The following is a 72,089-nucleotide window of genomic DNA, read 5'->3' as shown; positions in this document are numbered from 1 at the left end:
GCACTGTATCTACTTATCGTGCTACTGGTCACTATTACTCTTGTTAACCTTGGCGTGATCCTGGACAACACCCTGTTGTTCTCAACTAACATCAAGACGGTGGCCCGTTCCTGTAGGTTCATGCTCTACAACATCCGCAGAGTACGACCCTGCCTCACACAGGAAGCGGCGCAGGTCCTAATCCAGGCACTTGTCATCTCCCGTCTGGATTACTGCAACTCGCTGTTGGCTGGGCTCCCTGCCTGTGCCATTAAACCCCTACAACTCATCCAGAACGCCGCAGCCCGTCTGGTGTTCAACCTTCCCAAGTTCTCTCACGTCACCCCGCTCCTCCGCTCTCTCCACTGGCTTCCAGTTGAAGCTCGCATCCGCTACAAGACCATGGTGCTTGCCTACGGAGCTGAGGGGAACGGCACCTCAGTACCTCCAGGCTCTGATCAGGCCCTACACCCAAACAAGGGCACTGCGTTCATCCACCTCTGGCCTGCTCGCCTCCCTACCACTGAGGAAGTACAGTTCCCGCTCAGCCCAGTCAAAACTGTTCGCTGCTCTGGCCCCCCAATGGTGGAACAAACTCCCTCACGACGCCAGGACAGCGGAGTCAATCACCACCTTCCGGAGACACCTGAAACCCCACCTCTTTAAGGAATACCTAGGATAGGGTAAGTAATCCTTCTCACCCCCCCCCCCCTTTAAGATTTAGATGCACTATTGTAAAGTGACTGTTCTACTGGATGTCATAAGGTGAATGCACCAATTTGTAAGTCGCTCTGGATAAGAGCGTCTGCTAAATGACTTAAATGTAAATGTAAATGGTAACATGTATATATTACTATTAGCAGTGGAGGTTCTAGCTTGTATGGCTCCCTGAGGTCAACCTACCCCCGCCCCCCTCCCCATCTCGTACTTCTGAGTGGGAGACCTTCCCAGGCAGTAGCCTGCCTAGCCCACAAATTAGATTCAGGGCGCTCACTCCGACAAGGTTAATTGACCCGCAGTTCCACACGGTGACATGATATCATTGACGTGATGTGCAAATGAGAGAGAGAAAACCGAACGAATTAGCAAAACGATACTCAAGGCGTCATTTTGCTTATTCATGATCAAATCTGAAGCTGGTTTTGTTTATGTTACAGCTCACTCAGGTGTCAACCTGAGTACATAACATAGTAATTGAACATCTGGGACAGTCAAATGAGTATGATATGTTGGTTTTGGTATGGTATGTATTCATTTGGAGATGTCCATCATACATTTCGTATATAGTGTGTTACAAATTGCAATTCATATGGTATGTTCTTTATCACAATTTGTATGATATGTTATGAATTGCAATTGTTGTGGCTAACGTTAGCTAGGTGGCTAATGCTAATGTTAGCTGGGTGGCTTATGTAAGCTAGGCTTGGGGTTAGGAGTTGAGGTTAGGGTTAAGGTTAGGAGTTAGGTTAAAGGATTAAGGTTAGGGTAAGGGTTAAATTACATGCTAAGTAGTTGCAAAGTAGGTCCATGATGAGATGTGAACACGCAACCCTGACCAATCACCCTCCCTTCTGTCTCATGTAACCATACCAAAAGTAACATATCATACTAATTTGAGTGTTCCTGATTGTCATTTACTATGTTTTGTCTAGTCTATGAGACCAGGCTGCAGCTGTAGGGCGAACCGGTGAAGTTTCCGCAGGACACTGATTTGGGGTCAGTTTTGTATATTCCAAAGTGATGGTTAAGGGTAGGGGAAGCTGATCCTAGATTTGTATCTATGGGAAATCTCATCCCGGAGTGTGTCCCTCAGAGGTTGGTTCATTGCTATAGGCTTACCTGCTATGCAGCTGTGGACCAGCTCCCTGTCCACTCTCACTGCCCTGGCTAAGGAATCGAACCTGGCCAGCCTGTAGCCCAGGTCAGTGCTCACCATCTGATGCGAAAGGTCGAAGGTCATTGGAAGACAATCCTCATACATCCTCATGATGTATCAAGTAGGCCTATTAAAAGCATATTAGTCATGTTTGAGTTCACCTACATTGCAGTCGGCTACTGCAGACTGACTGATCTCCAAATCACCTTGCAAGATAAGTAGTTTCTCATTACTATTTTTACAAGTCAGTCTGTTCAGTTGGTGATCTGCGATTAATGAAGATGTATGTAGGCTCTCAGAATAGGGCCATGGTCTTCCATTACGCAAACAGAGACAAGCCTGCATTCAAACCTAGTGAAATTCCCACCTTCTTAATTTGGCCCCAATCGTCTGTAGTAGAAGCACCACCTTCACACCTTGACTGACAGAGAGGTGGTGAGGTGTATCCTGGGAGCTATGGAGCTCCGCTACAATTGGTTGGTCCAGTCAGGACAGACAGAGACGGCGCAGGTGCTCCAGCGTGAAACATAGGAACAAGATGGACACCCGCCGCTCTCCTCCCAGGGCCTCCGCCTCTGTAGAAGTTAAATATTGTCTTAGATGAGCAATTCATTCATTAGCCAATTTTTTGGCAAGTCTTGGTAATTAAACTTTTGTGTACGGCTACTAGTTCCATAAAAAACTGCAGGAGTGTATGTAATATGTACTGTATGTATGTTGTATGACCAATAATAATCAGTATGGTTCTACTGTTTTCTAGTTTGGCCTCTTACCTTTCCCCTACCTCCATGCCTGGTCCTGTTCACCAGACGTGCTACCTGTCCCAGAACTCTCTAGAGACAGCAGGAGTGGTAGAGATACTCCTAATGATCGGCTATGAAAAGCCAACTGACATTTACTCCCGAGGTGCTGACCTGTTGCCCCCTCGACAACCACTGTGATTATTATTATCTGACCCCGCTGGTCATTTATGAACATTTTAACATCTTGGCCATGTTCTGTTATAATCTCCACCCGGCACAGCCAGAAGAGGACTGGCCACCCCTCATAGCCTGATTCCTCTCTAGGTTTCTTCCTAGGTTTTGGCCACCATGCTTCTACACCTGCATTGCTTGCTGTTTGGGGTTTTAGGCTGGGTTTCTGTACAGCACTTTGAGATATCAGCTGATGTAAGAAGGGCTATAATAATACATTTGATTTGATTTGATGCCTCTCACCCAGCAGTGTGTGTTGCCTGCTCCACTCAGTGCTCGCTCTGTGCAGCTGAACACAGGCAGCCCCCAGCAGCAGACAGGTCCATGCGCTCGTGAGGCTGCAGCCCCCCCTGGTGGCCCGGTGAGAGGGTTTCTAACTCCATGCCCAGCACTCCCAGGGCCCATCCAGCTGTGTTCCTCACAGGGAGCACCAGTCTGTACGCCCCAAACAACACATAGTGCCCAATGTTACAGCACAGGAACAGGTAGATCTACATTAGCCTGGTCCCAGATCTGTTTGTGCTGTTTTGCCAACTCCTATGATCATTGCCATGTTTTGTATACGCAGCAGAAACATATCTAGTATCAGGCTAGAACTTCATGTGGACACTGGATGAGGACAATCACAGTAGTTCCATAGACTGTCATAGGCTGGTAGATCAATGTGTCATGACAGTGGTTTGACATTGCATTGCAGTACTAGCAAAGACATCCATTACAGACCAAAACAGTGATTTACCTGGAGAAGTGATCTGAGCGGCATAAGGAAGGAGGAGGGGAGAGCCAATGGGAGCGACTAGAACCACCCTCCATCACCATCATCTTCCTCAGAGAGTAGTCACTGACCTGTAAATGGAGCTCATTAGCCTACTTAAAGTTGGTTTGATATCCTATTTGGTAACTTCTGTGTACCTGAACTTGTGGTTAAGCTAATGTTGGGGTGATATGTCTGTTTAAATGGTTCATTTAGTGTATGAATGCTGTGTATACAAAGTAGCCTGTGTTGGATTGATGTCACCGTATTCTGTCCATCTGAAGGCTCCATCAGATAGGTGGTGAATGACAGAGACTCTGCTGTGTAGCCAGAGTGAGGCGCTCTCCACAACGTGCAGTATGCTGCAGCTAATCCCTACATACTGGAGAGCTCTGCTGAATTCACTGCTCACCCCCTGGGCAAAAATAAGATATTGTTACGGATTCAAAGCCAATGAGCTATTGAATGGTATTTTTAGGATATTTTCTTCCTCATTGAATACTCCTTGAGCTTTATGGAAATATTGACCTGAATTTTATACTGCATAATCCCAGATCTCTTTGTGCTGTCTTGCTAACTCCTGCGGTCATTGTCAGCCAAATGTTGGTAAGTTGGTAAGACAGCACAAACAGATCTGGGAGCAGCCATTCCTCTCGCCTGGTTGAAGTCTATCTCATGGCGTGAGAACAGGTGAGTGTCGTTTGAATCTCAGAGTGTGTCGAGACCCAGCGCTCCAATAGCTCGTCCCTGCTCTCGGGGGTCCAATATGGGAATGGCGATAAACGAGTCATAACACTGTGAAGAGGTTTGAGACTTGTTGAAAATGTAGACCCCTCTGTGAGCGCCCACTCTGGGCACGTGTACTGGACTACAGCGCTCTATGGCTGAGAAACTACAGCAGGGAGCAACAGTAAAAGAGATAGTCAGAGATCCTATAATGAGAGAGAGAGAGAGAGAGATGATAGCTAAAATAACGGGTATCGGGGTTCTGAAAGAATTTCCTGTGCTCCCAAAAACCATAGGAAACTGTAATATTTCAGGTCCGTATATGGTTGAAACTGAAATGCCATTAGTGAGTGAGGGCATAGAGGGGCTACAGGTGTGATTGATTGATTGGTTGATGTGTCGTTGACAAGGGCAGCACTATCTCCAGACACTGACCTGACAGGGGCCTGGGGTGGCTGGGGCATCTTGTTGAGAACCAGCCAGGCATCCTCACGCTGCCTTAGAGCTCTCTTCCTCTTCCTCCAGCAGGGCTACAGAGACACTCAGCAGCTTCCCCTCCACATTCACCTCTGCATCCTGCCACACACAGACAAGCGCGGCTTCAAATCACATTTCTTTTATGAAGCCATTTTTATATCAGCAGTTGTCACAAAATGCTTTACAGTAACAAAGGGATTTACTGTGATCAGCTGGACAAACTACACACACTGTCTTCAACAAATCCACACTCACCATAAGAGTCTAAGAAGAATTTATGCAATGTAGAACCAAAACGAGTTCAGAGGCATGCTTATGACCAAGAGGATAAACGAGACTCTATATAGAACCACAACTTATTTTAAAGAAGTATACACATTATACAATATCATGCTATAGTATCTATCACAGACTGTTGACTATTGTTTTACGCATCTGTATGCTACAGACCAGCCATTAGGTTGAAGTGAATCTACAGTCATGTTGAATACGTCTGAAATGTAAGGTGTTGTTCCACTATTCTACACGTGTCAGACTCACTCTGAGCACGGCGCTAAACACGTCCCCATAAACAGGCTCCATCTGGGCTGAACCTCTTTGGGCTGCTCTCCCAATCCCCTGCAGCCAGGCCTGCCTGGTAGCCCCTCTACCCCGTCCTTGCCCCCTCGCAGCTCCACCAGGAAAGCCCTCAGTAAAGGCCTGGAATTGTCCCAGAGAGGGACAGAGCAGCTGGAGAGAGGTGGCTCACCATGCTGCCAGGTATGAACAGAGCAGGTGGGGCATAAGAGAGAGTGTGTGGTTAAGGTTGTATGAAATGGACATATCGATTATTCACAGCGCTCACAGGTGGCGGACTTCATCATCACCCATAGCACAGCAGCTACTTCAAGAGAGACTAGGTTTGGGGAAAGCTGGGTGAAATTACATCATTACAACTAGATCACTGGTAGTTCTCCTTGTAATGTGCTTGTAATTATGTCATTTCAGGCAGTTTTGCTTGCTGGGGTCTACTACGTTGGTTAACCTCCAACGCCAAGTCCCCGTGACCTCTGACCTCTCTGCGAGGCCCCTTCCTCTGCTCCATCCTTGTACAGACTTAGCTCTCTCTCCATCTTCTCTTTGTCCACAGCTCCTTTAAACTAGCTGTCCCAAGAGAAGAAAAGAGACAACATCTCCTTTGTCCTCCTGTCCTCTTTCTGCTGGTTACACTAAAGACAACAAAGTAGACTCCATTATTTTAATTCTACACAGCCCATAAGGCCTACAGTTTGGCACAGTTTGTGTATTTCACCACTGCTTGCTAAGTTGGAGTCCACAGGATAGAAATAGAAGGCCGGTAAAAGCCCCTCAGACCACGGCTATTGTACATTATAGCAGGGGCGGCAGGGTAGCCTGGTTAGAGTGTTGGACTAGTAACCAGAAGGTTGCGAGTTCAAACCCCCGAGCTGACAAGGTACAAATCTGTCGTTCTGCCCCTGAACAGGCAGTTAACCCACTGTTCCTAGGCCGTCATTGAAAATAAGAATTTGTTCTTAACTCACTTGCGTAAGGTAAAATAAATAGCACAGTACACTAGTCATTATATTTCTATGTGCCACAGACAGCTCCTTCACCGTTTCTCTTATCACCTGCTGCAGCCGGCACAGTGTCTCACTCTCTTTGTCTCTGTAGCCAGCTTCAATGTGTCCAGCCAGGCTGTCCACCATAGCGCCACTGCCCAGGAAACTGAGCACAAGCTGCAGGAACTGCCCTACGCTCACCGCTTCACTTTCCTAGGCACACATTGTCCAGCATGACCCAGGATCCTCTGCTTCTCTGGGGACTAGATGGTGAACAAACAAACGACGGCGAGGATCATGATTTCAGAGATTTTTGCTCCTCGAACTGAATCAAAAGTCTCCATTGTACTCTTATGCTCTGTGTCTTGCCAAGCGTTCATCTCAAAGAGAAGAGAAGCCCCCACAGTGGTCTCGTATCACTTTTTTTATTCAAGCTCACGTGTCAGCCTCTTGCTCTGACTAAAGTGATACGAGCAAGAGCAGTGGCAGGGTTTCTCTTTCCTCAAAGTTATCACATTATGTGCTAGTTCCTTTTAAAATGTCTATTTATGAACCTCAACCAAAGAATTGAACACAATCACCTTTGGGTAGGGGACCAGACTCCATGACAAAACATAGCCCCTCTATGTCCAGCGCTGGGGTGTCCGACCCTGACCCCTTCATGACCTCTTCCATGTTCCCTCGTTCCTCTGGAGGTTCTGGGCTGTGTACGGCAATTTGGTGCCCCACACAAGGCTCTCTGTGTGGGGTAATCCTGTTCCCCTCTCCCCTCCTTTCTTCTCCACCCTTTATCTTAAGGCATGGAGGCTGCATGTCCCCCTGTCCAGCTACACATGGCATACAGGCCTTCTCTGTCTCCATGACTACAGGGCTTCAAAGGAGACCAAAGGTAATATGGCCATCTTCTTGTAATGGCCCTTGTTGTTGTTGTTGACTACTGATTCGCCAATGAGTCCTGGCTTGTTTTAATTTAATAATTCAAGCTGAATAATGGTAACAATGACATGTCTGTGTTCTCTCTGTCAGTTAACATACGTCTTTACATTTGAAGGCAGTAAGTCAGTAATACTACAACTTGTCCACTAGATGGACTAGAGATACACGGACATATTGGGATGATGTCATTCCGTTGTGGTATATCATGTGAGTTTTGTAGACATTCAGAACCATTAACTCGTGATTGTTATTCTTCAGGCCTTATGTGAACATAATGGTGTGTGTGTGTGTGTGTGTGTGTGTGTGTGTGCGTTTACTCACAGTGGTTAGGATCATGATGGACTCCTGTGTGCTCTCATTCTGATCATGATAGAAACTCAGCAGAATGACTAATACTTTCAACAGATCTCAAAGCACTTGGATTTTACTATGTTAAATGACATCCTCCGTCAATCCTGATGTGATTCTCTGCAATCATTTCCCCATAAGCTACAATCCGTTATGCAGTAGAAAGATATGACGAGCTAATGGGAAATTCTGTTCTATAAACAAAGTGAATCAATGGTATTTACTGCAGTGTGTTAATGGAGGTGGTTAGGCATGGTTCAGTTAGTCACCAAAGCACAGTCACAGTGGGAAGAGGCCTGAGAGAGTGTCTCTGTCCAGTGCCTCAAATTCTCAGCACAGCCGTGTTCCCGGCTACGCAGGGAGAGATGTTCCAGAAACAGCTGGAGCTGGTCCTCAGAGAGCCCCGAGACATATTGACACACATACTGGGACACAGACAGACATACTGACAAACAGACAGACAGACAGACAGACAGATTAAAATAACAGAAGAGAAATACTGAGCACTGATCACCTATACAAATCACGAAATAGGGGGAAGATTTCAAAAAACAAAAATTTTCACATGGACAAATTGGTTTTGCTGTAGTGAGTCAGGTGTGAAAACCTTCACTAACTCAGTTATATTAACAGTATTGCACTTTTCATGTACACCTGTAGTTTATTTTAGCCAGCTAATGGCCTAACCACCCCTCAAACAACATTATGGACTAAATGTTCAAATCCTGTTGCTGCAGGATTATTTTGCAGCGACAGTAGTTTTCCTGCAGTCGATGACTAAAAGCGCCTTCTTTGGCCTCATGGGTGGAACGTTATTCATATCTTTCACAATTTCATCATAAATAAAGATTACGATGAAAATCCAGTGTTTCTATGTAAAAACTATTTTGTTATATTTCAGTCTTCTGTGATGCATATAAAGTGTAATTTTGGGATGCAAATTCAAAACTGAATAAATATCAACTCTATATCTGACATGGTACAGGTGTCTTCTTTTTTTAAAGCCCATAACCATGTGTTAGTGGGCTCAGAGACGTCAAGTACACTCTTTCCACGGTGGGTTCTACAAGGAACCCAAAATGGTTCTACCTGGAACCAAAAAGGGTTTTTACCTGGAACCAAAAAGGGTTATCCTATGGGGACAGCCGAAGAACCCTTTTCTCTAAGAGTGTATATGGATAGCGAAGAGTTTTCATTTTGAAAATGCTTAGAGGAGTGGTCTCTGAGAGATTTACCTGAGGCTGGCTAGTGCTCAGTATTGAGGATGAAAAGTACTGAATGTCCCCCCAAATATAAATTACACGGATTTACTACTATTTTTCGTATCTGTCTAATGTTCGTCGAGCGAATTGGATTAAAACACAGGACAAGATTGCTTGTCTCCTCTGTTCCATTCTGTACAGTACATCTCTGAGTTCCGCTCTGCTCCCAGTCCCTGTCACTGATCCAAACACAGAGCAGCTTTAATTAAAAGCTGGGTTCTCTGTAGTCTTATTGTCTGTCTTGACGTTAAACCCCCAAAGCTTTTATCCCCAGCATTAATCCTAATCCTTACTCTCTCCAATCCACTAATCCACACGGAGGTAGATAGACACTAGCTCAGATCAACACTGAGGCGCATTGTACAAATCTGTACTGTAATGGTCTGATATACACAATGAATAGGGCCAGGAAGTTCTCCTGACTACTCTGGACCCGAAATGGTCAGGGAAAACTTGTGGACCTCATCATACAACGCCCTACCTTGTATTCCTCATATGTCAACCCCTCCTCCCTTTATAAGTGTGGTCTGTTCCTACCAGGCGCAGAGAGAGGGTGTGGTCGGCTTGGAGCCTCCAGTCATTGAAGTGTAGTGCCAGACACTCCCTCCGTCTCTCCACGGTACGCCTCTGGATCTCCTATCCCCTCTGCAGCTCCACCCTGCACTGCCTCATCTGCCTCTTCAGCTCAGACAAGCTGAGACAACAGAACAAATGGGAATGGTTAACAAGGGTTAAATAAGGACGTTTGTAGGGGCTCTCCAAAATGGTATGTTTTTCCCAGGACATTGAACAGGTATCCATTAAATTCCCACAATACTGCTTTGATAGCAATTTATTTGGATGGTCCATCTGTAGATGCTCTACAGACTATCAGTAACATTTCAGCTAACTCTCTACTAACCCTAACCCCAACCTTAACCCTTATCCTAACCCTAAACCTAACCTTAACCCTTATCCTAACCCTAACCCTAAACCTAACCTTAACCCTTATCCTAACCCTAAACCTAACCTTAACCCTTATCCTAACCCTAAACCTAACCCCAACCTATACCCTTATCCTAACCCTAAACCTAACCTTAAACCCTTACCCTTATTTTAAACCTAACCCTAACCCCAACCTTAACCCTTATCCTAACCCTAAAACCTAACCTTAACCCTTACCTTTAACCTAACCCTAACCCCAACCTTAACTGTTATCCTAACCCTAAACCTAACCTTAACCCTTATTTTAACCCAAAACCTAACTGTAACCTTAGCAAGCAGTTGCTCATCAACAGATAGTTTGTTGATAGTGTGACTATCTGGACTATCCAAATGAAGTGTGACCTATTGCTCTGCTGCAAGGTGATATGACTCTAGTCGAACACGGTGGAAGAACCAGTCACTTTACATCACAATGTTGTCTTTAAAAGTACTCAGCACTGGTGGGTTACACAGCAATTGCATATACATGCTGTATTTGGGGTGGGGGGTTCTTGTTGATATAATACAGTAGATTACAGCCTCCATCATGGTCTTTAGAGTGCTTCCTGATGAAAATGCTGTACAACCGTCAGTCTTCAATTCTCGATTCCACCTGTTTCTGTGTGTGAGAGAGAGCGTAGCCTAATGAGGGGCACCGTGTATGTTGATCAGTTGAATAACAGTGGGCCAGATTATTTGAGACATGAGATAAATAAGGTACTACAGTACTTCTGGTGAGGTGAGAGCAGCCTTATGGGCTGTGACAATCAATGAGCCAAGGAATGAGCATAGAGGCACATGGAGGCCAAGATACACAATATCTCCACCAGGATATTGCTATTCTATTCTATTGAATACAAATACCAATTTAAAGAAACAACCACGGGTATGAGAATTAGGCGCATGAGTAGATTGTCACCTTCGGTTCTTATTATGATAGAGTAGCATCCTAACCAAGCCTGCACTGACGGAAGAGGAGCAATAAGTTTGGGGGGGGGTGCCATCAATCATTCTGTCTCTACTCCATATGCAATCATCTCTCCCTCCCCCTCCTCTCTCTTCCTCAGCTTCACTTTGGTATTGCACCCCGCCTGTGATTTCCTCTCTATCACCCTCTCTATCTCGCTCCCTCTCTCCCTCAGAGGTGATGAATATATCTCACTGGCTGCCTGGTACCTGTAGCAGTTGCAGGCTGAGCTCCAGCCCCCAGGCGGTACTGGCTGCCTGGTACCTGTAGCAGTTGCAGGCTGAGCTCCAGCCCCAGGCGGTACTGGCTGCCTGGTACCTATAGCAGTTGCAGGCTGAGCTCCAGCCCCAGGCGGTACTGGCTGCCTGGTACCTGTAGCAGTTGCAGGCTGAGCTCCAGCCCCCAGGCGGTACTGGCTGCCTGGTACCTGTAGCAGTTGCAGGCTGAGCTCCAGCCCCAGGCGGTACTGGGCTGCCTCTGCCTCTTCTCGGTCAGAAAGGATGGGGATGGAATTGAGAGGTGGATGATGAGAGGGGGAGGATGACCTTATCAAGCATGGCCCTAAAAAAAGCAGGGGAATGAATGGAGATGAACCCTCTTCAACCTCACCCCTCCTCCTTTCCCCTTCTTTTCCCTCAGTCTCTCCCATCCGCTCTGCCTCTCTAAGGAACTGCACCACACATAAGACCTTCTCCAGCAGGTAAATCCTGCAAAGACAGCACACGTTCATGAATAATACATGGTGGCGCAAATGTTCTTGCTAAATGAGCTACATCAGATTGGGGAATGGGGAGAGGAATGCTCTAACCTAGACTCCATGGATGCCTAGGTTAGAGGCTTCTAAACAGCTTCTACCCCCAAGTCATAAGACCCCTGAACACCGAATCAAATGGCTACCCCCCCCACACACCACCCCCCACCCTCTCTCTTTTACACCGCTGCTACTCTCGACGCCCCTTGGGTCAGCTGAGCTTTGCCGACACACTCCAGTCTGCGCCCCAGCTCTGACCCTCGGATGGTGATCTGTCTCTCCAGAGTGCTCTCCCACCCCTCTCTGTCCTCCGGAGTCCCTTCCATTTTCATCCCCCATTTCCCTGCTCAGATGGAGAGAGGATAGAGGGTCTGCTGTAAAATATAAAAAATTAGGAGAAAACTGGGGCAACGGATCTGATTGGTGGGTATCTTTGGCAGAAAGGGGAGTGGAGCTTGTAGGCTATTTTGCACTCAAATTCATTTTATTTCAAAAATAAGGTATTTAAGATAGGTATTTATGTTTTAGAGGTTGTTGCTGATATGTATGTGCAATACAATATTTATATTAAAAAATTAAAAAAAATATGCCAAAATTGTGCAGAAAATGCTTGAATAACCAAGAGTAATTGATGCATAATAAACTACCCTAAGAAATAGGATTAATTTATGGAAAATACACAAATAACCCCCTAACCACCTGATATTGTTTACCTTTTCCCGTTCTCCTTGTGTGTGAAATGGATTGACAACATTCCAATCCTCCCCTTTCTCTCCCCTTGAGTAGGATGGTGGCAATGCAAGCAGTCAATAAACAACCCTATGGAAATGAATCTCTTCACTTCAAATCTCGATCTACCCCTGTAGCCAACTGCACCCTCCCCAGTGTGTGTAGGGGTGGCGTCTGCTTGTTGCTAGGCACAGGTCTCTATTTGATGGTCACTAAGGGAAGGAAAAAGATCACTTGTTGTAAATGAGAAGAGGCAAAGGGAGGGAGGGGTCACAGCCACTGAAACATGACCTCATCGCTCAGCTCAGCTGCACTGCAGAGCAGTGTGTGGTTCATATGATAGATTGCCTCCCTTTAATTTTGACACTTAATTGGGAGGCCTTTTCACAATAGGGGAGAGAGGGGTAAGTTAAGCCCTTTTTTTACATTCAGCATCCCTTTGTCAAGGGAAATATAGTATTTTTTCTGATTAATAAATCTACATATATTTCAGGATGTTGTGTATCCCTGGAAATAATCCGAATTCATGTAAGAAATAACAGTTTTGACGACATAGCTTGTCCAAAAAAAGTGGTCTCTTGGCACAATTTACGGAGTAAGTTGAGCATAGGGACAGGGTAAGTTGAGCTGCCTTGGGGTAAGTGATAGATGGTGTCCTGTGACAGTGGGTGATGGTGCTGGTAGGTCAAAGTTGAATTCATGGAATGGGGATGTGGTATATTGCATATCTTAAATGTACGCCTACATTCAGATATAGATCTCTGTGTTCAATATCACGTACCCTTCCATTTCTTGACCAGTTGTCTGGGACAGGGATGTTGTTTTGATATGCCAATTCATAGGCATAGGTTCTTTGCATTTGAGTCTACTAAGCCCATGAAACTGTTCTGCGAGATTCTTAATACGTTTAGCAGTCTCAGACTCCATGTCATCAGATAAGACCTTGTGTGCCTCTGCTGCTCTATCGTAGCCTTTATTTCACACAGGTACGTTTGTTTTCTTTCGTGTCATTCAGTCATTTTTTCATCCCTTGCTGTTGCTTGAATGGACTTCTTTCCTTCTCTCACTTCCTTGGCTGCTCTTTCAAGAACATCAAGAGGGGCTAAACCCATCCAACTGGGCCCATCCCACTGTTTCAACATAATCTGTCAACGCACTGTGACGTGGAGTCGACTTGGAAAATACATTGGCGCCTGTATTTTTGCACAAAATGTTCTTGTGTTTTCTCCCCCCTCTGTTGCATTCAAGAGGAAATGCAGGCTAGGTCATGGTATTTGGGAAGTGACAGAAGTCACATTTCCTTTTCAAATCAACCTTCTGTACAATGACCTGATACTCTCTCTGCATCATACAACGGAAATGGAAACTCACTGAAAAGCTATCTTTAAAAATCCTTCTGAAAGCACTACGGTGCCTTCTGAAAGTATTCATACCCCTTGATTATTCCACATTTTCTGGTGCTACAGCCTGAATTCAATGGATTGATTCCTTTTCTCACCCCATGTGTACACAATACCCCATAATGACAAAGTGAAAACAAGTATTCACACCCCTTTGCTATGACACTCCAAATTGAGCTCAGGTGCATCCAATTTCCTTTGATCATACTTGAGCCGTCTCAACTTGATTGGAGTCCACCTGTGGCCAATTCAATTGTTTGGACATGATTTACATCGAAGCACACCTGTCTATATAAGGTCTCACAATGCATGTCAGAGGGCAGAGTTTTGGAGGAAAAGATGGTTGAGGCTGACGTGAAGCTAAAACCTAATGGCGGTGGAATCAAGGAGAATTGGACTATTGTCCAAAAGGATGGAAAACGCGTACAGGGCTGAGAATGTCCCTTCTTATCTTGTCAGACTGCAGTTCATTCATGAGGAGCAGTTGATTGGATTGCCAATCTTGAAGAATCCATTTGAGATATCCAAACTGGTGGAGAGAGTGCTGGGTAAAGTGAAGGCTATGAGGATTAGATTTGAGGATCAGACGGAAAGTGTGTTGCGTCTCAACCGATTTGAGAAGTTTGATGTGTCGTGTCTCTTCAAGGGTGTAATATCTAGCGTCTTGTCTTGGGAAGTCGATGTTATAGAGATTAAAAATATTCCTGGAGTGATTGATGCACGTTGGATGAATCGTGTGGTGAATGAAGAATGACGCTGGAGACGAAAAGCAAGATGGGGAGGGAACATTTTTTTAATATACAGTATATTTTTTTTATTTTACCCCCAGTTCCCCCTGTCCAGACACTGTCCTTCCTCTATTTGATGTCCATTTTTCCATTAAATGTTCACTCCCTGTACTTGCTTCTCATCTCTGGCGTTGGTCCTTACAAGAAGAAGTGAAGAGTTTATCTGTCCAGCATGACCCATATATTTTAAAAGTTAAGTAGGTGGACTTTGTGGCCTTTATAGCTATGGTGATTAATGGCACTGCCAACTTGGATAGGAAGTACAGGAATATAGATATCGTTGTGGATGCGGTGGAGTGGTTCCTGGGACTGAAAAACTTCTTGGCAGAGGAGTTGCATGGAGTATTGTCACAAGCCGTACCACCCTCTCAGGCCCAAGAGCCTGAGAAGGGAAATATTGAGATTTGAAGGAAAGAATTGGGAGTTTTGTTTTTGTCAATGTACAATTGTTTTGGGGGGGTGGACTAAGTTAGTTTTCTGTATGAATGTTATTTTTACCTTGTTTTTTCAACCCCGTACAGTTGGTAGCGGCAATACACCTTTTGGGGTTGTAGTCTGCCATAAAACCCACAGAAGAAGAGCAGGTCAGTTTTTTTTGTTTAGTGTGCTGCTTTGAGGAGAGACATGTATGCGGAGGCATAGAACATGAACAGGAATATTGGGACAGGGACACAGAAACATGGTTTTCTGAGGAATTATGGTGGCAAAAAAATGAGGAAGAGGAGGTCGAATAGAATGAGGAAAGCAGAGGTTGGATTTGAATCTGAGGAAGATGGCGATAAATTGAGATAGGGTGTCAAGTGCAAACAGATTGAGACTTGCGCCAGACTGAGTTCTGGAGGGGAAATGAGAGTGAATGAGGGAGTGTTAAGTGAAGTGAAGAGCTTGGAATCCGAGTTTGTCCAGTAGGAGTAAAATCTATGGAGAAATTGGACCCTTACCTTTTGGCAAATCCATCTGTGGTTTCAGGGTAGGTGAAAAATGAGTTGGGTGCAGTTGAATCAGTGAAGGTAACCTGTAGTGGGAATTCAACATCTGTTTCTTGCTTTTCTCATAGGAACAGGGCACCATTGAAAGGAGTGATTTCTGTGGTAGCGTTAAGTGTGGAGGTGGAGCAATTGATGTTGACAATTCCTGGTGTTTGTGACACCTGCTGTTTGGTGTGACGCAGACCAGGTGGGGAGCCTGGTAAAACAGGCCTTTTGAGTTTTGAGTCAGTCTCTGCCAGACAAAGTCATGTTAGCATATCTCAGTTATCCACTGCGTAGTTTCAGGTGCAACGTTTATGGTCATGTCGTAGCAGTGTGTAGGAGGGAGATTCCAAGATGTGGGAAGTGTGAAGGAGGACATGGGACAGAGGATTGTGTCATTTTGGTGGATAAAGTTGTGTGTGTCAACTGTAGGGGTGCCCATGTTGCTGGGGATCGGAAGTGTCCAGGCAAGAGAGGCAGGTTGAAGTGGCCAGAGTCCGATTTGTGCAGAAGGTGTTGTATGCTGAGGCAGTGAATAAAGTAGAGGAGGATGGGTCAAGGGTGAGGGATCCTAAGATGATCCCAGTGAGTAATAGATTTTCGCCAGCACAGAGGGATAGGCCAATGAGTGATTTATGCTTCAGTGAGATTGCCTTCTTAGCGTTCATAGCAATGGTTGTCAACTGTACCGCAGAAATGGAACGTAAATCACAGAAAATGGTGGCAGCTGCAGAAAAGTATTTGGGTATATGAGATTTGACTTCAGAAGAGTTACAGGATGTGTTGAGGGGTGGTAGCTAGTCCTCCCAGGCCGTTGGCATGGTGCAGGAGCAGATTGGGTCAAAGTAGTGGAATGGGGAAGTGGGTTTTTATTAATGTAGTTGGCAGCTACAGAAAAGTACCTGGTTGTGAGGATTTTATTACAGAAGAGTTGTAAGATGTTTTGAGACTTCTATTTTTTTAATAGTGATATATAGGGTATGTAGGGTTGGTTGGTGGTGCAATTGTGTTATTTTCCCCCCTTTCTATATTTATTGTATCACAAATGTAACATGATTGAACACAGTACCATACAAACAAAATGTGTGAATGCCATGATAACAAAAAAAACAAGTGCATGTCAGAGCAGAAACTATACCATGAAGTCCAAGTGATGAGGCGTATATCTGGGGAAGGGTATAAAACAATTTTGAGAGCGTTGAAAGTTTCCAAGAGCACAGTGGTCTCCATCATTGGGAAATGGAAAAAATATGGAACTACCCAGACTCTGCCTAGAGCTGGCTGTCCGACCAAACTGAGCAACCGGGCAAGAAGGACCTTGGTCAGGGAGGTGACCAAGAACCCAATGACAATTCTGACAGAACTACAGAGTTCCTTGGCTGAGAGGGCCAGAAGGACAACAGTCTTTACAACACTTCACCAATCTGGGCTTTACGGGAGAGTGGCCAGACGGAAGACACTCCTGAGAAAAATGCACATGACAGCACTCCCGGAGTTATCAAAAAGGCTCGTTAAAGACTCTGAGATTGTAAGGCAAAATATTATGTGGTATTTGGCCTGAATACAAAGCGCTATGTCTAGAAAGAAATCGGGCACAGCTCATCATCCGTCTAACACCTTCCCTAACGTGAAGCATGGTGGTGGCAGCATCATGCTATGGGGATGCTTTTCAGCAGCAGGGACTGGGAGACGGGCAAGGATAGAGGGAACCATGAATGGAGCCAAATACATGCCAATCCTTGATGAGAACCTGCTTCAGAGTGCAAACGACAGTAGACTGGAGTGAAGATTTACATTCCAACCGGACAATGACCCCAAGCACATAGTCAAAGCAACACTGGAATGGCTTCAGAACCAGAATGTGAATGTCCTTGAGTGGCCCAGCCAAAGTCCAGACTTGAATCCCATTGAAAATCTGTGGAAAGACTTGCTCCCTATCTAATTTAAGATTTTGAGAAAATCTGAAAGGAAGAATGGGAGAAAATCCCCAAATCCAGATGTGCAAAGCTGATACAGACATAACCAAGACAATGTAATGAAGCTGCAATCACCGCCAAAGGTGCTTCTACAAAGTATCGACTAAGGGATGTGAATATTTATGTAAATTATATATTCCTGTATTTAATTTTCAATAAATGTGCAACAATTTCTAAAAACATGTTTTCACTTTGTCATTATGGGGTACTGTGTGTAGAAAACAAATATATTAAATCAATTTTGAATTAAGGCTATAACACAACAAAATGTTGGATAAGTCAAAGGGTATGAATACTTTTTGAAGGCACAGTACAAGATGTCTCACAGGAACTACCCACTGGGCACAGATGTCAGTTCAACATCTACTTTTGATTTACATTTGGTTGAGTTGTAAAATCAACAACAAAAAATCACCATGTCATTCAATTTTGGTTCAAATTTGGGTGAAAAAAATGCTAAAATCCATTTTTTGGTTGAATTTACGTTGAAACAACGTTGATTCAACCCGTTTGTGCCCAGAGTGGATTGCCTTTTCCCATCCATTGCGGTTCACTCAGCTGCATCCTATTTAAACCGTAGATTTATGTAATTAGCTATATTTGGTGTTAGGAGCCTCATGTCAAAATGTTATTTTCAAACGTGTAGGACCGCATTATTTTCTTCCACCCTTTCCTGATACAGTTTTCAGCATGGTTTTGCTGCGTTCATAGCCTTAAATCCCGTTTACAAAATATGTCAAACGAGTTCAAAGCATTTGAATGCACACAACAGCCCCATTCTCCCAGTTTTACAAGTAGGCCTAGTATACTCCAAGTTTCCCACTTGTTATGAACGCAGCAAAACCATGCTGGAAACTGTCAGGAAAGGGTGGAAGAAAATAATGCGGTCCTACACGTTTGAAAATTACATTTTGACACGAGGCTCCTCTCACCAAATATAGCTAGTTACATAAACCTACGGTTTAAACACTATGCAGATTATGTCAATCTAGCGGTGAAAGTACAGCTATCATGCTTTCAAACAAATTATAGTGTTAAATAATGACAATAATATATCGTTTTCCATAAATAATGTTTTGTTTCATTTAACTGCCGAAAATGTTGTTATCGAAGTAATTTACCAGCGTTTCGCTACACTCTCAATAACATCTGCTAACCATGTGTATGTGACCAATAAAATGTGATTTGATTTCCTTAGTATGTGACGTTAGAGTTCATCATGTGGGAGAAGGTGGAGCTCAGAGATGATTTCCCACAAGTAATTACGAGTTGGAGGGGCGTTCACGTGGATTTTTCCCCAGTCGTATGCTAGTATTTACGAATTGTTATCAATGCAGCATTAAACAATGTCGTTTGACAGCTGGCCAGCGGATCGCATGCGTCAAAATACGCTGCTGAATGAATAGGAGGGAAATCAGCAACGACCGAATAACCTCGGGCGCCTTGCACATCATCTACTCAAATTATGAACATCTCGCCACCTCTGCTTTCTCTAACTAAGGTATCCTTTTCCTGGACCTTGAATGGCGTTGGTCACGGTTCAGCGTTCGCCAACACCCAGCGTTACCTCCAGCCCCTGCGTGTCGGTGAGTTGTCGAGCTTGGTCGTCTGTCATAGCACGGGATTTAAGGCTAAACGCTCCTGTTATTGTTCAGGGTGGATATGGCTAACGTAGCTAACAAGCAGGTTGTTGTCCCATGCACTACTGTTAGTTAGCTAGGGGAAATACTTTTCACGGCATTTCGATACCGAACTGACCTTTTCGTAGTAGGAGATTTAGGATAAGGTTAGGAAAAGGGTTAGGGTTAGCGGAAATGGTCTCCTAACCTGCGACGAAAATCACTTTGAAACGAAGTGCGGTGAAAAGTGTGTCCCAACTATGTCCTGCTTTTCTGTGCGCATGCGTTCCTAAGAAATTGTTCAACTGAAATGTGTTTTAGCTGTCTGCGTTGTGTATAAAAACACTTTTGCATATACAAAGTTAAACGTCACAGCCTGGCCAGCTAGCTAGTGACTGTTTTGCAATGCAAATAATTCCAGTGCATATCTGACCTGATTTATCCCCAAGTCAATTATACACATGTTCTGAAATAACTCAAAAGAAGCCAGTTTAGTTTTCTTAGTCGGTGTCAATCTGTGTTGGCGTCTCTGAATCACATTAGGCCAGTATAAATGGGAAAGAGGACCATGAGGGATGCACTGTCTCTCTCAACAGCCACGAAAACAGCTAAAGCAAAGGTAAACACAGAAATGTAGAGATGTGTTAAGAGCAGTCAGTCAGTCAGAGATATCAGGTTATGTAGGTGAAATGAGCAGATAGCCTATTTATATGTAACTGACCAAATAAAGGAAACCTACAGTGTCTTAATTTAAAACAAAAAAACTTGAACTAGGCAAGTCGGATAAGAACTAATTCTCATTTACAATGACTGCCTACCAAATGCTTCCTTCGGGGATGGGGGCTGGGATTAAAATTAAAATATGACAAGAGACCTAAAACAACAACATAGCATGACAGCAACACAACAGGACAACTACATGGCAGCAGCACAGCATGGTAGCAACACAAAACATGGTCCAAACATTATTGGGCACAGACAACAGCACAAATGGCAAGAAGTTTGAGACTACAATATCACGTGAAGCAGCCACAACTGTCAGTAAGAGTGTCCATGATTGAGTCTTTGAATGAAGTGATAAAACCGTCCAGTTTGAGGGTTTTTTTGCAGCTCGTTCCAGTCGGCAGCTGCAGCAAACTGAAGAGAAGAGCGACCCAGGGATGTGTGTGCCTTGGGGGCCTTTAACAGAATGTGACTGACAGAACGGGTGTTGTATGTGGAGGATGAGGGCTGCAGTAGGATTCTCAGATAGGGGGGGAGTGAGGCCTAAGATGTTTTGATAAATAAGCATCAATGGGTGTGTCTTGCAACGGGTATACAGAGATGACCAGTTTACATAGGAGAATAGAGTGCAGTGATGTGTCCTATAAGGAGCTTTGGTGGCAAATCTAATGGCCGACTGGTATAGAACATCTAGCCGCTTGAGAGCACCCTTACCTGCCGATCTATAAATTACATTTTCGTGATCTAGCATGGGTAGGATGGTCATCTGAATCAGGGTTAGTTTGGCAGATGGGGGGGTGGGGTTGAGATCAGCTCCTTCAGTCTGTTCAGCTCTCTTGAGTTTAGGATACTCTTCTAACCTGGGCGTTTAGGCGTTGGGCCACCACAAGCTGCCAGAACAGCTGCAATGACCCCTTGGCATAGCTTGGACAAGTGTCTGGAATTGTATTGGAAAGCTGCAACACCATTCTTTTAAGAGAAATTCCCTAATTTGGTGTTTTGTTGATGGTAGTGGAAAATCCTGCCTCAGGCCCTGCTCCAGAATCTCCCATAAGTGTTCAGTTGTGTTGATATCTGGTGACTGAGACACACCCTTAACCCCCCACAACTGCTCCCCGGCCGCCGCCACCGTGGATGTTGATTTTTAAGGCAGACCCCCGCACCTCTGATTCAGAGGGGTTGGGTTAAATGCGGAACACACTGCATTCAGTTGTGCAACTGACTAGTATCCTCTTTCCTTTTCTTTATGCTACTTTGAGACCTCTTTGTAAGTCACTGAGATGTCTTCTACTAGCCATGGTAGCCAAAATAATGTATATTTATACATAACCTTAAGCACGATGGGATGTTTTAATTGTTTAATTAACTCAGGAACCACACCTGTGTGGAAGCGCCTGCTTTAAACATACTCTGTATCCCTCATTTACTCAAGCGTTTCTCTATTTTGGCACAGCGATGGTGCTGAGGGCACCCAGCTGCCTGTCATGTGACCTATGAGGCACCCATGTGAGTGCTCTTGTGAGATGCCCTAGGCCTTCTCGTCTTGAGAAAGCGCCTCCTCCGCTATGTTCTCCTGGTAGACCATTACCACAGCAAGATGCCACGCAGGTCAGGGTTATTATGGCTGGCGTCCTTGGAACGATGGATGGTCATGATGGGGGGGGCACTGCCTTTGCTGTGTGTGGACATAGCGCTATCATCTCCTTTAGCTCCGTGTCTTGATATCCCATTGACGTTAACACCATGCAAGGAAACTTTAGGCCTAGCTTATTTGATTTATGCCGATTCTGTCTCTCACTCCTACCTCTGACTGTTGTTTAGGTAAGTATCGGCGCAGACTGAAGTGTCAAATATTGACTCGCCTATTAATTAAGCCTACTCTGTATTCTGAACATCGAATCAGAGAGAGGGATTGCTGGACTGGGGAAAATCTGCCTATTAGCACACTAAATCCTCCCATTTCATTGGCTCCACGCAATCCCCTGTACATCCTTCCTCCATGTGGTGGCATGGTAACCATGGAGATAGGCCTGTACATAGTATTACATGTATGGTGACTTAACCACGGGGAGAAGAGGAAGCTTGCGGTCTCTCCACTTCTCCACTAAAACCTTTCTATAGCAGCCTATTGGCCTCTGTTGCTTTCGCTGTTGAAAAACAGCGGGTGAAATGTTTTGGAAAGCTCCTCTCATTGAAGGGACGGCTGGCTCCCTCGAGTCATATTTCGCCTGAGTCACCATGTTTCTTTACTGTATTTCTGATGTGTGAGGGTTTATGTCCAGGCCAAGGCATGTTTGCCTTCATTGTAGTAGTCTACAGTACATTCAGTGTGGCAGTCCAGCATTAACTGACATCTGTCTGCTTTTTGATTTGTGCATGTTTGTGCGCCATCATGGTCATGCGCCCAAGCCCAACAAGCAGATCTCTTTACATAGACGAGGCCGAAATGTAAGCATTTCTGTGTTCTTGAGTATAGGCCTGAGCTCTCTCTGGGATTTTGTGTGTGTTCTCCTCTTCTATGAAGATTCATTCGCTGAACCACTTCATCCCATCCCCTGTGTGTCATGTACATCATGTGTCTGTATAGGACATGGTGAATGTCGCCAATGTGTGGGGCATTGGGCTTTATTAACCCAGTTCAGTCTCTCTGTCTCTGTCTCTGTGACTGTGTGGCTGGACAGGGGGGATCTGCTAGGGCTGCTGTGTCCAGGATTGACAGCCTGATCCCTGGGAGAAAGTTCCCTGAGTTTGGGGATTACTGGAGCAGAACAGGCTGGGATTATGGCCTGCCTGTCTGTGTCTGAGCAGGGACAACAGACTGCCTGGCCTGGGCGGGTGGGTGGGGGTGGAGAAGAGAGAGGGACGCTTCAAAACAGGCCGGCAGCCATTTTAACTCTTATCTATTCTGCCTTATTCTGGGTTTTGTGAAATATCACAACGGCCAACCCCATGACATGGATGAAAGTGGATATTTAGCGGCACATTTAGCCATTGTGGAATTCATTATCCTCTTTAAAATAAGGTTATTTCACTCTTCCTGACGCAAAATCTCCCTTGAATAGATGGCTATACACTTAAGTCTATCAAGCCTAAATATTAACAGCTGTTTTGACTGGGTGTGGAGTTCTTGTTCAAACGGTCTGCCAGCGGCACACCTCCTAATATTGCTGTAGTACTAAGAATCTGTTTGGCTCATTGTTAGACATTTGAGTCACTCGACTTGATTCATATGCTTATCTCCTTGCTCAGGCCGGTTATTGTGAACAAGCAACCTTGTCTATTCATGTGACTGCAGCTGTCTGTCTCTGTCTGTGCGGTCACACATTGATGGGTGTGTCTGTCTGTAAACGTGTCATTACTGTAGTCCATTTATGAATGCGTTAGAGTGTGCACATGCATGCGTTTGTTGGTTTCTGACTGGTTCTCTGCTCTCTCCCTAGGAGGCTGACAGTGGTGAGGATGACCGTCGCTCCCAGCCCCGGAGGTAAGATGGGATCATTACCAGTCACACTGACGTGATTGGCTGAAGCCTACTGTTAGAAGTCAACGTATTGTAATCAAACAACTCTGAAGTATTTTTGGCCATTGTGCTGACAACCTTCCAGGCCCGGCTTAATTTCTCCTCAGTTATTGTTGTGTTCAGTGCCTGAGTCAGCTGAGACGACAAATGTCTGTCATTGGACCTCTGGAAGCTCCGCTGTAGTTCCAGCTACTGTCCACTAGGGGGAATGTGTTGACCAGAGTTAATGTGCTGTCTTGGCAGTTGGGTTGATTATCAATACTGTCTCTTGGATCAACTCCGCTCACATACTCTGCTGCAGAGTCAACTGACTCTCATTTAGCCAGAGACCGAGGCAGCACAATGACTGACAGAGGGGGTCTCAGCAAACACTTGAACAGAACAATAATATTATACAGGCGGGTGTGGAACATTGGGCTCCCGAGTAGCGCAGCATCTCAGTGCTAGAGGCGTCACTACAGACCCTGATTCGATTCCAGGCTTTTATCACAACTGGCTGTGATTGGGAGTCCCATAGGGTGGCACACAATTGGCCCAGCGTCGTCAGGGTTTGGCCGGGGTAGGCCATCATTGTAAATAAGAATGTGTTCTTAACTGACTTGCCTAGTTAAAATGATGACTAGGCCTGGGCTGTTATAAAAAGCATACACAAGCATAACACAAGAGGGACTGCATATCTCCTTTCAATTTACAGTATATGATCAAATATATTTTTTAATATCTTAAATTACATTTTTATCAACATGTAGACTCGTAATGGTTGCGGTTTTGCATCTCCAAAACACTAGGAGTTTTGAAATGCAAAATAGTCAGCCTATAAGTATTTGGGTTGGTTTGTAGTACTCGTGTATGACTACTCCAATTAATTACTCCTGCTGATGTATTTGCGTAGTTGTATCTGATATCTGTGTTACCTGCCGCTTGACGTCAGTGTGTGCTTTATAGAAGGACGGGACGTCACTTGTTTGTGTTGGTTCACTTGTCTTGGCATTTGGGTTTATCAGTACTGTCTCTTGGAATAAGGTTCATTCACACAGGTTAATAGTTATAAACTCAGCAACAAAAAAAAGAAACGTCCTCTCACTGTCAACTATGTTTTATTTTCAGCAAATTTAAATGTACATTTTTGTATGTACATAATAAGATTCAACAACTGAAACTGAACAATTTCCACAGACATGTGACTAACAGAAATTGAATAATGTGTCCCTGAACAAAGGGGGGGTCAAAACAAAAGTAACAGTCAGTATCTGGTGTGGCCACCAGCTGCATTAAGTGCTGCAGTGCATCTCTTCCTCATAGACCGTACCAGATTAGCCAGTTCTTGCTGTGAGATGTTATCCCACTCTTCCACCAAAGCACCTGCAAGTTCCCGGACATTTCTGGGGGGGAATGGCCCTAGCCCTCACCCTCCGATCCAACAGGTCCCAGACATACTCAATGGGATTGAGATCTGGGCTCTTTGCTGGCCATGGGAGAACACTGACATACCTGTTTTGCAGGAAATCACGCACAGAACGAGCAGTATGGCTGGTGGCATTGTCATGCTGGAGGGTCATGGTCAGGATGAGCCTGCAGGAAGGGTACCACATGAGGGAGAAGGTTGTCTTCCCTGTAACGCACAGCGTTGAGATTGCCTACAATGACAACAAGCTCAGTCCGGTGGTGCTGTGACACACCGCCCCAGACAATGACGGACCCTCCACCTCCAAAATGATCCTGCTCCAGAGTACAGGCCTTGGTGTTACGCTCATTCCTTCGATGATAAACACGAATCCGACCATCACCCCTGGTGAGACAAAACCGCGACTCGTCAGTGAAGAGCACTTTTTGCCAGTCTTGTCTGGTCCAGCAACGGTGGGTTTGTGCTTGTGGTCGACCGATTTAATCGGAAATCTATTTTTTTAATTAAAATCTATTTGTTTTTTACACCTTTATTTAACTAGGCAAGTCAGATAAGAACACATTTTTATTTTCAATGACGGCCTAGGGGAACGGTGGGTTAACTGCCTTGTTCAGGGGCAGAACGACAGATTTTTACATTGTCAGCTTGGGGATTCCATCTTGCAAACTTACGGTTAACTAGTCCAACGCTCTAACCACCTGCCTCTCATTGCACTCCACGAGGAGCCTGCCTGTTACGCGAATGCAGTAAGAAGCCAAGCCAAGTTGCAAGCAAGCATTAAACTTACCTTATAAAAATCAATTGATCATAATCACTAGTTAACTACACATGGTTGATGGTTGATGACATGGTTGATGAGGACTGTCGTTGCTCCAACGTGTACCTAACCATAAACATGGATGCCTTTCTTAAAATCAATACACAAGTATATATTTTTAAACCTGCATATTTAGTTAATATTGCCTGCTAACATGAATTTATTTTAACTAGGTAAATTGTGTCCCTTCTCTTGCAACAGAGTCGGGGTATATGCAGCAGTTTGGGCCGCCTGGCTCGTTGCGAAGACTATTTCCTCCTAACAAAGACAGCCAACTTTGCCAAATGGGGGATGATTTAACAATAGCGCATTTGCGAAAAATAACCATCGTTGCAGGACTGTACCTAACTATAAACATCAATGCATTTCTTAAAATCAATACACAGAAGTATATATTTTTAAACCTGCATATTTAGCAAAAAGAAATCCAGGTTAGCAGGCAATATTAACCTGTTTGGGATAGGGGCAGCATTTTTCATGTTTGGATGAAAAGCGTGCCCAGAGTAAACTGCCTGCTACTCAGTCCCAGTTGCTAATATATGCATATTAGTTTCTACAACTGTTTGAATGATGTCTGAGTATAACAGAACTCATATGGCAGGCAAAAACCTGAGAAACAAATCCAACCAGGAAGTGGGAAATTGAGGTTTGTAGTTTTTCAAAGCCTGGGCTATCGAAAACAGTGTCTATGGGGTCAAATTGCACTTCCTAAGGCTTCCACTAGATGTCAAGTCTTTAGAAACTTGTTTGATGCTTATACTGTAAAGGAGGGGCTCATAAGGGCTCTTTGAGTCAATGGTCTAGCAGAGTGCCACAAGCTCTTGACGCTCGTTCACGTGAGAGGTAGCTCACGTTCCATTGCTTTTCTACAGACAAAGGAATTCTCCAGTTGAAAAATGATTGATGTTAAAAACATCGTAAAGATTGTTCTAAACATCGTTTGACATGTTTCTACGGACTGTAACGGAACTTTTGGACTTTTCGTCTGGACCGTCTGCGCCTCATGAAGATGGATTACTGTGCTGAACGCGCCAACAACAAGGGGGAATTTGGACATAAATGATGGACTTTATTGAATAAATCAAATATTTTATTGTGGAACTGGGATTCCTGGGAGTGCATTCTGATGAAGATCATCAAAGGTAAGTCAATATTTAGAATGCTATTTCTGACTAATGTTGACTCCACAACATGGCAGATTTCTTTGTCTGGTTTCGTCTCTGAGCGCCGTACTCAGATTTATTGCATGGTGTGCTTTTTCCGTGCAGTTTAAAAAAAATATGACACAGCGGTTGCATTAAGGAGAAGTCTCTTTAATTCTGTAAATAACATTTGTATCTTTTATCAATGTTTATTATGAGTATTTCGGTAAATTAATGTGGCTTTCTGCAAAATAACCGGATGTTTTGGAAGCAAAACATTACTGAAAGTAACGCGCCAATGTAAACTGAGATTTTTGGATAAAAATATGCACTTTATCGAACAAAACATACATGTATTGTGTAACATGATGTCCTACGAGTGTCATCTGAAGATCATCAAATGTTAGTGATTACTTGTATCAATACTTCTGCTTTCTGTGACTCCTATCTTTGGCTGGAGAAATGGTTGTTTTTGTGACTTGGCTCTGACCTAACAATCTTATGTTGTGCTTTCGCTGTCAAGCCTTTTTGAAATCGGACACGATGGGTAGATTAACAATAAGTTTCTTTCATTTGGTGTATTGCACTTGTTAATGTGTGAAAGTTACATATATTTCTAAAAATATGTATTTTTGAATTTCAGCAGTATGTTGTCGAGGGGTGCCACTAGCGGAACCCCTAGCCATAAGAATTAACCAGGTGAAATTGTCACTTCTCTTGCGTTCATTGCACGCAGAGTCAGGGTGTATTGCAACAGTTTGGGCCGCCTGGCTCGTTGCTAACTAATTTGCCAGCATTTTACGTTATTATGACGTAACATTGAAGGTTTTGCAATGTAACAGGAATATTTCGACTTATGGATGCCACCCGTTAGATAAAATACGGAACAGCTCATATTTCTGTGTGTTATGTTATAATTAAGTCTATGATTTGATAGAGCAGTCTGACTGAGCGACGATAGGCACCAGCAGGCTCGTAAGCATTCATTCAAACAGCAATTTAGTGCAGTTTGCCAGCAGCTCTTCGCAATGCTTCAAGCATTGCGCTGTTTATGACTTCAAGCCTAACAACTCCCGAGATTAGGCTGGTGTAACCGATGTGAAATGGCTAGCTAGTTAGCGGGGTGCGGGCTTATAGCATTTCAAACGTCACTCGCTCTGAGACTTGGAGTAGTTGTTCCCCTTGTTCTGCATGGGTAACGCTGCTTTGACGTGTTCCTGATTCGAACCCAGGTAGGAGCGAGGAGAGGGACGTAAGCTATACTGTTACACTGGCAATACTAAAGTGCCTATAGGAACATCCAATAGTAAAAGGTATATGAAATACAAATCGTATAGAGAAATAGTCCTACAATTCCTATAATACAACCTAAAACTTCTTACCTGGGAATATTGAAGACTCATGTTCAAAGGAACCACCAGCTTTCATATGTTCTGAGCAAGGAACTTAAACGTTAGCTTTCTTACATGGCACATATTGCACTTTTACTTTCTTCTCCAACACTTTTGTTTTTGCATTATTTAAACCAAATTGAACATGTTTCATTATTTACTAGAGGCTAAATTGATTTGATTGATGTATTATATTAAGTTCAATTCAGTGTTGTTGTAATTGTCATTATTACAACCCCCCAAAAATTGGCCCATTTTAATCGGTATCTGCTTTTTTTGGTCCTCCAATGATTGGTATCGGCGTTAAAATCATAATCGGTCAACTTCTAGTTTGTGCCCATAGGTGACGTTGTTGCCGGTTATGTCTGGTGAGGACCTGCCTTTACAACATGCCTACAAGCCCGCAGTCCAGCCTCTCTGACTATTGCAGACATTCTGAGCACTGATGGAGGGATTGTGCGTTCCTGGTGTAATTTGGGCAGATGTTGTTGCCATCCTGTACCTGTCCCAAAGGGTGTGGTGTTCGGATGTACCGATCCTGTGCAGGTGTTGTTACACTTGGTCTGCCACTGCGAGGACGATCAGCTGTCCGTCCTGTCTCCCTGTAGCGCTGTCTTAGGCGTCTCACGGTACGGACTTTGCAATTTATTGCCCTGGCCACATCTGTCCTTGTGCCTCATTGCATCATGCCTAAGGCACGTTCACGCAGATGAGCAGGGACCCTGGGCATCTTTGTTTTGATATTTTTGTCAGTAGAAAGGCCTCTTTAGTGTCCTAAGTTTTTGTAACTGTGACCTTAACTGCCTACCGTCTGTAAGCTGTTAGTGTCTTAATGACCGTTCCACAGGTGCATGTTCATTAATTGTTTATAGTTAATTGAATAAGCATGGGGAACTGTTTAAACCCTTTTACAATGAAGATCTGTGAAGATATTTAGATTTTTACAAATGTATCTTTTGAAAGGCAGGGTCCTGAAAAGGGGATGTTTCTTTTTTTTAAATGAGTTTAGGTTAGGCTGTAGGTTATAATGGGTTATCCTATAGGTTAGTAGCCCATAGGCCAACCTATTGTATAGTCTATAGGCCCGGGGATCATCAACTAGATTTAGCTGCAGGACAATTTTTTTTATTTAAATTTTTTTTTTTTGCTGGAGTAAATGGTTGGGGGTCAGAACATAATTACGTAATTTGTAGACTGCCATTTGACAGCAAGAAGCCCAAACAGATAACATTTGACTAAAACAATCAATTCAAACTTTGCTTACATTTGTATACAATCACGTGACTCCCTGTTGTGCGTGGGAATACTTGATCTGATTTCTTAAAATAAAATTAACTTGGAGTAGATTTCCTGGTGTTTTTGCAGTCAATAAAAATTCCACAGAAACAAACTATGTATACAGTGCATTCGGAAAGTATTCAGACCCCTTCCCCTTTTCCACATTTTGTTACATTACCCCCTTATTCAAAAATGTATTAATTATAAATTCCTCATCAATCTAGACACAATACCCCATAATGACAAAGCGAAAACAAGTTTTTAGAAATGTTTGCAAATGTGTGTGTGTGTGTGTGTAATATATATATATATATATATATATATATATATATATATATATATATATATATATATAAATAACAAAAATCCTTATTTAAAGTATTCAGAACCTTTGCTATGAGAATTGAAATTGAGCTCCGGTGCTTCCTGTTTCTATTGATAGTCCTTGATGTTTATACAACTTGGAGTCCACCTGTGGTAAATTCAATTGATTGGACATGATACGGAAAGGCACACACCTGTCTATACAAGGTCCCAAAGTTGCCATTGCTTGTCAGAGCAAAAACCAAGCCATGAGGTCAATGGAATTGTCCGTAGAGCTCTGAGACAGGATTGTGTCAAGGCAGAGATCTGGGGAAGGTCGCCAAAATAGTTCTGCAGCATTGAAGGTCCCCAAGAACACAGTGGCTTCCATCGTTCTTAAATGGAAGACGTTTGGAACCACAAAGACTCTTCCTAGAGCTGGCTGCCTGGCTAAACTGAGAAATCTGAGGAGAAGGACCTTGGTCAGGGAGGTGACCAAGAACCCGATGGTCACTCTGATAGAGTTCCTCTGTGGAGATGGGAGAACCTTCCAGAAGGACAACAATCTCTGCAGCACTCCACCAATCAGGCCTTTCTGGTAGAGTGGGCAGACCGAAGCCACTCCTCGGTAAAAGGCACATGACAACCCGCATGGGGTTTTCCAAAAAGGAACCTAAAGGACTCTGACCATGAGAAACAAGATTCTCTGGACTGATGAAACCAAGATTGAGCTCTTTGGCCTGAATGCCAAGTGTCACATCTGGATGGAACCTGGCACCATCCCTATGGTGAAGAATGTGGGGGCAGCAGCATAACGCTGTGGGGATGTTATTCAGCGGCAGGGACTGGGAGACTAGTCAGGATCGACGGAAAGATGAACTGAGCAAAGTACAGAGGGATACTTGATGATAACCTGCTCCAGAGCGCTACGGGCCTCAGACTCTGGAGAAGAATGTTCACCTTCCAACAGGACAACGACCCGAAGCACACTGCCAAGACAATGCAGGGGTGGCTTCGGGACAAGTATCTGAATGTTCTTGAGCTTGGCACCCATCGCCCATTTTTCTCTGCAGATCCTCTTAAGCTCTGTCGTGTTGGATGGGGAGCGTTGCTCCAGAGCTATTTTCAGGTCTCTCCAGATATGTTTGATCTGGTTCAAGTCCAGGCTCTCGCTGGGCCACTCAAGACCATTCGGTGACTTGTCCAGAATCCACTCCTGCACTGTCTTGGCAGTATGCTTAGGGTTGTTGTTGTTAGCACATAGCCAAGCCATGAGGTCGACGGAATTGTCCATAGAGCTCTGAGACAGGATTGTGTCGCGGCACAGATCTGGGGAAGGGTACCAAATAATCCCTGCAACATTGAAGGTCCCCAAGAACACCATTAAGACTTTCTAGAGCTGGCTGCCCAGAGTTCCTCTGTGGAGATGGTTCTTCCAGAAGAACAACCATCTCTACAGCACTCCACCAAACAGGCCTTTTATGGTAGAGTGAGTAGGTGTGTTAACATTTTATACTGGTGCTGTATAATTATATATTTGAGGTTCTTCAAAGTAGCCACGCTTTGCCTTGATGATAGCTTTGCACACTCTTGGCATTCTGTCAACCAGCTTCCTGAGGTAGTACCCTGGAATGCATTTCAATTAACAGGTGTGCCTTGTTAATTTGTGGAATTTCTTTCCTTAATGCGTTTGAGCCAATCAGTTGTATTGTGACAAGGTAGGGGTTGTATACAGAAGATGGCCCTATTTGGTGAAAGACCAAGTCCATATTACGGTAAGATCGGCTCAAATAAGCAAAGAGAAACGACAGTCCATTACTGTAAGACATGAAGGTCAGTCAATCTGGAAAATTTCAAGAACTTTGGAGGTTTCTTCAAGAGCAGTCACAAGAACCATCAAGCGCTATGATGAAACTGGCTCTCATGAGGACAACCACAGGAAATGGATACCCAAAGTTACCTCTAATGTACAGAGTTACTAGCCTCAGAAATTGCAGCCCAAATAAATGCTTCAGCGTTCAAGTAATGGACACATCTCAACTTCAACTGTTCAGAGGAGAATGAGTGAATCAGGCCTTCATGATTGAATTGTTGCAAAGAAGCCACTACACTACTAAAGGACACCAATAATAAGACTTGCCAAGAAACACAAGAAATGGACGTTAGACCGGTGGAAATCTATCCTTTGGTCTGACGAGTCCAAATTTGAGATTTTTAGTTCCAACCACCGTCTCTTTGAGATGCAGAGTAGGTGAACGGATCATCTTTGCACCGTGAAGCATTGAGGTATGATGGTGTGGGGGGCTTTGCTGGTGACACTGTCAGTGGTTTATTTAGAATTCAAGGCACACTTATGCAGCATGGCTACCACAGCATTCTGCAGCAATATGCCATCCCACCTGGTTTGGGCTTAGTGGGACTATCATTTGTTTTTCAACAGGACAATGACTCAAAACACACCGGCAGGCTGTGTAAGGGCTATTTGACCAAGAAGGAGAGTGATGGAGTGCTGCATCAGATGACATGGCATCCACAATCACCTGACCTCAACCCAATTGAGATGGTTCTACATGATTCTGTGTGTTATTTCGTAATTTTGATGTCTTCACTATTATTCTACTAGTAGGAAATAGTCAAAATAAAGAAAAACCCTTGAATGAGTAGGTGTGTCCAAACCTTACATACATGTATTTATGTATGTAGTATTTCTTAGCTCAAAATTCAAGGGGCCAAGTAAAAACCACCTATGGGCCAAATTGGTTAATGAACCCTGCTATAGGCTGATGGGACCTGGTTATAATACCCTTGGAACTGACAAACAAGGGCGTGTGTTTGTCTGGGTTTGAGTATCGGCCTAATGTCAAGTATTGTCCTCGTCAGTAGAATTTCACCTGAACTCTCAATCATAGGACCTTCAGAAATTCACGTCATGATAATGATATTACATAGAATGAATTACTTGACGACAGAGCTGATTGTTGTAACAAGCATAACTTTACACAGTCATGGAAAAAGCCATTGTCTTTGGAAAGCTAGTCGGCATTATAAAGTCTGCTGTACTAACTACTTATAGGCCTATTCAGCTGTCATGGCTGTTTTATGTTCTCATGTTCCTGTTATGTACACCTAACCCTTGCAATGTAGCATATTTTCTGTACATTGATTTCATTTGACTTCTGGTCAGGAATTAGTCTATTGAATTCTGCTAATGCAAGGTAGGAATCAGAGTTCTCCATACCAGTGCAGTTCTAGTTTGCAAACATACTGGCTCCACCACTGTGAACTGTTTGGCTTCATGCTGAGAAGAAGCCAACATGACATTGTGTGCATTTGGCCAGTACAACCCCATAACAGAACATTTAACGCCCATTATGCTTTGCACTGACTTCACTCTGCACTCTAATGCTGCAGGACATGTGGGCTCAATTATCTATTAGGTAATACTATTGCGATGGTGAGGTCATTCCCCCCCCCACCCTGCCCATTCAATGTCCTCTGTGAGAGTGTTCAGATCTTGGGCTATTTTGTCATTTGGCTGCATCTTTTGCCAATTCCTCCCCCCCAACTCCTCCTCACCCAACCCCTTTATTGTAACAGCTTGACCCCCTCATTGGTTATGTAACAAGAAGCCCAAATTATCAGTTGCATACATGCATACATGCATGCATACATGCATACATGCATGCATACATACAAGGATACATACATACAAGGATACATACATACAAGGATACATACATGCATACATGCATTACATTTACATTTAACTCATTTAGCAGACGCTCTTATCCAGAGCGACTTACAAATTGGTGCATTCACCTTATGACATCCAGTAGAACAGTCACTTTACAATAGTGCATCTAAATCTTAAAGGGGGTGGGAAGGATTACTTATCCTATCCTAGGTATTCCGTAAAGAGGTGGGGTTTCAGGTGTCTCCGGAAGGTTGTGATTGACTCCGCTGTCCTGGCGTCGTGAGGAGTTTGTCCCACCATTGGGGGCCAGAGCAGCGAACAGTTTTGACTGGGCTGAGCGGGAACTGTACTTCCTCAGTGGTAGGGAGGCGAGCAGGCCAGAGGTGGATGAACGCAGTGCCCTTGTTTGGGTGTAGGGCCTGATCAGAGCCTGGAGGTACTGAGGTGCCGTTCCCCTCACAGCTCCGTAGGCAAGCACCATGGTCTTGTAGCGGATGCGAGCTTCAACTGGAAGCCAGTGGAGAGAGCGGAGGAGCGGGGTGACGTGAGAGAACTTGGGAAGGTTGAACACCAGACGGGCTGCGGCGTTCTGGATGAGTTGTAGGGTTTAATGGCACAGGCAGGGAGCCCAGCCAACAGCGAGTTGCAGTAATCCAGACGGGGAGATGACAAGTGCCTGGATTAGGACCTGCGCCGCTTCCTGTGTGAGGCAGGGTCGTACTCTGCGGATGTTGTAGAGCATGAACCTACAGGAACGGGCCACCGCCTTGATGTTAGTTGAGAACGACAGGGTGTTGTCCAGGATCACGCCAAGGTTCTTAGCGCTCTGGGAGGAGGACACAATGGAGTTGTCAACCGTGATGGCGAGATCATGGAACGGGCAGTCCTTCCCCGGGAGGAAGAGCAGCTCCGTCTTGCCGAGGTTCAGCTTGAGGTGGTGATCCGTCATCCACACTGATATGTCTGCCAGACATGCAGAGATGCGATTCGCCACCTGGTCATCAGAAGGGGGAAAGGAGAAGATTAATTGTGTGTCGTCTGCATAGCAATGATAGGAGAGACCATGTGAGGTTATGACAGAGCCAAGTGACTTGGATACATACAAGGATACATACATACAAGGATACATACATACAAGGATACATACATACAAGGATACATACATACATACAAGGATACATACATACAAGGATACATACATACAAGGATACATGTATACATGCATACAAGTATACATGCATACAAGTATACATGCATACAAGTATACATACATACATACAAGGATACATACATACAAGGATACATACATACAAGGATACATACATACAAGGATACATACATACATACAAGGATACATACATACAAGGATACATACATACAAGGATACATACATACATACAAGGATACATACATACAAGGATACATACATACATACAAGGATACATACATACATACAAGGATACATACATACATACAAGGATACATACATACATACAAGGATACATACATACATACAAGGATACATACATACAAGGATACATACATACATACATACATACAAGCATACATACATACATACATACAAGGATACATACATACATACATACAAGGATACATACATGCATACAAGGATACATACATACATACATACAAGGATACATACATACAAGGATACATACAAGGATACATACATACAAGGATACATACATACATACATACAAGGATACATACATACATACAAGGATACATACATACATACATACAAGGATACATACATACATACAAGGATACATACATGCATACAAGGATACATACATGCATACAAGGATACATACATGCATACAAGGATACATACATGCATACAAGGATACATACATGCATACAAGGATACATGCATGCATACAAGGATACATGCATACATACATGCATACATACATACATACATACATACATACATACATACATACATGCATACATACAAGGATGCATGCATACATACAAGGATACATACATACATACATGCATACAAGGATACATACATGCATACATGCATACAAGGATACATACATGCATACAAGGATACATGCATACATACATGCATACAAGGATACATGCATACATGCATACAAGGATGCATACATGCATACATACATGCATACATACAAGGATACATGCATACATACAAGGATACATACAAGGATACATACATGCATACATGCATGCATACATACATACATGCATGCATGCATACATACATACATACATACATGCATACATACATGCATACATACATACATACATACATACATACATGCATACATACAAGGATGCATGCATACATACAAGGATGCATGCATGCATACATACAAGGATGCATGCATGCATACATACAAGGATGCATGCATACATACATACAAGGATGCATGCATGCATACATACAAGGATGCATGCATGCATACATACAAGGATGCATGCATGCATACATACAAGGATGCATGCATGCATGCATACATACAAGGATGCATGCATGCATGCATACATACAAGGATGCATGCATGCATACATACAAGGATGCATGCATACATACAAGGATACATACATACATGCATACAAGGATACATACATACATGCATACAAGGATACATACATACATACATACATACAAGGATACATACATACATGCATACATACATACATACATGCATACAAGGATACATACATACAAGGATACATACATACATACATACATACATACATACATACATACATACATACATGCATATTGTAGGATAAAAAAGGATAAAATTAGCTTGCTAACAGTCAGTCACAGTTAACTAGCTAACGTTACATCAGATAAGGTAACTTTAATGTTCCCGAGGAACCAATTAGCTATAGTGTTAACTGGTGTGTATTACTCCTTGCCGTTCCTCAAGCTATAACGTTAACGTAAGCTCACTCACTTTTGTACATCACCTTGGTCTGTACAATTAACCTTATTTTTGCGCCCAAAAAACATAATACTTTCAGATCAACTGTAAAATCAATGTAAAGCACAATTTCTCTCCTTTCCAGCAAAATCAATGACGAGACCTTCACGATTCCCATAATTCAAGAAGGCAATGAGCTCCGTCTGGTCTTAAAAAAAATTGCGGGTGGGCAGCCAAGGCTACGAAGTGATCGTGAAAGGGGGAAATATGTTGCGTGAGGAAACGACAGGTTTTTTCACCCCGATTTGTTCAACAAATCAACTTTAAAATGTAAATAAAACAAATTGTTTATGTAATGTCTCATCACTTACCTGTTTGTCGAATTTGAAGAGGGGTTTATGGCTGCGCTAACGTTAGCCTCACAAGTGAACTGCAGCTGTTCCGACTTTTGAGTCATGATGGCTCGCAGTCATGACGTGCAAAAAATGCAATTGGCACCCTAGTCATGAAATATAAGTTTAATATTAGCAATAATTATATTAATTTAGACAAGAATGATGAAGTTTTCTTACAAGTGTATATTGTTAAGCATGATTTTAATCTGCGAGAGAAGGGCTACCCCTGGTGGAAAGAGGCTGTACGGCACAAAATTGTTGCAAATGCGCTGTACATTACGTAGTGACACGTCAGGATGTAACGTACAGCGTCGGAGGGGTCTGTTTTTTTTCATCTCTTCCCCAATACTGTTAGTCCATTACCATGTCAATCAACGCTGAATCGAAACGTAGTTCACACCCCGGATTTTGATGCCAACACAGTCACGACAGTCGTTTTCATTGCAGCCTCGTTTGAATGTCGCAGTTACGCACATTTGTACGGAATGGGGTGAGTTTACATTAGTTGCTCACTGGACTCTGGCAATCCTGTGAAATGTTAACTAGTTAGTTCATAGCTTGCTAATGTTTTCCCTCTGTGGTTAATTTTCAGAATGGGATAATTAGGTGAAAAATGAGGCGTTGCTTGTTACACAAGTGGATTCAGGGATCAAGTGTAGCTGGGCCTGGCTTAAACTGGATGCCGACAGAGGTGAAAGGAACACCACACTTTCCCACTCTTTTTCAATGAGGTGTAGAAAAAGGGGTATGCCAAGTGTACTCTCTGCCTGAAAGAGATCAATTACACCAACAAAGGGTCTCATTCTCTGCTGTTGGCACATTGTAGAACAGATGTACACAGGCAAAGTGTAGAACGTACTAATGCTCAGTGTAGCCCATTTTATATATTGCTTTTGTTGTTGCACTTGACATACTGTAACATTTTCGTGAGTGAGGGGGGATTATTTAATTTTTTTACTTAGTGAATGTTATTTTTACACACATGTAGCTTTGTGCATTTAATCAATGTGTACTATAGTGGCCATTTATAATAGAGCAAAAATAGAATGCCTGTTTCATTTTCTACTTTGAGATGTTTCTTTCCCAAGTGCGATATTTTAGATTGTGTGGTCACGAGCGTTCTATTATAAAGGCTGTCATGGCTAACTGCAATATTGTGTTTTTCTCTGGACTTGAGTGTCATTTGCAGTAAAGTCAACAAACATCATCGGATTGCTTTCCTTAAAATGTTTGGTTCACAATAACCACTTTTTATTTTACACACAGACTGATCATATTCTTTGTTGGTTAGTTAGTACACAGTTAATCTGCATTTCAAGATGGGATCCAGCCTAAAAGTCACTAGAAATGTTAGCATTGTAAAGCTAATAAAACATTTTTTTTTTAGTGGGGGGGTGCAGTGCGCGTCACCTTTTTGGATCCTTCATGGTTTGGTCTAGGGCCCTTAATTCTAGTGAAAGGAAATCTTAACGCTACAGCATACAATGACCATTCTAGACGATTCTGTGCTTCCAGCATTGTGGCAACAGTTTGGGCAGGACACTTTCATGTTTCAGCATGACAATGCCCCCGTGCATAATGTGAGGTCAATACAGAAATGGATTGTCGAGATCGGCGTGGAAGAAGTTGACTGGCCTCCACAGAGCCCTGACCTCAACCCCATCGAACACTTTTGGGATGAACTGGAATGCCGACTGCAAGCCAGGCCTAATTGCTCGACCTCACTAATGCTCTTGTGGCTGAATGGAAGCATGTCCCGCAGCAATGTTCCAACAACAAGTGGGAAGCCTTCCCAAAAGAGTGGGCTGTCATAGCGGCAAAGGGAGGACCTACTCCATATTAATGTCCATGATTTTGGAATGAAATGTTCGAGCAGGTGTCTACATACTTTTAGTTATGTAGTTAGTGCTTCCTAAAGACATGATTGACGTTGGGAAAAGAGGATGGGCGATCAGCTGATCAATTGATGCTGATGAAACCTGCAAGTTAACAAGCTCAATTTTATTTTACTGATGTGATTTTTACTGATTTGTGATTTATCTTCGACGCTGTATCAATAACTTCATAATATTATATTCATCTTCATGGCGATTTAGCGAGTCTTGACTACCGGTGTTGCTGCTGCTGACTGAAGAAGGGATGGAGTTGAGTCGGCGGGTCGTTGATGCAGCCAATCCTCTCTGCTGTGCGTTTCAGCCAACCAGATCGAATATTGACGATGTAAATCAATTGATAATCAAATGTTATGCTTCTGTGGCAGTACTGTAGCTAGCTCCACACACACTCAATCTGTGACCACATCTCAAGCCATGCATGTTTGGATAATGGGTGTGCACAATCCCAGTGTAAGGCGGACTTGGTAACAGGTGCAACCGGGCGTGCGCAAGCGCTGTACAGGGCAGACCCAACAGGCGCAACCAACGGACGGGGTGGCGAACTTCACGACGTCACAACGACTTGCGGGCAATGGGTTCAGAACAACAACAACAACTTTATTTAAAAAATAAATGACCACCACCCAAAAGGGCACTTGGCGAGTGGGAGGGGCGCAGGTTGGCTATATCATCTATGTGCCTGCTGCAGCGCCTCAGTTGTGGCTGGCAGAGCAGGTTCTTCTGGATTTGGGTTACCTTGTGCTCAGTGTTCACGCAGTCCCAAAGCCGGTTGTGGGAAGGAAATGGCAGACGCAGCAGCCAGCTAGTTGTACATGCTGACTCAAACCCCTGGCCTGGAGTCCTCTTTCATTGCAGCCTGTTTCTCACACCTGTCTGTCAGGTGGGAACACCTCTCCTGGCTACCAGCACCGCCCTACTAACCTCCATTGACAATGATTTTCCTGATCATATCACTGTTATCCTTCTAATTCCTGGTGCCTTAAGTGTCTCGTTTTTTTTTTTATCCCTTCACTTAGGTCCGACGGTTCTCAGATCACAACCGAATAGGCGAGGTGGTAGGTACACACTTTAGCATGACGGGGCATGCATTAGCCTGTGCTTGGCCTTGTATTGTTTGTCCTGTCTTACTTGTGCTGCAGTTAGTGTAGACTAAGTGTTCGGCTTGTCTCATTTCAGCCCTGTGCTTCTCCAACTAGCTCCAGTGCAGCAGGCCTATAGGAAGCAGCTGCTAGCTGGGTTTTAAGGGGTTACTTGGAGTACACAGAGACCCAGTGACTGACTGCTGCCTGTAAAACTTGACCTTTTTTCTGCTAACTCTCATTCAAATAGCGAGAGAGGGAGACAAGCCATTGCGCACTCGGACTCACGTGTTGCTCCCACATGTTCGGACCCTATTACCAGAGTCGAAACAATGTGATTTAGTATTTGGTCTCGCCTATTAAAAGTTGTGCAAAACATTCTGTGCCACATAACTAGCACAGATGCTGGTCACACAGTGCTTTTTAATGTGTTGTTTGGCTGGGATGATGACACAGTGGGTGACTGGCTAAACCTCCTGACCTGCTGAATGGAATGGAGAAGACCATGTGACGATGCCCTCTAACCAAAGACGCCCAGCTATGTGTGTTTCTACGTCTCCTTCCCTGTCATGTTATTCTGAGTGCACGAGGGGTCAAGTGTTACACACACACACATTGTAAACACAAAGTGTAACCATGTCCCACACCGTCGCGGCTAGCCTTCTCATCTTCTCATCTCTCTGGCCACTTAGGTTTTATGACTTTAGAGAGGAACTTGCATAGTAGCTCCCTGTTTGTGTGCCAGCTGCATGTGTTATGTAGTGTCTTGGGTAATGGCATACAGTGGGGAGTGGAAACATCAATGGTGTGTTTTGACTAAGTGCCCTACATTTGCATAATACAGCTTACAGACCTAGCCTCTCTGGAACTGAGGAAAGAGAGCATTTGGGAAAGCATTTGAAAGTACATTGGCCTCCACCATTTGGTGATGGGGGAGATGAGGGGGGGGAGCTTTCCAGTATGAGTGAGACCAAATGAAGCTATAGCTTAGTTTTTAAATGTACTATGGCCTGTTTTTATTAGGTGGACATTTAGCCATGTAAGCCTATACAATGTTTGTTTTGGCTGAAGCGGACCAGGAATGAATGAAGGAAGGAAGTAAAGGACAGAGGAAGTGCTGTGTTCTCAGAACTATCGCCTTTGTTGTGTACACGCATTACCGCTTTCATTCTTTTATCCAAGGCCAGGTCGTGTTGAAGTGAAATTCCTTGACTGGCTTCTCTTGGTTCGGAGACGAGGGACAAAGGGGAGCAGGAAAGAGGAGATGGAGCTGTTGACTTTCTGGGGACTCATTGGAGAGCAGACCTTAAATACTGTACGGTTGCCTGCCTTGTTTGTACAGAGACTTAGGAACATTGATGGACACCATCAGACTCACTAAAATGGCTTCCATAGAGTCCGCTTTGTCACTTAGCTCTCGGGATACTGTTGTGATTACCTCGACTAACCTGTACCCCCGCACATTGACTCATCACCAGTACTCCCTGTATATCGCCTTGTTATTGTTATGTACTTTTCTTGTAACTTTTTGACTGATTTTAGGTTTTTTGTACTTTAGTTTTAGTAAAACCATTTTTTAAACTCTTTCTTGAAATGCATTGTTGGTTAAGTGCTTGTAAGTAAGCATTTCACAGTTGGTTGTATTCGGCACGTGACAAATAAAATTTGATTTGATCAGTGACAATTTTATAACGTCTCCCATTGGCATTGAGTGATATATGCGAAAGTCGAAGTTTAACACTTCTCTAAAGTCTGAAATGGGCACAAACTGTAAGTCGAGTTAAGATAAGTGTATATATATTCTTGGTAATAACAATCCCTTAACTAGCTAGCCTTTATATGACTTTGGGTGCATCTTAATTGTGTTTCCTTGACTCATGTCCTCTTTCCTCCTCAAAACACATTGGAGGAGAAGGTCCTAGAGGAGGAATCTGACCTTCTCCTCAATGCGTTTTTGAAAAGGAAGCGAGCGAGGAGAGCGGACACGAGGAAACACAATTGATATTCCTCTATTGTAGCCGAGTGGAGCCCAAATGATCTCAACCCCAGTGGAATAGAACAAAGTTCAGATGGGTTGTAAACACGGTGCCCTCGTGTAGCCTATTTTACACTGCTTCATAGACCTATCACTTTCCTATTTTAAAAACTATATATCGCTTGACAGTCTGCTCCAGATAACAGGCCAACACATGAGTCTGGCCTAAGATGAGCATCGCAAAATAGTTTTTGTATAACAATGGGGCAGATAACTTACAGGTGTGGTGCCATTTTGGTTTGAGTAGGTGTTAATAAGATAATAATATTATTATTAATAAGATGATGGGCCTTTCCTACTGACATGCACCCTATGGACAATGTGTCTATCGGGTGAAGCTTTGCACTTGTATTCTTACTGACAGAGCGCCTGGTCTTCCTCTCATGTGGGCCCTTGCGTAAACATCTGTCTCCTGGTCAGTGTGAGAAAGGAGATCAGTCTCTCACTTCACGAATATGATCTGGTTCACCTTATATCTGATCGGAATGGCAAAGGTACAGCTCGTTTTGCAGTTTGTTCTCAAATCCAATTTACTCAGTTATTTAGCCGCATTGTTTGAGACTTTGTCAGGTTGCTGTCTAGGTGTACTCTGTAAGGTGAAGCAGTGTCCACGAGTGCAGACCCAAGGAGTGAGTTGTTGGTAAACACAGCTGTCACAGAACATGTGGTTGCAATGTTCAGGTCTGCCAAAAATAATGGAACCGATTGAGTAAATGAGGGATACAAAGTATATTGTAAGCAGGTGTATCCCCACAGGTGTGGTTCCTGAGATTAAAATGATGTTAACCATATGCCATGCCCGTCTGTCTCCAGATCTCAACCCAATTGAACACTTATGGGAGATTCTGGAGTGGTGCCTGAGACTGTGTTTTCCACCACCCTCAACAAAACACAAACATATTGTGTTTCTCAGGGAAGAATGGGGTTTCGATCCCGCCAATAGAGTTCCAGACAGTTGTAGAATCTTTGCTAAGGTGCATTGAAGCTGTTCTGGCTCACGGTGGCCCATTGCCCTATTAAGACTGTTGGTGTTTCCTTTATTTTGGCAGTTACCTGTGTGCTCGTTCTGTACTTTAACTCTTCAGCACCTCACTGTACTTGTCAGTCATAAATATGGCTGTGTCTTACTCTTCCACAACCTTGTCGCTGCAGGTGTGCCCAATGTGTTGTGTCTCCTTGTCGCCCTCCCCTCGTCTTTCCATCGGGCCCTTCTTAGCACATGTCAGCAACTCCTCCCTCCCACGAGCTGAGTTTGTAGTGCCTGGTTGTGTCCCGTTTAGAAGTTGAAAGCTTTTACTTTAGGACGGACACGAGTGCTCTTCATTGACAGATATTGATTATAGGTTGTTCTGAAGGATCCTACCGTACGGTGTTAGGGAATTTGTGTTGCAATTAAATAATACTGTACTCAATATCCAGTAAAATGTGTGTTTAATAACTATCTGATAGGCTACACGTTTTTATCTTACAAACAGGATACTTTATTTTCTAGTTGCCTATTTTATAATGCCGCTAACGAGATAGGTCGACATACATACTATACTGTCAAATATCTATTGGGTTCGTTGGACCAATACGTGTTGATCATGGTCGGATTGGAGTGAACATTTTCGAGGATATTTTTTGACGCCGCGGGTCTCATTAACTATCGGTCTACGGTTCGGTGGTCCAGTCATGACGCTCGGTAGTGTGTCCGCCACCGGGAGCTCGGCGGAGGGCTGCTTCTGCTCCTGCTGCGGAGTAAAAATGACACCCTCCTTCTCCGACAACGGAGTTGTGTCTCAGAACCAGATCAACCAACTGTGAGTTGTGCATTTTTTTGCGATGAATATTTTTGTGGTTTTTAAAATTACGAAAACATTTCCCCACTATAATAATTTGCAAACAGGAATAATTTCCCCATGTAGTGGACATGCTATATTGAAGTTAATTTACTTTGGCTCAGTTGTCACTGTTCTCAGATGTGGCAACATTTATTGTGAAGGTATCGAACACATTTCTAATAACGTTGTGACAGTCGATCCTGACTGCATGCATTTCCCGAGAGTGACGTAACAGGATGCAAGTCATCTTGACCGGGCTTCATCTCCTGGTTGAGAAATAAAAGCACAGATAGCACAATGGGTTATCTTTGACTGCATGGCGTAATATCTGAATCATCTACCTGGCTGTCTCTAATCTGGTCTGACGAATCCTGTCAGTTAGATATCCATATAAAGCATCAGTGTCTGCTCTATGATCTAAAGCAAGAGAATCAGCCTGTCAGTCTCACTTCACCCCCCCTTCCCCAGGTGTATGGCTTTCCTCTGTCCTCTAAGCCCCTAAACTGGCTTCCCCAGGTGTATGGCTTTCCTCTGTGTCCTCTAAACCCCTAAACTGGCTTCCCCAGGTGTATGGCTTTCCTCTGTGTCCTCTAAGCCCCTAAACTGGCTTCCCCAGGTGTATGGCTTTCCTCTGTGTCCTCTAAGCCCCTAAACTGGCTTTCCTCTGTGTCCTCTAAGCCCCTAAACTGGCTTCCCCAGGTGTATGGCTTTCCTCTGTGTCCTCTAAACCCCTAAACTGGCTTCCCCAGGTGTATGGCTTTCCTCTGTGTCCTCTAAACCCCTAAACTGGCTTCCCCAGGTGTATGGCTTTCCTCTGTGTCCTCTAAGCCCCTAAACTGGCTTTCCTCTGTGTCCTCTAAGCCCCTAAACTGGCTTCCCAGGTGTATGGCTTTCCTCTGTGTCCTCTAAGCCCCAAAACTGGCTTCCCAGGAGTATGGCTTTCCTCTGTGTCCTCTAAGCCCCTAAACTGGCTTCCCCAGGAGTATGGCTTTCCTCTGTGTCCTCTAAGCCCCTAAACTGGCTTCCCAGGAGTATGGCTTTCCTCTGTGTCCTCTAAGCCCCTAAACTGGCTTCCCCAGGTGTATGGCTTTCCTCTGTGTCCTCTAAACCCCTAAACTGGCTTCCCCAGGTGTATGGCTTTCCTCTGTGTCCTCTAAGCCCCTAAACTGGCTTTCCTCTGTGTCCTCTAAGCCCCTAAACTGGCTTCCCCAGGTGTATGGCTTTCCTCTGTGTCCTCTAAACCCCTAAACTGGCTTCCCCAGGTGTATGGCTTTCCTCTGTGTCCTCTAAACCCCTAAACTGGCTTCCCCAGGTGTATGGCTTTCCTCTGTGTCCTCTAAACCCCTAAACTGGCTTCCCAGAAGTATGGCTTTCCTCTGTGTCCTCTAAGCCCCTAAACTGGCTTCCCCAGGAGTATGGCTTTCCTCTGTGTCCTCTAAGCCCCTAAACTGGCTTCCCCAGGAGTATGGCTTTCCTCTGTGTCCTCTAAGCCCCTAAACTGGCTTCCCCAGGAGTATGGCTTTCCTCTGTGTCCTCTAAGCCCCTAAACTGGCTTCCCCAGGAGTATGGCTTTCCTCTGTGTCCTCTAAGCCCCTAAACTGGCTTCCCCAGGTGTATGGCTTTCCTCTGTGTCCTCTAAGCCCCTAAACTGGCTTCCCCAGGAGTATGGCTTTCCTCTGTGTCCTCTAAGCCCCTAAACTGGCTTCCCCAGGAGTATGGCAGGCCCTTTGATTTTTTTGTGTGTGCTGCTTAAATATATACAATATATATTTATAGCTTACATTTACATTTACACTTAAGTCATTTAGCAGACGCTCTTATCCAGAGCGACTTACAAATTGGTGCATTCACCTTATGACATCCAGTGGAACAGCCACTTTACAATAGTGCATCTAAATCTTTTAAGGGGGGTGAGAAGGATTACTTTATCCTATCCTAGGTATTCCTTAAAGAGGTGGGGTTTCAGGTGTCTCCGGAAGGTGGTGATTGACTCCGCTGTCCTGGCGTCGTGAGGGAGTGTGTTCCACCATTGGGGAGCCAGAGCAGCGAACAGTTTTGACTGGGCTGAGCGGGAACTGTACTTCCTCAGTGGTAGGGAGGCGAGCAGGCCAGAGGTGGATGAACGCAGTGCCCTTGTTTGGGTGTAGGGCCTGATCAGAGCCTGGAGGTACTGAGGTGCCGTTCCCTCACAGCTTCGTAGGCAAGCACCATGGTCTTGTAGCGGATGCAAGCTTCAACTGGAAGCCAGTGGAGAGAGCGGAGGAGCGGGGTGACATTTACATTTACATTTAAGTCATTTAGCAGACGCTCTTATCCAGAGCGACTTACAAATTGGTGCATTCACCTTATGACATCCAGTGGAACAGCCACTTTACAATAGTGCATCTAAATCTTTTAAGGGGAGGGGGTGAGAATGATTACTTTATCCTATCCTAGGTATTCCTTAAAGAGGTGGGGTTTCAGGTGTCTCCGGAAGGTGGTGATTGACTCCGCTGTCCTGGCGTCGTGGGGAGTTTGTTCCACCATTGGGGGCCAGAGCAGCGAACAGTTTTGACTGGGCTGAGCGGGAACTGTACTTCCTCAGTGGTAGGGAGGCGAGCAGGCCAGAGGTGGATGAACGCAGTGCCCTTGTTTGGGTGTAGGGCCTGATCAGAGCCTGGAGGTACTGAGGTGCCGTTCCCCTCACAGCTCCGTAGGCAAGCACCATGGTCTTGTAGCGGATGCGAGCTTCAACTGGAAGTCAGTGGAGAGAGCGGAGAAGCGGGGTGACGTGAGAGAACTTGGGAAGGTTGAACACCAGACGGGCTGCGGCGTTCTGGATGAGTTGTAGGGGTTTAATGGCACAGGCAGGGAGCCCAGCCAACAGCGAGTTGCAGTAATCCAGACGGGAGATGACAAGTGCCTGGATTAGGACCTGTGCCGCTTCCTGTGTGAGGCAGGGTCGTACTCTGCGGATGTTGTAGAGCATGAACCTACAACCTAGCTTATCAATTATGCTTTGGCTGATTTGTTGTATTACGTGTCCTGAGAATATTCTATAGCCCATCCATCTGTGTTTTTGAGTTGAAGCTTTTTGTTCTGAAACTTTCAGCCATTCCAACTGGGCTGATTGGCTGAAGTGTTCATACTTGTTCCTCTGTTTTTATACAGTGTGAGACCAGTAATCAGATCCAGGTGGCCGGCCAGAGAATGATTTGATAGCTGGCATGTAGTACAGGAATGATTAGAATACAGATAAATGGCCTACCTGATTTTTTAAAAACATTTTATTTTACCTTTATTTAACTAGGCAAGTCAGTTAAGAACAAATTCTTATTTTCAATGACGGCCTAGGAACAGTGGGCTAACTGCCTGTTCAGGGGCAGAATGACAGATTTGTACCTTGTCAGCTCGGGGGTTTGAACTTGCAACCTTCCGGTTACTAGTCCAACGCTCTAACCACTAGGCTACCCTGCTGCCCATAAACTGATGAAGGGTAGGTAGGGTGAAGGGTGGGTAGTGGGTTGTATTTTTTGTGTAGGAAAGCACTCAAGGGAAACTGTATTTCCAGGTGTAAGTCCATCAGATAGTTGAAGTTTTTATACAGTGTGCTGTTAAGTGTCAATATGTTGGAACTAGCCTAGACACCCTTGCTCCAGAGTTTTAGTCTAGGTCTACAGTGTGTTTCAGGGCAGTAACAGTTCATCAATACAGAATTGATCAGTGTTTTGGATGAACCAATGCGATATGCTTGAATCAAAAAGGCCATATCGGTGTTGCAAAATACCGCACCATCAAAGCTGCAATTAACTTATTTTTTTTATTTTTTTAGCTCATTCCCCTGTGACAATGACTGGCTGTCTAGGCCATGTTGGATGTTACGCAACCCTGATGTTGCTCCTGACTGAGTTTTGCATTGATTGACCATTTGCTCTGACGAATGCTGAACGAAGAAATGCAAATGTGTTGTCAGCTGTCCATTTACTAACTCTGCACTGGTTTCCATCGCTACATGGGTAGTAGTACTACTTATTTGTTTATGGGGGATATTAGATGTCATTGCTGATAGTGCGGGCCTTATCTGTAGCGTGGGTGCTTTGTAAACTCAGCAAAAAAAAGAAACGTCCTCTTACTGTCAACTGTGTTTTTATTTTCAGCAAACTTAACATGTGTAGGTATTTGTATGAACATAACAAGATTCAACAACTGCGACATAAACTGAACAAGTTCCACAGACATGTGACTAACAGAAATGGAGTAATGTGTCCCTGAACAAAGGGGGGGTCAAAATCAAAAGTAACAGTCAGTATCTGGTGTGGCCACCAGCTGCATTAAATACTGCAGTGCATCTCCTCCTCATGGACTGAACCAGATGTGCCAGTTCTTACTGTGAGATGTTACCCAACTCTTCCACCAAGGCACCTGCAAGTTCACTGACATTTCTGGGGGGGAATGGCCCTGCCCCTCACCCTCCGATCCAACAGGTCCCAGATATGCTCAATGGGATTAAGATCCGGGCTCTTCGCTGGCCATGGCAGAACACTGACATTCCTGTCTTGCAGGAAATCACGTACAGAACGAGCAGTATGGCTGGTGGCATTGTCATGCTGGAGGGTCATGACAGGATGTGCCTGCAGGAAGGGTACCACATGAGGGAGGAGGATGTCTTCCCTGTAATGAACAACGATGAGATTGCCTGCAAAGACCTCCAGCTCAGTCCGATGATGCTGTGACACACCGCCCCAGACCATGACGGACCCTCCATCTCCAAATCGATCCTGCTCCAGAGTACAGACCTCGGCGTAACGCTCATTCCTTCGACGATAAACACAAATCCGACCACCATCCCTGGTGAGACAAAACCGTGACTCGTCAGTCGCACTTTTTGCCCGTCCTGTCTGGTCCAGCGACGGTGGGTTTGTACCCATAGGCGATGTTGGTGGAGGGATTGTGCGTTCCTGGTGTAACTCGGGCACTTGTACGCCATAAATGGCACCAGATGTAAGAAAGCCAACTTCCGTGTTTTGGAGGAAAACTTTGGCCGGGTTTTAGTATGTTTTCTCTTAGCCTTGTCAGGGTAGGTAAACCACCAACCTATAGGCTATATCATGGTTTCCTTTTCTTGATATCTTTGTCAAACCAAACAATCCAGAAAATCAATGGGTTTTGATTTACAAACTGATTTTGTTGTTAGTGTCTAACCGTTCTATAAATAGCCAGAGGAATGCCTGTGTGTCAGCAAGACTTTAATGTTTAACAACGGGCTGGGCTAATTGTAAGTTTACAGTGTTTGGATACCTGCTGGAAACCTGAAATCTGAACGATTTTAAGGGGGTGTGCAAAGATTGGCAGCCGTACAGGGAGGCCAGATTTAAGGGGGTGTGTAAAGACTGGCAGCCATACAGGGAAGCCAGATTTAAGGGGGTGTGTAAAGATTGGCAGCCATGCGGGGAAGCCAGATTTAAGGGGGTGTGTAAAGATTGGCAGCCATGCGGGGAAGCCAGATTTAAGGGGGTGCAAAGACTGGCAGCCATACAGGGAAGCTAGATATAAGGGGGTGTGTAAAGACTGGCAGCCATACAGGGAAGCCAGATTTAAGGGGGTGTGTAAAGATTGGCAGCCATGCGGGGAAGCCAGATTTAAGGGGGTGCAAAGACTGGCAGCCATACAGGGAAGCTAGATATAGGGGTGTGTAAAGATTGGCAGCCATGCGGGGAAGCCAGATTTAAGGGGGGGGGGGGGTGCAAAGACTGGCAGCCATACAGGGAAGCCAGATTTAAGGTGTGATTGTGTGTCATTAGTAGTGGTCCATAATATAGGAACAACACTAAACAGAACAGGAGACATTGATGTTAATGAGATGTTTTACATGTCTGGTTCAGCAGCAGTCTAGTGAGACATTACCATGACGATGCTACTAGTAGCACTATGTAGGGAATGGGGGATGTGACAAGTGTTTTGAACGTTTAAACTGCAATATTCTATAGTTTTAAACAATAAGAAAAAAAATAATTAAATGCCGTGAATTCACAATTCAGATAGGATCCTGTGTGTAACCTCTAGGGGGCAGTGCAGTTCAATTTACCACAATCCTGGCTACTTACCAGATGGTTTGCACCTTACTGCTGGTAGTTTATGCCGTTTTACCTTCTCTGCCATATCCCTCTCTATTTTCTCAGTTGTCAGCACATGGGACTCCATGTCCCACTTCTCATCGATGTGGTGGCTCGTTGCAGTGACGTATGCTTGCGCTTTATACTTGCATTGTAAAAGTTCTCCATCCAGGCAGTCGGGGTTCTTCGACATGGCTTCTTGTAGTCTTTGTTCTAGATATGCGATCAGGCCAGTGAAGAGGACATCCTCTACCGTTGACCATGTCTACGTATCAACTGAAATCATTTCTGTAATCAGCACTGATTTCTCTCTGCCGCCAGAAACGGGTTGGGGTCTCGCGGTGCCTCCCTTTCAGATGGTTACGCATGGCACCCGCACTGCCACTGTAGCGCAACTCCGCCTTGCAGGTTTGTTTCATTTAACCTTCATCAAAGTAAAGCCATACAGAACTTTGCTGCTGTTACTTCCCTGTCTCACTCTCTGCCACGCTTCCAACTGTTAACGACGACGACGTGCAGAGCGCTTTATAACCATGGGAAATCATTTGAAAGATGCCTTTCTCCTCCTAGTAACATTTTTTTTCGGTTTGGCTTTCTTTGTAAATGGTAATGATCCCGATGTTTTTTACTGTTCACACCCTAGTTGGGAATAGGGTGCCATTTGGGATGTACCCTTTGATTTGAACACAGGCTGCTTTCTAACGTCTCAGCGCTGATGGGACCCCACCTTCATTCCAGTGGATTGGAGTTTGATGTAGGTGTGGTGGTAGATGAGGGATTTCCTCCTCTCAGAATAGTCCCCGGGGCCTTTAACTTGAATACCTCTGTCCCTGCGATGCAGCCCTATGAGGAAGCTAGGTCTGTTTACTGGAATTAGTCCCACGCCCGATGGCACTTACTAGGAAACTGGGACTCTAGACTCCAATCCAGCCCTAGAAACGCACTCCGGTTGAGTCAGTTTATCTTTAGTCTTGCCTTTTTTGTCTCTTTCCCTGTCTGCTTCTCTCTCTTGCTCCCAGGGTCTCTGGCATAATTTTCTCCCCTCGTCCGTTAGGCTACTCTTGCTCTGTATTTAAAAACAGCTCGCTAATTCACATCTCTGTACGAGTGAGTGCGGGCACCTGTCTGTCATTGCCTAATCTGTACCTTTGAAAGTGCTAGAATGCAGCCCCTCTATCCACCCCTCACTCTCTCCAACACTCTCTCACACTCGCGCCACCACAGCCCCTATCTTTCTGGCCTGAACTCATAAAGCCTTGAGCAGCGCTGGCCATGGCAGCCAGGCCTCTGCAGCCTGGGCCTATATTTATATCTCGCCTAGTTAGTGGAACTAATATGGGAGGGGGGGTGGGGGTGTCAGTCACACACACACACACACACACACACACACACACACACACACACACACACACACGTCTTTCTGGGCGTAGGAGGAGAGTGGGGTGCTAGGCTATCAAAGAAGGGCCTCTCACATAGTGGTGATTTGTGTCTGTGCCCTAACAAGTACTGCCCTGTGCTACATGCTGAAAGATGAGTGTCGCCCTCTGCCTCAATGCCCGCTCCTGCTACCCGTAGACATGAATCAGGGCCAAAGCTGCTCTAGTCTAGAGTGTCTCTCTTTCTACCATCATACAGCCACACTCATTATTTCCACTGTTAGGGGCTGCACCCATAGGGCTCTGGTCAAAAGTAGTGCACTATTTCAGGATTGGGGTGCCGTTTGGAACACGCACGCATAGTGGTGATTCAGAACACTCTAGCATAGTCAGAATAGTTCTGAAATATTTACGACGGACCGTGTATGAGTTTCAAACTACATTGGGGAAATGATCAGCCGTAGCCTCATCAGTTGAGGTGTGGATAATATTTCACATTGGAACCAGTTACACGGAGTGTTCTAGATAGACGGTGGACAACAATGCCCCCTTTTTGTCTACTGATCCGACTGTTGGGTTTATCTTACACAGTAAAGATGCACCCGAAGGAGAGCCATTTCCCGTGCTTCATTTGAATGTGAATTACAGTGGCTGATCAAGGCAGTCTCGTCATTGTATAGTCATGTATTTAATTTGAGTTATTTTATTTGTAGTCATTTTAAAGAACAAATATATTTTGTAGCAACAGTAAAGATCCACTCCACAGTGATGTATGTCTGGCTACCTAGTTTTGGAATCCTACGCCGGCGGTAGGTGCAAAGCTCTTCGCTGAGGGGTCAGTGTTGTATTACACTTGACATTGTGCCGCTTCCTGCTGGAGCTCTGTCCTGTCTGCCGCTGCTGCCTGTGGTGCTGTCTGTCTGATTCTGATAGGCTACTCATCGTTTTCAGGTGTCCCGTAGTGGAAAACACAAGGTGAATGCTTAACCTCTCTCTCTTGCTTTCTCACTCTGTCGCGTGCACACAAACTCACTCACTGTACACACCATGCGAGGTGCTGCTCTGCTCCTCCTTCCTGCCCCGGGCTTGCATGTGCTACACCCCCGTGGTTCAGACATGGTTAGATACAGCTGTACAGGAGGGGAGAAAAGTTTGTGTGAAACACAGCGACATAGCGGTGTGAAGACGGCGCGAGAGATGGTGAAGTAGGAGGAAACGGCTGGGTCAGGGGTGAATGGGTCAGGATGGGAAGTGAGCTCAACCCGGGCCAAGTTTAGTTTTTTTCTCTCTTTGTTTTCCTTCTATTTGTGGTCAAGGCGCGTCCTCCTCAGATTGCACAGCCTCTCTCTGCCACGCCACCCCCATGCTTCTGCTATTCGGCTCATCGTTGCTCATTTCCCCATCCTGTGTCTGTTTGTGAGGGAGGATAAAGACCGACGGACGGTACTGACTCTATGCCTCCCAATCATCCACGCAAGATGTGATTGTGTGGTGGAAATGAGGCTGGCTGTATGGATCAGTACGTAGGGCTTAGCATAGTAGCAGCTCACAATCAAGACACACTTCACATGGGGGTCAATAAGGCACAATGGTAGCCTAGTCCTGTATGGGGTCAATGGTAGCCTAGTCCTGTATGGGGTCAATGGTAGCCAAGGCCTGTATGGGGTCAATGGTAGCCTAGGCCTGTATCAGTCACTTGACAGTCTTCAGTAGGTCTCCTCGCCCTCTAATATGAGTTAAGGTCAGTGTGCCACCATGTGAGAATATGTTTGGTGCTGTGCAGATAGTGGAGATGTAAGCTACACACTCGTGTCTGTACACACACACACACACACCATCTCCATCACCTAGTAACCCTTGTAGATCGCATGACCTCGCCTCTTGTTCTAGTGTGGTGATGGTGTGCTATGTACTATAGTTAACGTGATTATGTGGTACCACAGAGGAGTGACCCTGCACATGAACTCCCACAGCGGGAGCTCTGCTCCATCTGAGCCAGTTGTGCAGGGGGGGGGCTCTAACTGACCCTCAGCCCCCAGCTGTTAAGGGGATGTGGCCTGGCCAGAGGGGAACATTGTGTTCTGTGCTGGAGTGCACGTGGCTCTGTCTGTTTATTACATGTAGTTACACCGGGTTGTAGCTAGCGCCTGGACCACGTTGTTGTTGTTGCTATTCAGACTGACTTATGAAAAATGAAGCTCTGTGTGTGTGTGAACCTCTAGCCCGGAACATTCTGTTAGCCTCAGTCTCTGGCCCCTCTGTGACCCTGCGTTTTCTCTCTCCAATCAGCATCAGCGACAGCTTCCTGACTGTGAAGGGCGCCGCAGTCTTCCTGCCTCGGGGAAATGGCTCCTCCCCTTCCTCGGCGCCCGGCACCAGCCAGCGGCAGAACAAACACACAGGTATGTCCTCCCACTGTCGGACTGACTGACAATAAACCAGCAGACAAACACAACCATAGGACAGGGGTGAGTTCAATAGGAAAACGTTGTGGAACGTTCATGATAGAAATGCCACACATACGGCCAACGCGATTCCTTACTTTACATGTCAGTGATGCCTGTCTGTTCAGCTCTTTATAACATAGGCTATTTCGATCTGAATGTTCCACAACGATGTGTCCTGCTGAACGCGCCCCAAAACTCAACACAGACTCATGGGAAACTGACACAGCCCCAACATGAGGCCTAACCATGGTGCTGCTTATCGTTGGAATGCAGCAGGCATTCTGCAGTGTTGAGGGAACCAACCCTTGCTCTGTTGTGTAAGTCACCAGAGCAGAGCTGTCCAGTTCAATTGACTGTTACAATATGACACCGGTGGTCCACTGACTGCACGTTGCCTTGCCATAGAGTTGCTATTTAGGCAAGTGTTTTTCCATACCAGTGTCCTCGTGCTCAAGGGCAGAGATAATTGTTGTAACTCTCTGCTCCGCTGGGTTTGCTCTGAGATTTTCCCTAACTCTGTTAGTGGTATGTACCAGCCCTAATGTTTTTTTTCCCTTTATTTTCAATGACGAATGTCCTTTTGGCCCTTGTAGTAGTAATTGTGAAGGACACTTCGTGTTTCTTTGGCTGCTTTCGAATGTAAATGTTTTTTTTTTTTTAGTTTCTTGTGTCGTTTTAATCAGACACTGTGTTTTGTATGCCTGTATAATGTGGACTGACTTCCCCCAGGGGAGTAGTGTGTAAGCGCAGATGGTATGCAGGGTGTACGACTCTGCTCGTGGACTGATGCTCTTTCTCTCTCCTCCCTCAGGTGACCTCCAGCTGCACCTGCAGACCATGTTCACCGTGCTGCGGCCAGAAGACAACATCCGCCTGGTACGTCATCTCTCGCGCTCGGCGCCGCGCTCGCATACGTCAAGCGCAAATGTCATATTCATGACGTTTCAGTCACATGGCAGACAAATGAGTCTGGGGACTATTCTGACGAATACTTCCAAAATGCAGAGCGTTTGACCTCATCCCTCCTTTTCTCTCCCTCTCCCGTCATCCCATAAGGCTGTGCGCCTGGAGAGTGCGTACGCTCAGCCTCAGTGCACGCGCTACATGGTGGTGGTGTCCACCAATGGGAGACAGGACACGGAGGAGAGTGTGGTGCTGGGCATGGACTTTGGCTCCTCAGACAGGTTCGTAGTTAGTCCCACTGCATGCAGTGTGTGTTAGAGACCCACATCTTTTGGAGTTGTGTGTGTGTGTCACTTCTTTAAAAGCTGTCTCCTCCTGCAGCTTATGCACAATGGGGCTGGTTCTACCCCTGTGGAGCGACACACTGATCCACTTGGATGGAGATGGGTAAGAAGAGCGATACGACACCCGTTTCCTCCTCCCTGCGTTTACTGTCATTATTCTGCCCAGTGGGACTGTCACATAACCTGTCTGTGTCTCTGTAGGGGCTTCAGTGTGTCCACGGTCAACAGGGTCCATGTCTTCAAACCGGTCTCTGTCCAGGCCATGTGGTGAGCGCTCCTCCTGTCATCAGTCCCTGTTCCTCAGACTTTGGACCCCCCATCGCTGTCTTCCTCTATACTTGTCCCCTGTTTTGTTGTTTATCCTGTTATCATGCTTTTTCCCCCTCTTCTTACCTCTCCACCTCCCCCCGTTCCCCCCCAGGTCTGCCCTGCAGTCGCTCCACAAGGCGTGTGAGGTGGCCCGCTGTCACAACTACTACCCCGGCAGCCTGTTCCTGACCTGGGTCAGCTACTATCAGAGCCAGGTCTCCTCTGACCAGGTCTGCATCAACGAGTGGAACGCCATGCAGGACGTCCAGTCCCACCGCGCCGACTCGCCCATCCTCTTCACTGACGTGTGAGTGTACCACTCAGACACACACACACACACACACACACACACACACACACACACACACACACACACACACACACACACATCCATATTAAGCAACTGTGGTGAGGTCTTGTGGGGGTTAGGTCAGCTGGACTCACTAACTTATCTCCCAAAGAAAACAACATTGCCCAATTACGAGTGCAGTGCTGATTCCCTTGTTGCCACGACACCCAGCTTCAGGCAGACCTTCTAGTACCCCTGCGACCTTTGCCTTAGAGACCAGAGGTCAGACCCCTCAGAGCTCTCAACATTACCTGGTTATGACCGAGGTATCAACAATCTGCTGTAGCAGGAGGATGCAGCTCTGGGTTTCAGGTTGTATTAACCCGGGGAAATCCCCCACCCAGTCGCGGTCACGTGTGCCTGCTCGGTTAGGGGGGCCTTTCTGTAACGCCGGAACTCGGCTTGCGTGCCAGCAGCGTCTAAAATAGCCCTCTCTCCGTGACCACTTTATTTCTGCATTTGAAAAAGTAGCGAGACAGATGGGTAGACGAGCGGACGGATAGACAGAAGCAGGTGGGCAGTTGGAACGAAGGGGAGGATGGAGGGGTGACTGAGTTATTGAGTAGAGATAATACCACTTGACATGCTGGGAGACGTTTTAAGGAGAGGAAAGAACTGAGTGCCACCGAGGCAGGGGAAAGAGGTCAAACTCAAAGCGGTTTAAAGGTATTTTCCTGGAGAGATGAGGAGAGTAAAGCCTCTCCCTAAGCCTCCGCAGTGACATCAAACGTCCCAGCTAGCGTTAAGGCGCGCCATGCAGGCACAGTGGAAAGACGTGCACACACACATACACACACACCCTGGTTAGGCTTGAGTACTGTGCACACACACATAAAGGCAGACTATGCTAGTGTTGTTATTAAATCCTGTTGGGGTCACTGCCGAAGCTAAGATACCTGTCGATGACAATCAGACATAATTTGCCCTCGCTCTTTGCACATTCCTTCTATTCAGTATTGAGGCCATGCTCTGATTTTACCCAGATTTGTCCCTTTAAAATATGCATGTATAGCGTGAATGTGTGAAGTTGGATACAGTGTATCGCTTACGACTGTAGTGTGTTGGGGTCGATTTCAATTCAGGTGGTCAACTGAAATTCCAATGGATTCCAATTCCGAGTTTACTTCTGGAATTGACTGAGTTAAAATTAAATTGATCCCTACCCTTGAGTTCATTTGTGTGTGTTATTCAAAGTGGTCAGGGTCTCATGGCAGAGCCAGTAACCCAACCCCGGTGGTCGCTCTGTCTCGTCCTGGAAAGTTTCAAGTGTCCCAAGTCTCCAAACCCTTTCCTCAAGAGGTCAATCAAGTCTTTGTTTCTATAAACAAGCTCTTTCCGATGTTCCAATAAGGACGTGTCATAATACTAATAATAAGCGTGACGGGCCATCAGACTGGGACACAAAAGCCCAACACACCTGTTGCTGCTGCTGCACAATGTTGACTGTTGTGTGATCTACATTACGGTGTGAGTTGTGACGAGAGGTGATTTGGTAGGAGCGGGAGCGAGAGATCGCGAGGGGGAACAGACGAGGATAGAGGGAGGGAGTGAGCGAGCGAGTGATTGGGGGGGTGGGCACTGAGGGAGGGGGAGAGGGAGGGAGTGAGCGAGTGATTGGGGGGGTGGGGACTGAGGGAGGGGGAGAACAGAAGCAGGGTCTCATGGGACCTAATCAGGGCATGTTTCCCTTAGTGCTGCGCAAGTGGCTAAATGTGTCCTCAAATGCAGTTAGAGAAGGGAGGACAGGGACTCATTATAACAAGAACAAATGTGGACTGAGCTCTGTGGTTTTGTATGATATGGAGAACCTGGGGCACGAAGTGGCTTTAGTGAGTTCCTCTAAGTCATATTTAGTGTGGTGTGTCAAGCTGTTTTGGGTGAGAGGTAAATTGAGCCCCCGTAACCCTCCGAGGTGGACTGAGAGGTGTGTGTGTGTGTGTACTGAAGGTGTGTTTTTTTTGTTGTGTGTCCACAGGCCCACAGAGAGGGAGCGCACAGAGAGGTTGATCAAGACTCGCCTCCGCGAGATCATGATGCAGAAAGACCTGGAGAATGTCACCTCCAAAGAGGTGGGTTACAGGCGTCGACGCACGCACACTACCGGTTCTGGTTCGAACAGGTTATGTACGGGTTCTAACGGGTTCTCTACTGGTTCCTCATCAGATTCGCACAGAGCTGGAGATGCAGATGGTGTGCAACCTTCGGGAGTTCAAGGAGTTTATTGACAACGAGATGATCGTCATCCTGGGTCAGATGGACAGCCCCACAGAGATCTTTGACCATGTTTACCTGGTAAGTACATGGTCAAGGACTGTGGCACCCTATTGCCTGTATAGTGCACTACTTTTAAGTCGTCTTACTCTTTTTGTCCCTTTTTCTGCCTGTTTGTCTGCTGATATCTCTAAGATTATCTGTCGAGTTTTGGACTTAATTCTGTATTTGTATCCAGGGCTCTGAGTGGAACGCTTCAAACTTGGAGGAGCTGCAGACCAGCGGGTAAGAGACCATTCTGACTTGTCTATCATCAATGTCAGACTGTTGGTTACTGTGACAGTTGCATCACAGTTTCAATACTGAGTAGAAGTTCCAACGAGTAACGTTCTCCGTTTCACTCCTTCAGTGTGAGGTACATCCTCAACGTGACGCGGGAGATCGACAACTTCTTCCCGGGCATGTTTGAGTACCACAACATCCGCGTGTACGACGAGGAGGCCACCAACCTGCTGGAGTACTGGAACGACACCTACAAGTTCATCACCAAGGCCAAGTAAGAGCTCTGATATGATGCACTCTATTCGGTGTCCTGGAGTCTCTAGAAAGCCATCTGTCAAAGAAAATGTAGTATTATTGATTATGTTTTAAGAGGATTCGCTTTAATTTTGAGAATGTTTATATTAAAATGTCATTTTTTGCATATTTGATTTTAGCATGGTTCTTTTTTAGCTATGTGAATGGTCTTTACCAGGGGTATTCAACTCTAACCCTGCGAAGTCTGGAGACAGCTGGTTTTCTGTTCTACCTGAGAATGAATTGCACCCACCTGGTGTCCCAGGTCTAAATCAGTCCCTGATTAGAGGGGAACAATGAAAACAAGCAGTGGAACTGACTTCTAGGTTCAGAGTTGAGTTTGAAGGCTCTATACCATAACCATGAGACACTATATCAAGATACAATACTGTACAGTGCGTTCGGAAAGTATTCAGACCCCTTCCCCTTTTCAAACTTTTGAAACGTTACAGCCTTATTCTAAAATGGATTAAATAAATAAAATCCTCATCAATCTACACACACTACAAAGCGAAAACAGGTTTTTAGAATTGAAAAAAAAATTGAAATAACTTAAGTATTCAGCGCCTTTACTGTGAGACTCTATTATTGATTATCTTTGAGATGTTTCTACAACTTCATTGGAGTCCACCTGTGGTAAATTCAATTGATTGGACATGATTTGGAAAGGTACTCACCTGTCTCTACACACCTGTCTCAGAGCAAAAACCAAGCCATGAGTTTGAAGGAATTGTCCATAAAGCTCAGAGAGAGAATTGGGAGACTTGTCAGGATTGAGGGATAGATGAACGGAACAAACCTGCTCAGGACCTCAGACTGGGGCAAAGGTTCACCTTCCAACAGGACAACGACCCTAAGCACACAGCCAACATAATACAGGAGTGACTTCGGGACAAGTCCCTGAATGTCCTTGAGTGGCCCAGCCAGAGTCCAGACTTGAACCCGATCGAACATCTCTGGAGAGACCTGAAAATAGCTGTGCAGCAACGCTCCCCATCCATCCTGACAGAGCTTGAGAGGATCTGCAGAGAAGAATGGGAGAAACTCCCCAAACACAGGTGTGCCAAGCTTGTACTGTAGCATCATACCCAAGAAGACACAAGGATGTAATCGCTGCCAAAGGTGCTTCAACAAAGCACTGAGTAAAGGGTCTGAATACTTATGTAAATGTCATATTTTATAAAAGAGATTCTTTTTCTACACCTGTTTTTTCTTTTTTATTATGTGGTATTGTATGAAGATTGATGAGGAGAAAAAATAATTGAATCCATTTTTAGAACAAGCCTGTAACATAACAGAAATGTGGGGAAGGGGTCTGAATGCACTGTATGTCATCAGCTTGTCCTCTTCACGCCCTCTACTCTAACCCGTGCTCTGTGTTCCCCTATTAGAAAAGCAGGGGCTAAGTGCCTGGTCCACTGTAAGATGGGTGTGAGTCGCTCGGCCTCCACGGTGATCGCTTACGCCATGAAGGAGTACGGCTGGGACCTGGGGAGGGCCTTCGACTACGTCAAGGAGCGTCGCGGCGTCACCAAGCCCAACCCCTCCTTCATGAAGCAGCTGGAGGAGTACCAGGGTATCCTGCTGGCCAGGTAGAGACACACACACAGCTCTCACATCCTGGGACACACAGACGACTGGATCTGCAGTGACCTCTTTTCCAGTTTAAATGATGGAATGAAGAGAATTGACCGTTTGTTATTTTCCTCCTCCTTTCTCTGCAGTAAGCAGAGGCACAACAAGTTGTGGCGCTCCCACTCGGACAGCGACCTCTCAGAGCGCCACGAGTCACTGCTGTGTAAGACGCGCCCTCACAGCCACACCTTGGGCCGCTCGGACACCCACAACAACATCGGCCCCACCCCATCACTGCAACGCTTCCTGCTCCAGGCACTTGGCGCCGCCAATGACCCTAACAACAAGGCCGAGGGCTCCCACATCTCAGACACGCAGTCGGAGCCCGTCCGACTCACTCGCTCACACTCCCACTCCCCTGGCCCGTCAGCGTCCGACGGTCTATGTGACTCCCGGGAGAACCGGTCTTCTCGAGGGCGGGGACCCCGTCAGGACCCCTTCCTCCCGCCGCTGCCTGCTCCGCGGGCGGCTACGGTGGTGCCGGAGGAAAGAATGGACAACTCTGCTCTGGCGGTGGTGGCTGTGACAGTGCCAATCACCGCCGTCCCCCATCCTCCCCCCTCACTGCATATCCTCCCTCCTTCTCTCATCCCCCAGCCACTGGCCAAATCCCTCCATCTAGGTTTGAGCACACAGCTGTCCAGTCCTGTGCCTAAACAGAAAGACCAGAGTGTAGCGCTGACCCTGGATCTGCCTGACCTCAGCAGCTCAGAAGTCGTATCTCAGGCCACCCTGGAGTCCAGCGACGACTCGGACACCTTGGGATGCTCCCTGTCAGACCCGCTGAGCGAGAGGGGGGAAAGTGTCATTATGGCGTCCCCAGGGATCCCCATGGCCGTGAGCCCACTCACCGCAACAACGCCTCTGTCTTTAGGACCCTACGCCAATGATGACAACAACAACCCCAGTTGCGGCGGTGACAAAGACACTGTCCTCGCTAACCCTGTTGACACCACATGTGTTACCTCGTCCTCCAACCTCAGCACAGACAGCATTGACTTCTTCAGCGCCCGGGAGAAATTCCTGGGCCTGTCCCAAGACGGAAGGACTCGGATTCTTTCGGAGCAGATGGCTCAGCGGACGCCTCAGCCGCGGTGCCCCAGCCAGGAGCTGCAGCCGCTGTCCCCCGAGAACCCTGCTGGAGCACTGCCAGTCACAGAGGAAGAGGAACAGGGAAAGGTGAGGTGGCCATGTTTTTTGTGTTTTTATTTTTTTATACATTGAAATTACTTCGAATGATGAACGCCAGCCTCCTGTCTATGGTCTTCATGGCTCCACAGCCCTGCTGAGAGTTACTGAGTGGTTAACAAGATTACAGTACTCAATGGAGGCAGTCAATCGAACGGATTATGATCAAATCCATTGGATAGGGAGGGGGAAACACAAGGATGTCTTTGGGGATGGTTTGTACAATACTGCCACCTATTGAAAGTTCAGTTACATTATGATCAGTTTCCTTTGCTAATATGTAACATCAGGTGCCCTATGTATCAAGCGTCTCAGACTAGGATGGCTGATTTGGCATCAGTTTTGCCTTTGAGATCACAACGAATAAGATTATATTGACAGGAGGAGCTGATCCTAGATCAGCAGTCTGAGACAGCTGTTGTCTACAGACTTTGTGATGGTGTTCTTTTCTTTCTGTAAAATGTATTTTAGAAGCTTTTAGTGATGCTCCAGCATTAATACAAAGGTAACTGTGCTTAGGTATCATTTAAAGCAGACATTCAAACCATTCTCTCTGTTCCGTCTCCATCTCAGAATTCCCCCCATACGGAGGACTGTAGCGACCGATCCAGTCACGCCAAAGCCTCGCCGCCTCCCCATCACGACAACGGCGTGTCAGTCCGCCATATCGTCACAGAGATAGAGTCCATATCCCACCCCCCGGCAGCGACGCCCCTCTCCTCCGCTCAGCCGGCTCCCCGCAGCCCCCAGCAGATGTGCCCAGATGACCAGGACGAGGTGGCACCACTGACCTCGCCCTCCTCCTACCCACAATCCCCCTCCACGCCTCCCTCGGATTGGCCGGCCGGCTCGGTGCGCAGGGCAACCAAACAACTGGAGCAGAGGCTGAGGCAGGAGCTGGACTTAACTCTCAGCAACATGTCTACCCAACGCTCCCCTCTCAACTCCCCCAGTGCAGAGTTTCACCCCACACCCTCTCCTCTCCAAACGACAAGCACGGACTGCCCACCCCTCCTCGCTCCTACCACTGACTTCCCCCCTGCTCCTGAACAAGGAAGAATACTGAACGAGGCTTTCACTGTGTCTGCAGAGCCCAAAGGAGACACAGAGTTTACTAGAGGAACAGAGGAGGGAGGGTTGGTCGTCTTAGACATGGACGTTGCCCCAGAGCCTTCCTTCTCTCACTACCTAGACGCCCGCAACACCCATAAGCCAATCCCAATCATCGTGTGCCCGTCTCTGGAGCCATCTAGGGCCCAGCTCCGGGCCTCCCCTGCACTGCTGTGGCTGGAGGGGGTGACGGCCCTGGACTCAGACACGGATCGCCCCTCTCCTCCCCCGCCCCACCACGGAAGGCTGGCCCTGGCACGCAGCAGTGAGGAGCTGGAGAAGATCCAGGAGACCCTGAGGGAGCTGCAGGCCTTCCTGTATGAGGCGGGGGGGCTGGGACTGGGGGCTGGAGAGAGACCTGGTCAGGGGCAGCATCCGCTCCAGGGCCTGCATCACAGGGAGATGCCCTTGTGGCAGAGGGCCATGGAGATCGAGGTGCGGATCCGCCAGGCGGGCCTCACACCCCCCTCCTTGATGAAGCGCTCAGCCTCGCTGGCTAAGCTGGACTGCCTGGAGCTGTCAGCCAACGACCTGAGTGACTGGGACCTACGGCCCACCACTGCCAGCCCTCATGGACCCCCATTCGTGCCCACCCCTCACCCCCGCTCTCACCATCACCCCAGCTTAGAAGATGTCTCCAAAAAGCAGCGGGTGTTGTCCTGGAGCCCCCCCACCACACCCAGGGCCCCCCTAAAGGGGGTGTACCCACTGGACCCAGACAGGACTGATAGGGGCTCCCAGATTGCATGGAGTGATCCCCCATCTCCCTCCTCACCTCCATTTCTTGTTCTTCAAGGGGAGGAGCTAGAGACAGACCTCTCCCCCCAGCTCACCCGCACCCAGTCCCCGAAGAGTGGGAAGAGTCACCTGCTGCGGCGGGTCCGCAAGGCTACCGACAAGAAACGGACTGCCACTGTGCTCTACAATACCATGTAACCTCACTACACTCGGCCCTAGGCCGAAGGTGTCTGAGTGTGTGTGGGGTTGCCTCGGCCCTACATGTGCACTATGTTCCAGACTGTCCCCCTTGGGCCCTTGTCTGTCGTATGTGTGCACTGACAAGCTGTGTTGGACCCTATGTAATCTGTTAGTGTGGACTTGTGGTCTGTGTATGTTCAGGTGAATGCTGAGTCTGTGGAGGTATGTGTGTCTGTGCCCCCCTTATGGTTTCTAAAACAGCTGCAATTTCTACAACTATAATTAGTGGGCTGTTTCTCAAACAACATGCACTTTACTCTTGTTTTTATCTTTTTTAAAGTTGTTTTTACCTGGGGAATGTTTTTGCACTGATTCTATGGTAGCCTGTCTGTGTGTGAAGAGAAGTGTAAGTCACATCCTTTATTCTTATTTTAAACGAGACAGTTGTTTTTTTTATCCTGTAGCTGTTACCTATTAAATTTTTAAAAAAATACATGACTCCTGTGATTCATGATTGAAATCAAGAGTAGTTTTATTTTTTAAAGAGTTCTCCTGTGTTCAGTTGTAAACGTTGTGGAGCATTGTTGATAGAAATGTCCTGAACAGAGACGACATGGTCGCTTATTCTACATGTCAGAGAGGTGTGTTTGTTCTACGCAACATATTTCTCTGTGAACACTGCTCAACGTTGTGCCCTGCTGAACTCAGCCCAGGTTTCAATGGCTCTGCCTTATATTGAGGATCTGTCTTGACGTCCCCCATGTGGACAGGACAGGAAGTGCAATGTTAGGCCCAACGTGTTCTGAGGCGTTCAGGAAATAGCAATTGGAAAAAGCACCAACTCAAAAATATCCAGCATCTATCTACATGTAAGTAATGTTTCCCTAAGGTAGTGAAGTCTGCACTGCAGAATATTTAACACTGACAATTTGACTTCCCTGGTTCATCGGTTTAATTAACATCGTCTGAGATTTAGGTTGCCAGCCTCCCAGATGATATAGTGTCTGATATACACAGGGTGCTGTCATATTGGAAAGCTTTCAAAGAATCTACCTTGTGAATGAAATGTACAGCCTGCCCCTACAACGCAGTAGTTTAACTCAAATGTAGAAATATTTGTGAAATGCTACACTAAAACATTTATAACGGGTTTATTAAGAAGTTCAATATCCCCGATGTAAACGTGGAGGAGTGTTCCAAATGAAGAGCCTCATCCTTGGTGGAGATGTTTGGTTTAGTGCCCTCCAAATGCATTTGGGATGGATATGTTATTTATCCTCCTACCTCTAAAGATTCTCCACACGTTTACAGAGCTGAGCCCCTCGTACTGTTTTTATTCGTTCCAGAAAAATCAGATTTGTTTTTAAAGATGAAAGTGGTTGTGAATGCTGCTCAAAACAGCCTGTCTGGTTCCTGGGCTTGTGCTTTCACTTCTCAGTCATTTGGTGAGCTGGCTAGGAGATGCTGAGCTACGTAGGAAAGTTATCACCCAATGATGTGTATAAACCCTAGATTGATGTGTAAATGGCCAATGAGTGGTTTGAAGCCACCGGCTGCCATATCGGTACTCCTCCATAGGAATGAATGGGAATCCTACAGTATTTCAAATGTTTCAAGGACAAAATTACATGTATTTAAGAATATCTTTGTTGTAGTGAGGATAGTAACATTACTGCTCAATAGAATGTTTATATATATTTATATACAGCACCAGTCAAGTTTGGACACCTCATTGAAGGGTTTTTCTTTATTTTTACCATTTTCTACATTGTATAATAATAGAAGACATCAAAACTATGAAAGAACATATTGAATCATGTCATAACCAAAAAAGTGTTAAACAAATCAAAATATATTATATATTTGAGATTCTTCAAAGTAGCCACCCTTTGCCTTGATGACCGCTTTGCACACACTTGGCATTCTCTCAATACGCTTCACCTGGAATGCTTTTCCAACAGTCTTGAAGGAGTTCCCACGTATGCTGAGCACTGAGTTGGTTGCTTTCCCTCACTCTGCGGTCCAAACCATCTCAATTGGGTTGAGGCCAGGTCATCTGATGCAGCATTCCATCACTCTCCTTCTTGGTCAAATAGCCCTTACACAGCCTGGAGGTGTGTTGGGTCATTGTCCTGTTGAAAAACAATTGATAGTCCCACTTACACCATCACATCTGGTTTGGGCTATCACTGCAGAATGCTGTGGTAGCTATGCTGGTTAAGTGTGCCTTGAATTCTAAATAAATCACTGACATTGTCACCAGCAAAGCCCCACTACACCATCCCACCACCTCCTCCATGCTTCACGGTGGGAATCACACATGCAGAGATCATCCGTTCACCTACACTGCGTCTCACAAAAAGACACGGCGGTTGGAATCAAAAAATTCCAAAGGACAGATTTCTACCGAATGTCAATTTCTTGTGTTTCTTGGCCCAAGCAAGTTTCTTCTTATTGGTGTCCTTTAGTAGTGGTTTCTTCGCAGCAATTTGAACATGAAGGCCTGATTCACACACACTCCTCTGAACAGTTGATTTTGATGTGTCTGTTACTTGAACTCTGTGAAGCATTTTATTTGGGCTTCAATTTCTGAGGCTGGTAACTAATGAACAGAGGTAACTCTGGGTCTTCCTTTCCTGTGGGGGTCTTCCTTTCCTGTGGTGGTCCTCATGAGAGCCAGTTTCATCATAGCACTTGATGGTTTTGCGATTGCACTTGGAGAAACGTTCAAAGTTCTTGAAATCTTCCGGATTGACTGACCATGTCTTAAAGTGATGATGGACTGTTGTTTCTCTTTGCTTATTTGAGCTGTTCTTGCCATAATGTGGACTTGATCTTTTACCAAATAGGGCTATTTTCTGTATTCCGCCCCTACCTTGTCACAACACAACTGATTGGCTCAAACGCATTATGGAAATAAATTCCACAAATTCACTTTTAACAAGGCACACCTGTTGATTGAAATGCATTCCAGGGGACTACCTCGTGAAGCTGGTTGAGTGAATGCCAAGAGTGTGATGTCATCAAAGCAAAGGGTGGCTACTTTTGAAGAATCTCAAATATAAAATGTAATTTATTATTTCTTTAACACTTTTGGTTACGACATGATTCCATATGTGTTATTTCATAGTTTTGTCTTCACTATTATTCTACAATGTGGAAAATAGTACAAACAAAGAGAACCCCTTGAATGAGTAGGTAACTTTTGACTGGTACTGTAAACGTTCAGTTCACATAATATAATTTAAAAATATGTATTAAGGAGACTGTAATATAATATACTTGTCAAACACAAATGTAGACATTAATAAATGCATTTCTATAGATTCCAAAATATTTTACAATGCAGGTGTACCTAAATGGCGGCACCTGTGTGTAATCTAGGATTAATACTTATCATTGGTATCATCTGACTGCAGAGATACAGTTTGTGTTCATTTTGTTAACAGGTAAGTTGACTGAAAACACATTCTCATTTAGAGCAACAACCTAGGGAATAGTTACAGGAATGAGCCAGTTGGAAGCTGGGGTTGATTAGGTGGCCATGATTGTCAGATTGGGAATTTAGCCAGGACAACAGGGTTAACACCCCTACAATAAGTGCCAGGGGATCTTTAGTGACCATAGAGGGTCAGAAGGACACCCGTTTAACATCACATCTGAAAGACAGGAGCCTATGATGGGCAATGTTCCCAATCACTGCTGTGGGATTTGTTTTTTTAGACAATAGAGTGCCTCATATTGGCCATCCAATACCACTTCAAGCAGCATCTGGTCACTCATCCAGGGACCAAACCTGCTTAGTTTCAGAGGCAAGTCAGCAGTGGGATGCAGGGTGGTATGCCGCTGGCACGAGGTACAGTATATTCAGAGATCAGCCAAGGTACTGGGTTGTCATAAACTGCAGTGAAGATTACACTGGTTCGTACATGTTATTGTATTTCCTGTTCTATGATGGCATCTGGAGTAATTCTTAATACTTTTTCTTATCGTACAACTTTAACAGAATGTTTAAGTTAGACACTGGTTTGGTGCTGGAGATAAGTCATCTGATGTTAAAAAGCTGTGAATTTGTCCTTTAATGAAAGAAACGGGAATACCACCGATGTTTTATTATTATTGACTTCCATACATACGCCACATTGTTTCATTACCTCTAGCTCCAACTTCGTGAAAACCAGCCACTTAAAATAATAATAATCTGGCAAGCTAAACAATAAATAGGAGTATGGTAGACCAGACTCCTAACTTGTGCTGATGTTCTAGTACTATTTCATTTTTTTTGTACTAAAAACCAAGCAACTTGTGACACCTGCCCATATATAACCCCCCCGCCCCACCCCTCAGAGTTTGGCTCAGGTCAGAAATGAAAACCCACACACGTGTAGGCTATGCTGGAATGTCATACAAATACCACAACTCCACACAGACAAACACATCACAACTCCATTCATATCAGGTACAGATGCTTTTTCATTAGAATTTCAAACTCACAAAGCTCACCATGAAACGCGTCTCCACCAGTCCCCATGTGTCATCTCTATTCTCTCCATATCTCACATCTCCCTTGATAACAGAAACCTACAATATCTGTGCTCCCTGTAATAACCTCCATGAAATAAAGATGGATCTACACTGAACACAAATATAAATGCACCATGTAAAGTGTTTGGTGCCATCTGTTCAAATAACAGATCCCAGAAATGTTCCATTTGCTCAAATTTGTTTTTTTTACATCCATTAGTGAGCATTTCTCCAAGATAATCCATCTACCTGACAGGTGTGGCATATCAAGAAGCTGACTAAACAGCATGATCATTACACCGGTGCACCTTGTGCTGGGGACAATAAAAGGCCACTCTAAAATGTGCAGTTTTGTGACACATATGTCACAAGTTTTGAGGGAGCTCGCAATTGACGTGCTGACTGGAGGAATGTCCACCAGATCACTTGCCAGATAATTGAATGTTAATTTCACTACCATAAGCTTCCTTCAACGTCGTTTTAGAACATTTAGCAGTACGTCCAACCGGCCTCACAACCGCTGACCACATGTAACCACGCCAGTCCAGTACCTCCACATCCGGTTTCTTCACCTGCGGGATCGTCTGAGACCAACCACCAGGTCAGCTGATGAAACTGGGTTTGCACAACTGAAGAATTTCTGCTTAAACTGTCAGAAACTATCTCGTGGAAGCTCACCCTCATCCTCTCAAGGGTCTTGACCTGACTGCAGTTCGGGGTTGTAACTGACTTCAGTAGGCAAATGCTCACCTTCGATGGCCACTAACATGCTGGAGAAGTGTGCTCTTCACGGATGAATCCCGGTTTCAACAGTACCGGGCAGATGGAAGTGTATGGCGTTGTGTTGACGAGCGGTTTGCTGATGTCAATGTTGTGAACAGAGTGCCCCGTGGTGGCGGTGAGGTTATGGTTTGGGCAGGCATAAGCTACAGACAACGAACACAATTGCATTTTATCCGAATGCACATAGATGCCATGACGAGATCATGAGGCCAATTGTCGTGCCATTCATCTGCCGCCATAACCTCACGTTGCAGCATGATAATGCACGGCCCCATGTCGCAAGGATCTGTACACAATTCCTGGAAGCTGAAAATGTCCCAGTTCTTCCATGGCCTGCATACTCACCAGACATGTCACCCATTGAGCATGTTTGGGATGCTCTGGATCGACGTATACGATATCCAGCAACTTCGCACAGCCATTGAAGAGGAGTGGGACAACATTCTACAGGCCACAATAAACAGCTTGATCAACTCTATGCAAAGGAGATGTGTCCTGCTGCATGAGGCAAATGGTGGCCACACCAAATACTGACTGGTTTTCTGATCCCCTCCCCTACTTTTATGTTAAGGTATCTGTGAGCAACAGATCAATATTCCCAATCATGTGAAATCCATAGATTAGGGCCTAATGCATATATTTCAATAAACTGATTTCCTTATATGAACTGTAACTCAGTAAAATGTTTGAAATTGTTGCATGTGCATTTATGTTTTTCTTCAGTATATATTCATTTATGTGAAGCCATATAGTATGGCTTCACATAAAAGGTTATTTCAGCCCCTACGGAGTCCAAAGGGTGAGCAACAGCAGCTGCATGATGGCCGTACACATTGAAAGGTTTAGGATGATGTAACGGTTTAGGATGCTGTAACTGTGAGCAGACTAGCTGCCAACGAACCAGTCTCCTGTCATAGGGTTATCATATTAACAATAACTTCTGACATTGTGTTATCATAAGTCATAGTGTTATCATATCAACATTAACTCTTGTCATAGTGTTATCATATTAACATGAACTACTATCATAGTGTTATCATATCAACATTAACTCCTGTCATAGTGTTATTATATTAATACTAACTCCTGTCATAGGGTTATCATATTAACATGAACTCCTGACATAGTGTTATCATATTAACATTAACTCCTGTCATAGTGTTATCATATTAACATTAACTCCTGTCATAGTGTTATCATATTAACATGAACTCCTGTCATAGTGTTATCATATTAACATTAACTCGTATCATATTAGCATTAACTCCTGTCATAGTGTTATCACATTAACATATTAACATTAACTCTATAGGGTTAACCTATTAACATTATCTCTATAGTGTTATTATATTAATACTAACTACTGTCATAGTGTTATCATATTAACATGAACTCCTGACATAGTGTTATCATATTAACATTAACTCCTGTCATAGTGTTAACATATTAACATGAACTCCTGTCATAGTGTTATCATACTAACATGAACTCCTGTCATAGTGTTATCATATTAACATTAACTCCTGTCATAGTGTTATCATATTAACATGAACTCCTGTCATAGTGTTATCATATTAACATGAACTCGTATCATATTAGCATTAACTCCTGTCATAGTGTTATCACATTAACATATTAACATTAACTCTATAGGGTTAACCTATTAACATTATCTCTATAGTGTTATTATATTAATACTAACTACTGTCATAGTGTTATCATATTAACATGAACTCCTGACATAGTGTTATCATATTAACATTAACTCCTGTCATAGTGTTAACATATTAACATGAACTCCTGTCATAGTGTTATCATACTAACATGAACTCCTGTCATAGTGTTATCATATTAACATGAACTCCTGTCATAGTGTTATCATATTAACATGAACTCCTGTCATAGTGTTATCATATTAACATGAACTCGTATCATATTAGCATTAACTCCTGTCATAGTGTTATCACATTAACATATTAACATTAACTCTATAGGGTTAACCTATTAACATTATCTCTATAGTGTTATTATATTAATACTAACTACAGTCATAGTGTTATCATATCAACATTAACTCCTGTCATAGTGTTATCATATTAACATGAACTCCTGTCATAGTGGTATCATATTAACATGAACTCCTGTCATAGTGTTAACATATTAACATGAATTTCTGTCATAATCTTATCATATTAACATGAACTCCTGTCATAGTGTTATCTTATTAACATTAACTCCTATTATATTAGCATCAACTCCTGTCATAGTGTTATCATATCAACATTAACTCCTATCATATTAGCATCAACTCCTGTCATAGTGTTATCATATCAACATTAACTCCTGTCATAGTGTTATCATATTAACATGAACTCCTGTCATTGGGTTAACATATTAACATGAACTCCTGTCATAGTGTTATCATATTAACGTGAACTACTGTCATAGTGTTATCATATTAACATGAACTCCTGTCATAGGGTTATCATATTAACATGAACTCCTGTCATAGTGTTATCACATTAACATATTAACATGAACTCCTGTCATAGTGTTATCATATTAACATGATCTCCTGTCATAGTGTTGTCATATTAACATTAACTACTGTCATAGTGTTAACATATTAACATTAACTCCTGTCATAGTGTTATCATATTAACATTAACTCCTGTCATAGTGTTATCATATTAACATGAACTCCTGTCATAGTGTTATCATATTAACATGAACTCCTGTCATAGTGTTATCATATTAACATGAACTCCTGTCATAGTGTTAACATATTAACATGAACTCCTGTCATAGTGTTATCACATTAACATATTAACATGAACTCCTGTCATAGGGTTATCATTTTAACATGAACTCCTGTCATAGGGTTATCATATTAACATGAACTCGTGTCATAGTGTTATCACATTAACATATTAACATGAACTCCTGTCATAGTGTTATCATATTAACATGAACTCCTGTCATAGTGTTGTCATATTAACATTAACTCCTGTCATAGTGTTAACATATTAACATTAACTCCTGTCATAGTGTTATCATATTAACATTAACTCCTGTCATAGTGTTATCATATTAACATGAACTCCTGTCATAGTGTTATCATATTAACATGAACTCCTGTCATAGTGTTATCATATTAACATGAACTCCTGTCATAGTGTTATCATATTAACATGAACTCCTGTCATAGTGTTATCATATTAACATGAACTCCTGTCATAGTGTTATCATATTAACATGAACTCCTGTCATAGTGTTATCAAATTAACATATTAACATGAACTCCTGTCATAGTGTTATCATATTAACATGAACTCGTATCATATTAGCATTAACTCCTGTCATAGTGTTATCACATTAACATATTAACATGAACTCCTGTCATAGTGTTATCATATTAACATGAACTCCTGTCATAGTGTTATCATATTAACATGAACTCGTATCATATTAGCATTAACTCCTGTCATAGTGTTATCACATTAACATATTAACATTAACTCCTGTCATAGTGTTATCATATTAACATGAACTCCTGTCATAGTGTTATCATATTAACATGAACTCGTATCATATTAACATGAACTCCTGTCATAGTGTTATCATATTAACATGAACTCCTGTCATAGTGTTATCATATTAACATGAACTCCTGTCATAGTGTTATCATATTAACATATAAACATTAACTCTATAGGGTTAACCTATTAACATTATCTCTATAGTGTTATTATATTAATACTAACTCCTGTCATAGTGTTACCATATTAACATGAACTCGTATCATATTAGCATTAACTCCTGTCATAGTGTTATCAAATTAT

The 72,089-nt window shown here is 44.7% G+C and overlaps 1 protein-coding gene across 2 annotated transcripts; it reads left to right on the top strand.

The window, feature by feature from the left end:
* Nucleotides 1-18,631: 18,631 nt before the first annotated feature.
* ssh2a (slingshot protein phosphatase 2a) lies at nucleotides 18,632-63,433 on the top strand. 2 transcript variants are annotated; one of them, XM_052524422.1, is made up of 15 exons: nucleotides 18,632-19,022; nucleotides 23,219-23,262; nucleotides 53,240-53,352; nucleotides 54,209-54,273; nucleotides 54,454-54,581; nucleotides 54,682-54,747; nucleotides 54,846-54,911; nucleotides 55,066-55,260; nucleotides 57,278-57,371; nucleotides 57,466-57,594; nucleotides 57,752-57,798; nucleotides 57,923-58,069; nucleotides 59,481-59,681; nucleotides 59,814-60,903; nucleotides 61,486-63,433. In XM_052524422.1, exons 1-15 carry the CDS (start codon nucleotides 18,960-18,962, stop codon nucleotides 62,956-62,958), a joined length of 3,921 nt encoding a protein of 1,306 aa, XP_052380382.1. In that variant the 5' UTR covers nucleotides 18,632-18,959; the 3' UTR covers nucleotides 62,959-63,433. The 2 variants fall into 2 exon arrangements, with proteins under 2 accessions (XP_052380382.1, XP_052380371.1); XM_052524411.1 differs by lacking the exons at nucleotides 18,632-19,022; nucleotides 23,219-23,262 and adding an exon at nucleotides 42,938-43,461.
* The last annotated feature ends 8,656 nt before the right edge of the window (nucleotides 63,434-72,089 follow it).

Source organism: Oncorhynchus keta, chromosome 1 (genome assembly GCF_023373465.1).
Source record: "Oncorhynchus keta strain PuntledgeMale-10-30-2019 chromosome 1, Oket_V2, whole genome shotgun sequence".
Classification (NCBI taxonomy): Eukaryota; Metazoa; Chordata; class Actinopteri; order Salmoniformes; family Salmonidae; genus Oncorhynchus; species Oncorhynchus keta.
This window is presented reverse-complemented; position numbering and strand designations above follow the sequence as displayed.

Bases quoted from the DNA above. Each gene is read 5' to 3' on its own strand.
- ssh2a (XM_052524411.1), top strand. From the start codon at position 43,334: ATGACGCTCGGTAGTGTGTCCGCCACCGGGAGCTCGGCGGAGGGCTGC. The intron at 57,595-57,751 runs GTAAGTACATGG...ATTTGTATCCAG, and splicing joins TCTTTGACCATGTTTACCTG to GGCTCTGAGTGGAACGCTTC. The intron at 58,070-59,480 runs GTAAGAGCTCTG...TTCCCCTATTAG, and splicing joins AAGTTCATCACCAAGGCCAA to AAAAGCAGGGGCTAAGTGCC.